Source organism: Quercus robur, chromosome 3, assembly GCF_932294415.1.
Source record: "Quercus robur chromosome 3, dhQueRobu3.1, whole genome shotgun sequence".
In the NCBI taxonomy this organism is placed as follows: domain Eukaryota; kingdom Viridiplantae; phylum Streptophyta; class Magnoliopsida; order Fagales; family Fagaceae; genus Quercus; species Quercus robur.
The window spans coordinates 68,490,261-68,562,349 of NC_065536.1; the positions used below are offsets into that span (position 1 = coordinate 68,490,261).

The following is a 72,089-nucleotide window of genomic DNA, read 5'->3' on the forward strand; positions in this document are numbered from 1 at the left end:
GACAAAGAGTAACACATGGAACAACAAGAAGCATATACCAAGAGTCTGAATTAATCACAAATCAGCTTTAAAATTCATTCAGGAAATCTATTGAGTGTGCAAACATACATTGAAATACCAACTAGTTTGTGGAAAGATCAATTGTCTGATTATGTACTCACGTTTTTTTTTTTTTTTAATAGATGATTATGTACTCACGTGAACCCTCAAAGTATGTATTACAATTTCCATACTTAGAACCGTTACCAAGAAAAAAATAAATAAATAAAAGAGATTTTATGGAATTCATGCTGAAATTACTTTGTAGATGTCAATGAATACGGTTGGTAAAGTCTATTATCACTGCATAATGGGAGGCTCCCATTGTGTAGTCTATTGAGTGTGCAAACATACATTGAAATACCAACTAGTTTGTGGAAAGATCAATTGTCTGATTATGTACTCACGTTTTTTTTTTTTTTTAATAGATGATTATGTACTCACGTGAACCCTCAAAGTATGTATTACAATTTCCATACTTAGAACCGTTACCAAGAAAAAAATAAATAAATAAAAGAGATTTTATGGAATTCATGCTGAAATTACTTTGTAGATGTCAATGAATACGGTTGGTAAAGTCTATTATCACTGCATAATGGGAGGCTCCCATTGTGTAGTCTATTGTCCCAATAAGCCTTCAATGAACTGAAAAAATAAAATAACTTTTGTTTAGCTCAAAAACTCCGCACACATTATTGTTCTGTTGATAGTTTCCAAACATGGCGATAGAAGCTATATATGCTAAGGCTGTAAATGAACATGGCTTGCAGGGGTTACATTTTATCTCAATCTGCACATCTTTGTGGTTTTCTTTCAAAGCCAGAATTGTCAACACTCCATCTTTAAGTTTCTGTTAGGTAAAGGTTGCCAGCAGATTGATTATTATGCTTATAATCAAAGCAGCAGTTTTTAAAAAAATTTTTCATCATGTAAAAGAAGACTGCTTGTTGATTTTAATCCCCAACTTGGCAAGGAGCACAAAGGTTAAGGCGCATGTGAAAATTGCAGGAATGAGTCTTATTGCTTGCTTTGTACATTTGTTAATGCTTGTGGTCTGTTACTGGTTCTAGCTAGTATCATACAATGTCTGTTTTATCTTTATCAATACCCTAAAAATTGCACTTAGGTCTATCACCAATAGATAATTACAGATTCTGTTACTTGTTAACTTGTTAACAAGGCTTCTAATGGTAACACTACATACTCATGGGCTGTTTGTAACAACTAGCTATTATGTAGTCAAGTTCGGAGAGAGTAGCAGCAATGACTTGTTTGAGAACTTGAATTTGCTTCCTGTATGCCGGTCCTAAAAACAAGCTCTATCCGACTTTGGCTAACCTCGCAGAATTTACTGAAGTTGACAAGCACTAGCAGAAAGATTAGGCTATGTACATCTGATATTTGCAACAATATGCTAATCTGGACCCATTTCCAAAGAAGCAGGCTCAGTCGCATAAGCTTGGATTAATCAGAGTTGCTTGTGACTTTTATCCCCAAACACCTTGGTGGAAAGTCTCATGTGCAATGCCAGTAACTAAGCAATACGCAGCTTTAAAAGGAAATCTAGCTTCATTCTACTTTAACCACGACATCTACATGAATAGTATAAGTGTATAACTGTTGAAGAGCCTCCCCAGTTATGATAAGCAACTTAATAGATGCTCGTGAAAGTAACTTGCTAAAGAGCTAATTGCAGGCCTTATAGGATAGTGGTAATGAATCAGTTCAAAGTTATTATCTCTCTAAAGCAAGTAAAAAGACAACACAAAGTAAGAGTAACCTTTTTGGAAGAACATCAACCTTGTATCCGTAAACTTATCATAAGACATTGCAGAAAATCTACTAAATATACATAACCATTGGATACATTTTACAGGAGACAAGATTTAACACATATCTCAGATTATACATCCATTGACCTTGTGATATTCAATGGGATTTCGTTGTATTTCCTTCTTGAATATATGCAGATTCAAGAAAAGAAGGCAACACAAGAGGAGAAAGTAGAGGTATGGGTTCTTTACTGTGATAGAATGAATTCAATGAAGAAGATGACGATGAAGAGGGATTAGAACCACTCACAAATGGATTTGGTGCACCATTGCATGCTGTAGGGACTCTTGGCTTTAGCTGGAGAGGGCAGGGAGCTTGCCTTTGTAAACGGCGGCTTAAAGATCTTCCAAATACAAAGTCATCCTTATGAACACAAGTTTGGAAGCCAGGAAACTCAGCACTGGAGTCCTCCATTGTGTTTTGTGTTGCCTTTTTTTAATGTTCTTGAACCTCCTTATGTATTCTCTTAATAGTAGGCTACAGGGAGTGTGACTGTGAGAGTTAGATCTCAAGGATGTAAATTAATGAAGCGTAGTTTAAATGGATTTTACTAGCTGCATTCATTTAGTATTCTACCCTGAAATTTACTCTGTGGACTTTAACTGATAATTGCACTCTTATGGGCCCGTAATTGGCCAGCACGAGAATGGCATTTCATATATATGTGGATATAGCGAATCATCTTATATTAACAAAAGAGCCTGAATAAAATATATAGGCCTAACTATTGTGAAACCATTCATGTGAGGGAGGGTAGCTCAGTTTGCTGTGTCCTCAAGAAATTTGCAATTGCCTATCCATTTCCATGTGAAAGAAGAATCAAGGCACACATTAAAATCCCCAATTTGAATGACAGCAAGAAGCACATGATGACACTTTAATTAGTGATTCACTGCCTTCCCATCCCCAAAATAACTTTTAGGAAGTGGGTAACATGACTTGATTTCTTTATTTCAAGATTTGACAGAATCATGGCCATTGTTTTATGATATAGTACCATGTGCTATTAAAGTTTATTACATTATATCTTAAAATCATGGTCATGATTTGGCTATGATTATCATGCCAACCAAGATGATCCCAGTAAACTGCTGACTTGCTGACTAGTCCATGCAAAACACAAAACACTAGTGATGTATCAGTTCTGTGCACGTCTGTCTATTTTTTCTCTTTCTTTTGCCTTGCAAGACGCTTGTATGCAAATTTAATATAAATATGTTTAAGCCCATTGGCTGATTTTCTCAGGGATACTTACTGGTTAATGTAAGTAATACTGCCATGACCACAACATTTTTTACAACAACTAAGTCGATATATTATTATTAATTCTTACATGGGAATACCATTCACATCGCTTTATTTGTACTCAATAACTTGTCAACTCAACCATTCTGGAAAAAAAAAATTTGTGAGAGCAGTTAGTCTCTTTGGACTTGTTGGCAGTGTAATTGGGGTAGTTCTGAAATTTATTAGAAGACAACTGTGATTTTGCAGTGAAACCAAGTGCCATCAGTAAGGAGCCACTTACAGCTGCTAAAAGCTACTGATAGATTCTTACAGGACCGACCCACACAGCACAAAACATTAATATCTGCATGTAACACTATCCGAGAGAACAGTGCATGTGCTGTGTGTTTAAATTAGATGTTTCAAGTGCAACTTGAAATCGTGGCAGAAAAAAGAAATTGCAAATGAGGTCAATTCTTTGTACTATACAATTTTGACAACAAATATCATACACTGTTTTAACTCTTTTTAAAAGAAACCTAGTGCTAATTTTGATTAGATTTACCCAATGATCCTTCTTAAAAATCATAATTTTATAAACTATGATTTACTTCTAAACAAATAGAATCATTAGGGATGCAGATTATTTTCCCTCATTAATGTTTTATATTTTCCTTCTTTTACTCTTTGGCCAGAAGATAGGATTGTTTTTCCTTTATTAACAATTTTTCTTGGTGGCTCATGTAATCAACAAGAGTCGACAAAAAAAAGAGAGTAAGATTTATAATGTTCATCTTTATCTATACAAAAGCAAGTGATTTTTTCTTTTTGCTGAATAATCATTTGTGGTTACTTCAGAAAAGTATTTTCTCTACTGAAATCAAATCATTTGTATCTTAAACATCTTTGGATTGATAAGGACAGCCACATATTGATTACCTACAAAGTTCCAATTTCTTAGCTACTTGGTTATCCATCTATCTTTATTTCCTATTGAGGTGGCAGCTCCTGGATCTGGTTAAAAGAAGCCATGTGGAGGCACCCCCACATAACACACCAATCGACGAATCATGTAGGTGGTGATGAGAATAAAGAATGGTAAGGTGTGGGCACAAATTCAAAAAAGAGGACAAATTTTCCCCTGCCTTTTTCTATCCATATTTTTTGTTGGGCCTTTTTTTTTATGCCTTTTTGAGCTTTCAAACTACATCACCTTCCTCTCATCAGTCGGTCAAAAAGAATGTTCACACTGGCTTTGGATTGGACTTGAAGGATTTGGGACTATTTCAATTTGGAAAAGAATTATTGGTGAACCATTACTATCAAGATGGGTTTTGGAAAGCAGGAGACACTTTTATCGTTGATAGAAGAAACATACATATTACCAAATCATTTCAGTGCTAATGAGGATTAGAGCCAAAAGAATTCCAACCTGATTCTATAAGAAAAAAAAGTGGACTTTCAAAGTGTTGAACATTTCAGTGCTAATAATTCAATATTGGCCCCGCCCTTCAACAACAAACCAAATGATTTGTTCCCAAACCAGACCCAACTCTAAAGTGCCTGTCTTTGTCAGAGAGTGATATTAGAGATCCCAAATCCAAATTTTAGGTAGAAAATTGAATATTAAACCCCAAGACTATAGAAAGCTAAGCCGCCACTCAAATAGCCCATCCAACGGGAGACATAGGGCCATAGGATGGTCAAGGTTTAGAAGCTTTAGTCCACAAAAATTAAATTTCTTAGTGGCATCTTTTTCATTGAGAAGATCTTTCAACGAGCTTTTCAATAGTATCATAACACTTTCACAAAAGGAAGCTTCAATTTTGTGGACAATAATCCAAAATTAGAGTCAAAAGTTCTTTTAACCTATCTATAAAATAAAATATCAAAAGACGAGGGTATAGAATAGCAACTAAAATAATAGCACAAGATTAGATGAGGGCAGCAAACAATTATGTACATTAGGTTAACTGCTCGTTCCATGGTCATTACACGAATTAGATTTTAAACTCTCCTTTGATTTCAAGAATCCAACAAGAGGTTAGAGTTTCAGTAACAAATAAAGGTCAAGGCAGGACAAGTGGTATTTACAAGGATTTGGCTTTCCTTTCCTCCTTTGAGATATATATGTTCCTAAATTTTGAGTCACAGGTCCTCTAAAATGGTTGGCATTTGTATTGGAGTATTGAAGTTGAGGGGTTTCAATTTACAAGTGAGGTGAGGTATGATCAGTTGTTTCTCAAGAATAGGACCTAACCAAGCCGAAGTTAACAAAGGATCGAGACTTGAATAGACCACCAAAGAGGAACCTGGTTGGAGACTCTTGAGGACCATTTTTTAACTCTTCAGGGCTGCCCTTTACTTTTAGTATAGTCTGTCCAATTGCTTGCCGGATAGAATCTATGGTCTTAGAATCGACAGGGTACCCTGATGCATCACGAACATAGAATGTATTAAGAGCTTTGCCTGCTTTGGTTGTAACTTCTGCTCTGATAACAGTGAGGCTATTTTCTCGGAAGATACGAGTGACATCAGATAGCAGCCCAACTCTGTCAGTAGTGCAGAGTTCTAGCTTTAGACCCTGAATGAGGAAGAAAAAAAAATTAAGAGCCTACAAAATGAAAGAAGTCTCTCAAAGGAACATTACAACAACCAAAGATATCCAGATTGAATTTGTTTTCAGCTGTTTTTCGCAGGAACTGAACTAGAAAACTATGCTTTGTACAATAAAGGCAATGATAGACTAAGCACTATATACAATAAAGCATAATCATACAAACAAACAGGCAGCAACAGTTCTTAAGAAAGGTCTACATATCATGCTTTTAATAAATAACAAAATTTGAATCATAATTATAAGATTACCAGTTCCTTTCAGTTACTCCCCTTAAAAATTTAAACAATCACTCATTTACAAGTCGCAGATGGTAATTTAAGTAGAAATGGGGACCTTGTTCTATATGATTGTAATACAGACCAACATTTTTGAAAAATTAATACTGACTGACATCATAACCATTACCATGACCTCTAAATTTAAACAGACTGAATTGCATGTATAAGCTACAAAATTAAGTAAAAATCCTGGCCCCAGCCCAAGGTTAAAAACTAGTAATATGTTCACAGCATAATTATTCTGGAACATTTCACAACATAACTCAAGATGAGAGTTACAAATTCCCACCATATTATAGAGCACTCACCTCAGATACTCTTCTCTCGATAGCTGCTTCAAGACATTGTATCACTCTTTCTCTCTCTGCATCTGACTTTACAGGGGACCCATCTATGTGTCTGATATAATATTCCTGCAAATTCATGCATAGAAAGTTAGCAAAAATGCTAGTACAAACAAAACAAAGCCAGCCAATTAAAAGCTAACCCCAATCTGCACCAGCAGCAATGGATGGCATACCTGATAAGCTTCTGGACCCTCAGCATTAATACTAGCATGAAAAACCACATATTGCATGTCTGTCAATGTGCAAACAGTATCAAAGAGAAGCTTTGGCCTATCTTTACTCTGGATGGTAACCACAGAGTAGTATTTGTCATGCCAATTGACAACATTCACATTAGGTCTTTTGTTCTCATCCAAGGCATCATCGTCAGCTCGTTCATAATCCCTATCATCAAACATCATCTGGTGAAGCCGTCTTGCAGTGTGTGTGATCCCATGAGACACCACAGTCTTAGCTTCACTGGATTTGCTGCTGCCCTTAAGTACATTACAAAGAAGTTTCTTAATCCTAGATAGCCTCTCGGGGTCAGTAATTGCACCCCCCGTCTCCTCATCAGTCACATGCATCACAGATGCAGCTCGGGTGTTGTGAGTCCAGACCTCTGCATTCACTACATTGCATTTAAGATGTGTGAGCACAGCAGACACTTCAGAAAGTAGTCCTGGTCGGTCACATCCAGTTAGCTCAATTGCAGTGTGATCCATGGAGGGCTTAACCCCAACAGATCTCATAGAAGATGTAAAGCATGATTCTGGCCCTAAAGACTGAAGATGAGCACAAGTAATCAGCTGGCTGTGTACAATATTTAAAACCATAGAAAAACTCAACTCAATATTAGTACAACAACTCACCTTTAGAATATAATCTAAAATCCCTTCGTCTGTGACCTTATTTCCCTCTTGATCAGTGACATTGAAAACTAATAAAATAGAAAGTCACAAAATCAATTTTGATTTCCAGGTACATAAAAAGCCAAAAAAAAGGGAAAAAAAAGGACATGTATTCACTATTCCTAGTCATAGAAGCAATTTTAAAGATTCTAAAAAGAAAGAATCTTACCATCCATGAACCATCCACCATCAGAGGATATGTAAGCTTTAGTTATGATGAGGTTAAGGTCAGTAAGGACTTGTACAACTTCGAGAAGTATTCCATGTTTGTTTGCACTGTCAACCTGCATCATAAAATGGAATAAGTACCAAAAGATTCTAAAAATTAAAAATTAAAAAGCCAATAAAGTACAACAAAGAGAAACAATTTGAAAGCCATACCCTTATCACTGTTGCATTCTTGCAGGACTCATTATCAATTACAACCCTGAAAAAAATTGGACAAAAGCACAAACGTGTAAATTTACATGGAATGGGTCAGATTTAACGGCTGGTTTCAGTGACATACAAGAAGAGTAGAAAAGTTACATACCTAGGTGGGTTCATTCTCCTGAAGAGTTTCTCATACTCATCATCCATGTCATTTGAAAAGCTCATGTTGACCTCCGAAATATAAGCTGTGAGAATAAGAATTTTAACCAATCAGATAAGAAAAGACATTTTTTAGAGAACCACCACAACCAATCAAAAATAGATACTTGGATTCATAAAAATTTATCCTTTTTCTTTTTAAAACAAAAACCCCATAAGCCAAATCCTTTCAAGGAGTTCATTAGAGAGAGAAAGAGAGAGAGAGAAAACTAAGCAATAATGAAGAGCTAGAAAAATTCTAGAATTGCCCAGATACCGAGAAAGGAAATTAAGCCAGTCCAGTTCCACCTAAAAAGTTGGTGGGGGCGTGTGTGTGTGTGCGCGTATGTGCTGGTGCCTGGTAGGCTTTAATGGTTGAGATTTTTGTAAAAAAACAAAGATGAAAAAATAAAAAATAAAAAACCATTAACCCACCACGCCATTGAAACACAAAAGCTAGAAGAGAGAGAGAATCAAACACAGATTCCACCAGCCAGAATCTTAATTAAGATTGCAGAGAACACATAACTAACAAAATTCAAAGTTTACAACCCCCCAAAAAAACAAAATCCGAGGAGCCAAAACTAAAGCAGAGAAGCAAAACAAAGCAAAGAAATTAGCTTTAATGAAACACCCAAAAACCATAAACCTATGCATATTTCCCAGTAGGTACAAAACCCCAAAAGCAAACAAAGACTAATTACTACTTACCAGTACTACATAGAATGAAAGGAATACCCAGAAGGAGAGACAGAAATCCAAGAACAGAGCACGAGAAACCAAAAAGATAGCAAAAAAAAACAGAACGTACCCATTATAGTTGTTGAGGACTTGTGATCTGCCACAGCAAAGTTTTCTTGGTTCTAATAAACACCAAACTCTCTTTGTGAGGTATTGTATTTGTGCATAAACAAAAGCCACAGTATATGTGTATTTATAAGCCAACCCAGAGATCCTGTAACACCTCTCTCACTAAGGAAACAAAGTATTTTTTTTTATATATATAATTCTCTGCTTTTATATATAAATATTTTTTTTCTAAAAATATAAATATCTATTCTCAAAGAATCAGACCCCTCTCCCCGACACGATGCTCCAAAACCCTGAAACACCAAAAAAGTACCACGTCACTCTCTATCTATATTTCTCTCTCTAAACCCTCTCTCTCTCTCTATCTGTTTTCCAAAAAAACAGAGCAAGGAAACACACACAAGGCGTATTTTAGGAAAAGTGTATGGGGTGTGTGATAGAGTGCGCTGGTTGGCTTGAATTTTCTTTATTATTATTCTGTGGGTGTAAAAACTAGTAATAAAAAACTAAAAACGAAAAACTAACCCACGTGTTTGTCAATAATCAAGAGGGAAAGGGTAAAACTAAAAAGGGGAAGGTAAAAAAAGAGTAATAATAATGGCTCCAAGGTTTGTGGAATGAAACTATTGGACCCGTTGTCCAATTAGTGCTCTCTTTCTTTAACGGTTGTTTTGTCACCCATAGGACTCCCCCGTATTTACCATCACTCAGAATTAATTACCGAATGTTAATTACTTTTCTCCTCTAAAAGACAAAACGCCAAAATGTCAATAACGGTTAAAAATAAATTGCGGGTTAAGCGACTGTTTGGGATTGTTGTTGGAAGAAAAGTTGTAGACTTATGATAATAGTCTAGTTTTTGCAATATAAGGTGGGCTGTGTGTTTAGGAAAGGACAAATATTAGCTCTAAAGGAGTGATACTTAATTACTTTTAGAGCACGGAAAATGAGAGTTTTTTTTTTCATATTCATAACGAGGTTTACTTATTGAATTTATAGTAAGATTTATCATGAATGTAAAAAGGAAGTTCCATTTATCCATATTATTGAAGTACTTAAGAATTTTCCTCTCTATACTAGTTTGAAGTTATCTCTTTTAACTTATTACATGGTAATTTACAAAATTATTTATATGTCTTAATTAAAAAAGTCATGTAATTAAAATTATAAGTGGATGGTCTACTCATGGCCAAATAATGGGTTTAAGGATAAACTTTTTCCTTTAGCAATATCATAAAATGGTTTTTGTGTGGAAATGAAAAGCACTTGAAGCCAAAATTTGGGGTATAAAAAATAGGGTGTCTTGTAACCCACTTAAAAAGTTTTTTAAGAAATTCTTAAAATGAAAATTAGGATGTGCCAATTAAGAGCCAAGTAGCTCAATTGATTTGACACCTCTTGGTTCAAGTTTCATTTCCCCCCATTATCAAATTATCAACAAAAAATGAAAATTAGAATGTCAGTTAAAGCTTTATATTGCAAAACTTTTATAACTAAAACTTTACTTCTAACCAAAAAAAAAAAAAAGTATATAAAGTTTTAATTGAAAAGTTATTTAGCGCTTTGAGTTTTTGACAAATTAAAGAAACTAGTGTTTTAAAGTTTTTTTTTTTTAATTTATAAAGTAATAATGAAGAACTATGGGCAAGAGACTTGTAGCTCAATTAGTTGAAACCTTCTAGTGTTTCCAACGAAAAAATTCAAAGTTTAAATGACCACACTTCTAATTATCAAATTATCTATAAAATAATGAACTATGGAGCATTATCCTGAAAACTCCATATTAGCTTGTCAAATGTTTATCAATTTTAGCTAAAAGAGTTTTAACCATCTTGGAACTCTTTTCAACCCAAATGTGATGTCCTAGATTTATATTCAATTAGATGAGTGTGTGTTGAGTGTCCTATTGGACATACATTGGGTATATGGGTTTTGTAAATAACTATAAGAACATCAATTTTGACTAGACTAGGTACATTTTGAGATATAACTCATATATAACTAGCTATTTATACTTGGATTTTGCATAAAAAGCAAAAGCAAACATGCCCTAAAAATATTTCAGGTTCTCAATCTCATTCTACCACACTTACAGTAGTATATCACAAGCACCAAGAGATTTATTATAGCTCAATTATTAACACTTCCTTATGTTTCTAACAAAGACAACTTCTATAGTTCAAATCCTCCACCTTAACTATCGAATAATCAATAAAAAAAAGTATATCACAAATGGAGGTGTTTTTTTTCCCCTTCCTTTAAGCATGTATACCAAAAAGAAAAAGAAAAAAATCATACAAAAAAGAAGTGAACATGTTATACCGAGTGTGGTAATCACGAATAAACTGTTGTATTAAAGAGCTCATTAAATTTAATCTACCTTAAAAGGATAGTTTATAAAACGCAAAAATAAATGGTAAATAGGGTGGTGTAGTTATCTTGCAGAGATTTTTTTATTTATTTATTTTAGAATATGAATCTTATCTTGATGATGTCCCACTAAATAGTATGTTCATGTTCAGCTCCAAAAAAAAAAATATAGCATGTTCATGCCATAATGTCTTCTATGCAAGAAAAAAAAAAAAAAAAAAAAAAAAAAAAAAAAAAAAAAAAAAAAAAAAAAAAAAAAACCTTGGGTTTACCCATTGGGTATACTCTATGGCTAGAGTCCATTGGCTCTTTTAAAAAATAAATTTGATAATACTAAGAGTCGCTTGCCTCTTAGTACTCTTTTCGAGATGTCACGGTATTTGGAATTGGCTAGAACCATTCCATCTCAAATTTAATACATGCATGCTTGGAAAAATGTGTAATATAAAATTATTACGGCTATACTTTTTCTTCTCTTCCTGGTCAGCAGGAACAATGATATATACACAAAATAAATCTTACTTAAAACAAATATCTGAGGGAGTGAATGATATAAGTCAAGTGTATGTATAGATGAGAGTCTATCGCTAATTGTTTTATAATATGAAAATTCTGTAAGATTCGATGCAATTTGAATTCGTGATCTCACTGATCACTAATAGGATCGAAGAAAAATATTTGACCCAAAGGCCATGAACACAATAGTCAAGATACAAACAATTTAGTGCAAAATGCTATATTTCAAATTTTATGTGCGCGCAACATCATTGATGTAATCCACCAATCACCACTATTATTCTTATTATTTTCCTTCTTCATGTATTTTAACTTTGAAGAATATATATATATATATATATATATTTAAACGGTATTTTAAGAAAATTTGTAAACCAAATCTATATCCTCGATTCATTAAGCTAATTTCACTGTGCTTGGGAATATGGTTGACTCAATATAATATATTGTTTCAATAATTTTCGGATTTTCCATGTATTTGTGGAATATTCATTTTGAAATTTTATTCTAAATGGGGTTAGACATTATTACTATCAAATTATGGAAAATAGTTAATTTTTTTTAAATTATACAATTATGTAGCAGACTTTCTCCAAAGAGAATAATAAAGATATTGTTGACCTAATCGAGATTCTCTCGCCAACTTTGGCTCTAGGGCTACTTCCAATCCTCCATCAAATCCTCATGGCATAAATATAAAAAGAAAAATAATTGCTCTCTAAAATCATGGGTCGAAAATTCTAACTTGTTTGAAACAAAGAAATTTATCAACAAACAAAATCAGCAGACATTTAATTGTCAAAAAATTTCAGTAAGACATTTGGATTGAATGATGAATCTCCAAGCTCATGAGCTCAATGACACATAAATTATAAAATAAACATAATTTCTAATCAACAAATCTAAAGTTATAACATGTTTTTTTACAATAATTTGAGATAATTTATTATGATTGATGCATAATAAAAATGACGTTAATTGTAAACATTTTTTTTTTTTTTTGGAGAATCCCGTTAATTGTAAACATGAAAGGAGATAATGCTATACAAATCACAACAAATTAAATCAATAATTGTGTGGATGGTCCTAGCTAATTCCTAACCATCATTACTTGTTTTTAATTGAATAGAAGTATAATAATAATAATATGTCCATGCTCATGAGCTCAAGCCCCAACAACTAATGAGTAATCAGTTAATCAGTAGTAATGAAAAAAGAAATAAAAAAAGAGCCGCCAAAATTAGATATAATATGTGTAAAGTAAGTAAGTAAGTGCATAGGTTAATAATAATAATAATAATAATATAAATAAATGGTGGATATTAGTGCCCACATCACATGACACATGGTATGGGAAGCATAGTTGCGTGCTTTTTCTCTCTTTGTAGTTGTAGGTCAATATTTGGTGCGCGCACACACGCATGTCTTGCGGTCCAATGCTGGGATAGTGTCCCTCCCTCTCACGTGCTCCCATTTGCTTCTTCCACTTTTTTTTCTTTATATAAAAATATATATATATATATATATATAGCATTTATTTGCATAATTGAATTTTCATTATATCTGTTTACACCTCTTCCGTTACCCTACTATTAGTGGGGAACAATACCCTTTGCCGGGTCATGTAACAATCTATATACATATTTATGTACCATTTTGTCCTTTTGCAATTTGGATCAAACTATGAAAATGCCAAGTCACTTACTCAATCACCCTTTTTGTTTTGTTTGTGAGGCATCAAAACATAGGCCTCCAGCTATCCATTATCTAATACAAAATAAAAATAAAAATAAAAATGTGCTAGGGCTTATAAGTCAGTACAAATTATATATTCTTTCGCACCTAATTTTCTTTATTTGAAATAGATTTATTTTCATGGTTTAGATTAATCTTTGCAAATTTAAAGGTATAGTATGCGTCATTTAAAACTCTAAAAAACGTGACACTCTCTACAAGTTTAAGAAATAAAACAAAAACTGGAAAATCAATAAACTTATTAAATCTTCTAAGCATAAATATTTATGCTTTTTGATATATTTCCACTGACAAATGAGAATATATATAGCAATATTGGGTGTGAAGTTTGTGTCTTCCACCTAAAGGAGTGGGCAGTAAGTGGTTAAATTGGGGGTCATGGTGCTACATCTATGCAATGGCCACTCCAAGTTTGCTCTTGTAAGCAAAGTCACAGAGCAGAGTAGAGCATGCAGAGGCTGATCCAAATAGATCGAGGGAGCTACTGTGTGGTGTTTTGGCAGCACATCCATAAGTAGTAACCAAATTAAATGAGGGCCAAGCAAAGCTGTAGCCTACGAATTTGTCTCTGCAGTGTCATCGACATTAAATCTCATTTCCCAATTCCCATATTTATGGGAGACCACCCCCATGAAATGAAACCCATCCAAGTGGTGTCCAAATCATAATCAGCCTCTCTTTTTTTATTTCAGGACTCTATGAATGTATGCCTTGCTTTACCTAGGTTAAAGAAGGCCACCAATCTTGGAAATGACTTGACCTTCCAATAATGCAAACCAAAAAGGTGCCCTAAAATTCTACTAGTCCTATTCAAACTTTTCTTATTATTTCCGAACTATATATATTTATTTATACTCTATAAACTTTTGTCCTATATAGAAATCCATTCATATAGTGTTTTAACACACTGCAAGATTTTCTGCCCCAACTTGGCACTTTGCCACTGAAATGGTGCCTTTTTTTTTGTTTGTTTGTCGTCTTTGGCCAGTAAATGGAGCATTTAGCCAAAGAGAGAAACTATGATAGGGCAGCACCTTATCAAAGTTGACGGGATTAATCTTTATTTTTATGCATAATAATGGTTTATACACGTATTTATGTTTGATTACTTTTGTACATTTGAAGATAGAGTATTGCATAAATATGAAGTAAAAATAAAAATAAAAAACTTCTTGTTCTGATAAAAATAGTTATTGAATTTGTAATTTTTATTCAGTTAACTATAAAATATGCTTAACCCATGCAATGTTCTAAATTGCAACAAATGGTCACCATTTTACATTAAGAAAAGAAAAAAGATGTGACCTATATCAATTTTGATGAAACCTCCTCGCTCTTATCATAGTTTTTTTCACTAATAACTGGATGTACGAATTCTATCAATATATATATATATAAGAGGTAAAATGATTTAATTTGGTGAGCCATGTAATAAATCATTCACTGTAAAATCAGTTTTAACAATTAATAAAAATTCAAACGAGATTAGCTAAAGACTTTGATCAAAGCTGATCAGCTTGAAGTAAAACATTCTAAAGAGTATTCGTGGGAAATCCCACTTGGATGGTTGACGTTAATTACCTAACTCATGGTTCTTTTGTAATATTGATCATCTTCCACCCAAATACAATAAATATTGAGCTTATTATTATTATCACTAAAAAGGTGCCCTATTCAGCAAAAAAATAATCATATTTCTGGATAAGAGACATGATTTGCTCTTCATCATACATGTTTTAACTTTTAAGGTTTTTTTTTTTTTTTTTTTACAGATTTTTTTTACTGTTGACATCTACCTCGATCATAGTTATAATTTACTATCAATTTGAGACGCCTATGTTACAACTCTATTGGCTTTGTAGAATTGTAGCTAGCTTTATACAATATCCACGCAAAAAACATGGAAAGTTTATATCAACCAAAAAGAATAGTTCCCATTAAAAAAGAAAAAGAAAAAAGGAATCCCATTTTTTTGTCCTATATATAGTTAATCAAGGAAGATTTGCAAAAAGGAGCAAGGCGATTCTAGTGGCATTGCCTAACTTTATAGGGATCCATTAGCCATTAGGAATATCTAGTACCATCAACAGCTAAAACTTGGCCTATCAAATTGGCATCTAATGGAGCCAACAGTTTTGGGGGCTAAAAGCAGAATATACCTCATTAATTCATTAAAACTATAATATGTGATCAAAAGTGAACATGTCGCAATCGAAACGGGTTTAGCACACTAAACTTAAGCTAAACTTAAGTTTAGTCCAAAAAATAAAAGAAAATTATTGCTAAATATTTGAAATTGGGTTAGTCTACATTCTACAATAACAAAAATAAAATTAAAAATAAAAATAAAAAGCGAAAATAAGATTCCAAAAAACATTAATAAAATCACAAATATTATATAACTAACATGAACTTCGAAGATATTATTTTTCCTCTCTTTTATGGTTGCAAAGCTTATCCCATTGTGCCTACCCTATTTAATTTAATTGGTTACCCCTATCATATATCATAGACTATGGATTACTCTATTCTATATTCTGATCCTTCCACTATAATATCTTATATTATTAGTTTATCAAAAAAAAAATCTTATATTATTAGATGTGAACCATTTGGATGATCACAATCATTAGCTACTAATCCTAATGCAATTATACAACCATACTCATATTTGAATCAAATCAAAGTCCTTGTGAATAATTGTACATTAAATCAATTAGCTCTACACCCTATCATTAGGGCATAGTTATCTCCATGTGCTATAATTCATACTTTTAATGAATGAAACTTTGACCAAAGAAAAACAAAGAATAAAATCACTGTTTAAGTGTGTCAAGTTCTAACTATTAACTACCATTCTAACTGTCACCTAGGCGTCATCTAAACAAACATTAACAATAATTGATTATTAAGAGCTAAAGTAACTACTAATCATAGTTAATTAACTCAGTCAATGGTCAAACGACCTACATAAGGGCACCGTCCACTTTATATTAAAAACAGTACTCTTTATTTATTTATTAAACTTTTTGAGACTTGCACAGTAGCACGTGACGTGCTGCAGACCCGTGAGCACGTTTACTTATGTGTATGGCTCATAATTTTCTTTTGGGAAAATTCCAAAAAAAAAAAAAACTCATAATTTTTTTTAACCACATTAAATGATAGGCTTTATAAAAAATTAAAAATATGACAATAGAACAGCCTTTTTTTTCATATATTTTAAAATCCACAAATGAAACAATTTATTTGGTGAGAGTAAAATTTTGATTGGCACACAAAAAATAACATCACTTTGCTATGAGAGGTGGCATTTTTCTTCACTTTGAAGAGAGAAACTCCGAGAAAGGGAGAGAGAGAATAATACAATAGAGAGACATGACAACACTAGCAAAATGAAAACAAACTTTAAATATATATATATATATATATATTGATAATAAAAGGAATAAAGATTAACAAATAACTAAAAATGATTTTTTTTAATTAATTTGATAGTTACAACAATAGTAATAGGAGGATATGAACCATTGTAACTAAGTTACAAATCACTTGATTAGTGAAAACAATATTTAAGTGGGGGAAATTAAGGTAATTGATTCCAAAAAAGCGTGTTTTACATTAGTGATTTAAAAAAAAAATATATATATATATATATATATATAAAATATTTAGAAATAGGCACAATGTTTAAATAGTCATGCTTATAGTTGTTAAAGCATGAATCGTATTGTGAATTAATTTTTTTTTTAAATTTATTTTTATCGTGTATCATATTGTATTGTGTATCGTAAGATATACAATCACTTAATAATAATAAAATATAGATATACATATATAAAGAGTATATTCATTATAAATTCAAAATATATTCAAATTGTAATTAATTTTGTAAGGACTCGATTTGTAGCGATCTCAAACTAATATTGGGTTCGTACGTTGAAGGCCCAAACAATAAAATTTGTAGAGCGTGGGTGTCCAAGAACTAGGTTAACTCTAAAAGAAAAACGATTAAACCTCACATTTATAGATAGATTAGCATAGATATAACAATCAATTTTTTCTTGAAACAAGTTCAGTTCTTTGGTTCATAAGATTTTCTTCTAAGTATTCTCTGTTTTTTGATGTTCCGATCCCTTTCCCTCAATGCCTTCTTTCATGTTATATACTGCCCTCTTGATATCATTTTCACTACACACGTGTAGGTTGAGTTCGGTGGATTTCTTTCTGTCCCATCTAACACCTTCTAGAACCTCAAACCAGCAGCTGTAAGGCTGCTTTATCACTGTTTAGGCATCACCTCCACATTAATGCGGCCAGAGAGTTGGTTGAGAGGCAATTAATGCGAAAGCAGCTGCTGTCATAGATATTTGTTTCCCTTTTCTTTCTTACCCTTGGCCCCATATCCCACTTTTAGTGGTAACGTAGCTTTGAAGTATGTTTATAAGAAGGTGGCGTTCAGGTCGTCCTCAGACTCATATTGCCGAGAAGGATTTTGTCATCGGACGAATACTGAACTCACCTTACGTGATATCTATTCTTCCTTTCGTTTGGTTACCCTTACAACCTGATTTGGGCCTCCTCAGACAGTTTTACGTCCTCTGATGGGCCACAGGTCCAATTTACACGACTTTAATAATTTATTGATTAGCCGACCCTCACAAATTTAATCATCACTTATGTAATAATATTTAACAAATCTAACTAAATAACTCAAACTAACACATGTTTATAATATACACATTTAAATTGATTAAACTCAAAAGTAATAATATATAACATATGAGCTAAAATAATTAAATAATACTTTCTTTTCATTATCTTACCTAATTAACTCCATCTAAATCAATATTGTCACCATGTTTATCATTTTGTAAAACTATTTCTTCATTGAAATTTTTTCTTCATCATCAACATTTATTATCTCTTTTTGTTCTTTTATTTTAATAATTTTTTCTTTATATATATAATTATTTTTGCATTCTAGCTTCTTATAAATAATTATATTTTCATTTAATACCTCATTCATTGTATAGAAAAAAAAAATTACAAATACAAAAGTGAAATGTCAAGTATATAGTCCACATTTTGTAGGAGAAATAAAGAATGGGGGAAAAACAAAAACTCATAAACATGTTATTTTATTGGGTTCAATCAAGTAGCCCTATAATTTTGTGATAAAAATAAGTCTAATAGCTTATTGGATTCAAATAAAAGCTAGCACAAATTTTAACCAAATTTTTTTTTTTTTTAAACCCACATGCCTACCTACATTTAAACAATCAGTATTTAGTTTATCGCAATAACAAACTTTGAGAGTTTTAAAAATTTCTGCTTTTAAAAAAAAAAAAAAACTAATTTATATTGAATTAATGACTTTGGGAGGCACGAATAGGGTGAAACGTTGCCAACTTACACGTCGGCAAACCCAAATGAAGAGGTTGGAGTGCTTTTTTATTATCTATTTTTCCTCTTTTTATATATGGGGTTTACTTCAATAATGAAAAGTGGGTTAGGTTAATTAATGGACCCCCATTTTAAGGAACGGGGTCCTTGCCAGGAGAGGTAGGTAGACAAAATTCTTGTTTCTTTTCTGTTGTTAGACAAATATATTATTATTATTATTATTTTTTGAACGGAGACAAATTAAGAGCTAAGCTTTTTGTCAAATCTGTCACTTAGCTGATAGATGAAAAGTTTTGCAAAAATAATGAGTTTCTATCCTATGCTAGTTGATCAGGTATGGGACAAGACAAATCGTGTTTGGTGAGGATTGAGGTCTCAAGAATATTTAGAATATTCTATGGATCCATTATAATCCTATCTATCTATTGTTTAATTAATACAAATGTTTCAGATTATACCCTATATATTTTTTTTGCTAAAGATTATACCCTATATATTAATTTTTCAAAATATTTGAGTTTTATAATCTCTCATTAACAATTAATCTATCTAATGATATTTGAAAGGATTTTGAAGGGTTCTTTAATGAAATTATAAATAAAAAGAGGGCTTTAATTTGCTGTAGGACTAGTCAAACTTTTTTTTTTTTAATTTGTTGAAAATTTTAAGAATAGGATCTTCGTTTTTTTTTCAAAGGACTTTCTAATAAATTTAAGTCCTTATATGGTAGGATAATTTTTAATTATAATCTGTAATAAATATTTTTGTTTGAAAAATAAGTTTTATGGAGTCTTTAATTAACGTAGTCCAGAAGTTGTACTACAAAAGAAATTTACTATGAATAAAATTTTAGTCTAATATTCTCTTCTCTCTCTCTCTCTCTCTCTCTCTCTCTCTCTTCTTTTTTCTTTTTCATATAATCATATTTCTTTTTCCTTTTCCTTTTGAGTAGGTATTCTTTAAACAGGAGTAATATATAGCATTTTGAGTTTTCGTTATGCATTAGAAGGTTTTGGATCTTAAATTCAATTTTGAATTGGTGTAAAATTATATAATTACAACTCAATATTAGTGTGTCAGTCATTGATTTTGAGGAGATTTCAAACTAAAAGAGAGACAATACTATTTGATTCATACAGGTGTGCATTATGCATTCAACCCACAACCTTGATGAACTCACCCCATCCAACATAACTGGACATCTTTTTTATTAAAAAAATAAAAAATAAAAAATCGCTTATTGGTGAATTGTAATTTTTTTTAAAGCTTGAAATAAATGGGGTTGAATTCAAGTTGACAAAACTTTAAACTCAAATAACTCGATCCAACATAACTCAATATTTTAAATTTCTTTTTGATTTTTTTTAAATGTGTGCTTAACGTGACGAATTATTGAGGACCTCAAGTTAATTTTTTTCATTTAAAAGAAATATTTTTTTTAACAAAATAAATTTTAATATATTAAAAACTCTATATTATCATAGAACACTAAAAAAATCTTTATCCTAAAGTAGACACTTTAACTTTCTTTGTATGATTAATATATATATATATATATATATATCCTCCCCCACTTTTTTTTCGTGTGTGAGAATGTTAACATGTTTGTACAGTAAGAAAGACTGAATTTTTTATTGGTTGTTACAACAACTTCTTTGAGAAAAAGAAGAAAATAAAAGAAGATTAATGCATGTTCATTTTATAGAAGCTAGCATGACTTTCTAAAGCCTTTTTTCATAATTTCCTTCGAGGATAGAGGACTCGTATTCCTTCCATTTTTGCTTTTAAATCTCTCTCTCTCTCTCTCTCTCTTAAGGTTAAACTCAAAACTTCCGTTTTGTTCATTACTAAAAACTACGTATACTCATATAACTTGAGTTTGTCTAAAAGTCCAAATCTAAAAAATAGTAAAATGAAATGAAGACAGTAGTGAGTTTATTAAGCTTTAACATTATCGTCTCCTCTCTCAATAGCCACCTCGGCTAGGTCTGGGTCTGGTGGATTAATGTCACCTCACTTGCTTGGTTTTCTGTCGGCAAAGAAAGTAATAATTTTAAATAAGAGTTCCGTGCATGTGCAATCCTTATTAACAAGACCAACACAAAATGAGCATCAATATTCATTTCCAATAAACCTTGAGATCTATAAATTTGCATCACTCTAGCTGGAACTTCTTCACATATATCTACTTTGACTGTACTTTTTAATAAAGGATAAAGAACAACCAGAAACTGCACGATTAGTTCTATCAAACATCAAATTCGGTGTGCTCTTTAGATTAAAGTTTGATGCCCTATGTTAAAAATCAATTGATTTGATTTGGCCTGATTCTGAAAATATTCTCATTTTAATTGAGACAACAAGTACCCTATCAAATCATATTTTTTATGTAATTATTTTTTTTAATTAAGTCTAATTTGATATGGTGGAGGACATGTTATTATTTCTCTCACAGTAATGGAAATATATCACATTTGAGTTGAAGATTGGAGGGGGTTATTAACATGTAATAAGCTGTGCATCTTAAACCCATCTTGTTTACTTGTATAGCACATAAACTTGTACTACACACTCTACCGCCTATATAAAAGAACTCATGTATATTTTATTACTTGAAAAATACGATATATTCATTCAGCATTTTTAACAATGCTAACTTAACCCTTGGAGTATGCTCAATCAACCTAACTAGTTGGCATTGGTTGTGCGAAAGGTTTAGGTGTTTTCTTCCTTAACAGATAGTTGGACTTTGGCCAAAGTTGTCTATGTTTGGTCTAACCAAACGTCCTTATTGCAGTTTCATCTCTCTCAAATCACCCACCTACATGGACCATTATCATCATTTCTAAATTTCAAGTACTGACAGAGGAAGACATTAAATCATGGGAAAGATTTAATTTTACCGACAAGCAGGGTACCACCTAATTAAAATCGTTTCCCCCTCCTAGTGGTGGAGGTTATACAAAGCTGAGTTCAATATTACGGATCAATCAAAACTCTTTGGAGATCCATTTCAAATATTTTAATGTTAAATTTCTTGTACTCTATATGATTCATGTGCCCTTGAAAAAAAAATTCAACTATGCGAATTTTTATTTATTCTCTAAATAGCATTAATTCTTAAGGACTATAATTTATGTTTTGTAAGCTCATGGTCCTCACTTTGCTCTCTCATCTTAAAGTTAAAAATCTACGCTTGAGAACCAAATGATTCTAAAAGGGGGAAAAGGGTCAATTAAACATGAATAGTGAAAGTTTTGTATCAATCTTGCAATACAAATATTTTTTTTAAAAAAATTCCAAATAATTAAAAGGCATGATGAAGAATCCGTATATTTGATAGAAAAATTACTAATAATTTAAATCTTCTTGTTCAAGTAAGATTTACATTATAAACTAAAGAAATGTATATAATATTTGCATAAACAATATTCAATATTGTATATTGTTTATGTAAATATATATATACTTGTATGCAATTTATATGAACAATAAATGTAAACCAATAATAAGTATCGTATTTGATAATGTTTTTTTTTTTTTTTAAATACTTGGTAGAATTTATATCGAGCATCACCTACTTTCCCTCTCATGCTTTGGGCAAAAAAAATTAAAAATGAGAGGCAAGTAGATGTAGATATAAGGTATGAGGTAGTGAAGAAGCAGAGTAGTAGTAGTAGTAGTAGTTTCATTTTATCTTTATTGAAGAAGGGTTTAGAGAAAAATGACAAAATTAATGGGAGACGGAATAGATGCACAGCCACAGAGAGTGCTGGTTCAGTGCTTGATCAGTGCATATATATGCACGCTAGTGCTGCTCCTTTGTACACAATCAGTTGTATATACTGATATATACTTTCCATTGGCATTTGGGAAAAGGAAATACACAGTAGCAGCTAGTTCTAGAGTAGTAAAGCCATATTTATATATTTAAAGCATTGTTATCAGGTTGATCGAGGCCTTATTAATTAGCCAAACGAATACATAAATAAAGACTTAATAATTTCATAGTTTGGTTTGGAACTTTGGGGGCGAGAATGAGAATGAGAATGAGAAGATGACGATGAAAGTGAAGGATGAAGAGAAAGTGGTCCCCATGCAGCAGCGTCCCGTCATTTGTCAATATTTGTGGCGTATCATCAGTAGAGTCAGTCTCAGTACTCGGTAGAGTGGAGGCGATCGAGTGAGCGTGACTGAGGTCTGAGTTGTGTGTGTCTCTCCACGTTTCGAACCATGCTCGCCGGCCCCCACGTTCGTGTTCGTGTACGTATTTTAAATCAAAAGTACTGGGTCACGTTCCTCCTTTCACTACTTTTTTTTTTTTTTTTTAACTTAATTATAGTCCCCACACGCTCTCACCCTCAACTCTCATATATTGGTCCCCCTCAAAGAAGTAGTACCCAGAGTGTTTGGCGGAGATAAGAGGACTTTGAGGAAGGGGAGAATTAAAGAAGAAAACTATAACTTTTAGATTATAATTTCGTTGGAAATTAAAGAGATGTTGTTTAAAGAATGGGAGGAGGAGTTAGCCCAAGTTCTTATGTATTGGTCTATGGATTTAAGTGAACAAGAAAAGGTTCTTATCTTACATTTGGTAGGATTAAAGGAAAGAAATTTAGTTTTTGTGATAGACCTATAATCAAACATAAAGAGTACTCTAAGACTCAAGTTAGTAATCTTACAACATAAAAATTCTCTTTTTAGCCTATATGTTGCCCATAACTCACTCTAGTTAAGATGTCATGAATTTATAGACTTCTTGGTTATGTATATTGCTCTTCAATTATAGGCATTACCTTTTCTATCTCTTATCTCAACCAAAAAAAAAATAAATAAATAAATAAAATTATAGGCATTACCTTCATTCAAATGGGTGTTGATATCATGGGTGAGATAGATGGAATTACCTTAATTTTGGACAAGATTCTCAGCTTTTAGCTGTTGTAGAATGTTTAAGTCTTTCTATTTCCACATTTTCCATTCAAGGAGTACGTAGCTCAACTATAATAGTTGTGCTCGTTTATGAAATTTTGCAATTGTTCTTGAGTTCCATGCACAAATTCACTTGGTTTTCAAATCATTGCTTTGTTTGAAGGACCATGAATGGCTAGAATAGTGAGGATAATTGGGCTATGTGTTTTGAATTCAGAACGTAAAAATTAATAGATATCCTAAGAAAATTGGTTTATTAAATATTTTTAGAAAATTTGTCCCATAATGAATTTCACCTTTTTGAAACTTTTGCTTTTTTTTTTTTTTTTTTGGGTAAAAAAAATTATAGCTTCAAAAAATACCCTCCATATTCTTATAATATATTTATTATGAAAAAATAAGTTTTTAAAAAATATTTTCTTTAAATTTGATGAGGGTCTATATATATTCATAAATTAATAAAAATTATTTTTCAATCTTCTCACTTTACCAACAATCCTATTAATTCCTACCAAATATATAAAAATAAAAATTGGTATATATATCATCGATCTCATTAAAAAAAAAAAAAAAGGGTGTATAATTTTGATACCCTTGTTATATATCCATATATACTATAACTTGAAATAAACGAAATAACATAATCCGAAAAATAATTCCTCTCCTCTCCTATCCTTCCACGCAAGTATATTGCATAATATCCAAAGGTAAAACCAAAAAGTTCAAATCAAAAGAATCAGAATGATGAAGAAGACAGAAAAAGGTAGACAGACTCAGTGGAAGATGGATGGATCCAGCTGTACATAATATTGTACACTTTGGTACGGTACTGCCCAGGTACTGGTGGTGTAAAGGAACTTGACAGCTATCTCCATTTGTTTGTGGCTTGGGTGGGGCGCCAATCTCACATTTTTTAAATCCAATATGGGTTTGGTAAATTTAGAGCGGACCTCCATTTACTATTTCACATCTAAAATTTTAAAAATATTGTTTGAGAAAAAAGAAATAAAAGAGAAGAGAGAAATATGATTTTTTATATTATTTGATATTGTAGTTTATATTATTTTAATAAATTGTATATAAAAATAAAAAATAGAATATTGGATAAGTTGTAAAATAAGTTGATAAAATAAATTGATAAAATAAAATAAAAAGTAAGTTTTGAAGTTGTAAAATAAAACTTTTTGAAATCTTACATAAAATTTATCAAGAATTAAAAAAAGGGTTAAAAAGTTTGATAATTTTTTCATTTTTTTATAAAAATTTTTGAAAAATAATTTCCTAATATATATGCATGCTATAAAGGCATTCATCAGTAAAAACCTTAAAATAATTAACCTTTTTAAATCGACGGCGATTTTAAGAGTGAGAGTGAGAGAGTCCGTGTCGGTTTTGCTGTCTGAATCTGAAAGTTGATAGATTCCTCTCATTACTACGTACATTATTATTATTATTTTTATTTTTATTTTCTCCGACACAACGTATGAGAGATTCATTGGAACAAAGATTTTCATTTATACTTTGATTGATTTGATCTCTCAAATCCCCATTTCAGTTGAAACAAAGATTTCATTGGGACTTGATTCTCAAAAAAAAAAAGATTTCATTGGAACTTTAATTCCTTCCACCAATTACATTACCATGCATGCTGCATTTGCTGTTTAACACAAATCTCAAAATGATTAGGCGTAATTCGTTGGGCATTGTTTTTATTTTCAGGTTGAATAGCTTCATTCTATACCTATTCATACTAATGTTCCTACACTTTTGGAACTTGCGCTAAATTTGGATTCACTTATTTCTATTTTAACAATATTATTTTCATATTAATTCACTATTTTTTTTTTCCTGTCATAGCCGATCATTTTAAGATTATAACAAAATTTGTGACACAAAACTAATGTTCTTAAACCTCTTATCTAAACTTTATTTGTTTTGTTTTTGTGTAAACTTTCATACAAAGTATTACAAGTAAAGTAGTCAGGTGGTTTTAGTTTGGCTACAAAAAATTAAATATTTTGATACTAATTAATAATAGCATACTGATTCGATCATATATTAGCCTAAGTAAATTAAGATAATGTATTAACTTAAATAACATGTTTTAGATTTTTTTTTAAAATAATTATTTTTCTTGTACCAATCCAACATCTAAAAAATCCTCAATTCATGTTGGTACTGATTGATAATTTATCTAGTACATTTTATGGGGTAACGCTAACCCTTACTGATTTAAGAGTTGATACGGTACATATCAACTGGTATCAATGCATAATCGACGACTTTGATTACAAAAATGTTTGTTTCCTTATAACATGAACTTCTATAATTATGCAATTCAAAGATTTGAATTGTTCAATGGTTAGATCACACTACATTTTCAAATGAAACACGTGTATTTACATATATGAATGGTTTGGATTCATTCGTATATTATAGAAAAGAATATTATTGAGAACTTATATATGCTGTGTAGCCCAATCTTTGAACACAAATAATTGCTATAAATTTGGGGCATGTTAGAATGCTCCCTTAGGGTGTGTTTGTTTGGAAGTGAAATAAGGTGGATGGAAAATTTTAAAGAGAAAATGGAAAGGAAAACTTTTTTGAGTGTGTTTGGTTGGGTGGGGAGGAATGAAAATAAATGGTGGGATCTAGATATTTTCTCTCCAGGCCCACAAAAAGTTTTCTCTCCCAAATAGAGAGAAAACTGAAGGGAGAAAATAGAGTTACTTAATAAACAAAAAAGCTCATGTCCAGTCCATATCTTCTTCTTCTTCTTCTTCTTTTATTTTTTATTTTTTATGTTTTCTATATGGAATAAGGACCAAAGATACCTGCTTTTTTTAAATTTGTGGCAGTTTGAATGAACTAGATTCTGTTCATATAAGGAATTTTCTTCTTTTACAAGAGCCCATATATAAATACTTGCAGAAAGAATTGAAGTCCCACAATGTTCATTGTCAATCATAGTCATTGTTTAAAATTTTTAGACAAAATGAAAGGAAAAATATTTTTGCACACATACACCTTAATGCACATACTCTTACGCACAATTGAAATCATGATTTTAAATTTTAATCAAATAAAAGCACGATTTTAGTTGCTTTTTTTAGTTGTGTGTAACATATGTGCATTAAGGTGTGTAATAAACATTACTTTTTATCAAATTCCTAATTTCAATTCAAGCATTCTTTGTTTAGAAGAAAAAGAAAGCGCCTGTTTCATCTATAAGCCCAACACATGGTACCTATATATAGCTTAGTTGTGATCTCTTAGACATGACGTATAGGGCACGTCAGGCCTAAGAAGTAAGAACCCATATAGTACTGTTCCGAAAATTTGGTGTTACCTGACTAATAATAGACTTACCAACTAAGAAAACAAACACATGTTGTAAAATTAACTCTGTTTTTCTCTTAAAAGTTCGCTTGGTACTTACGGGAAACCAAAGAAATTAAATGGTGCTACGTAATGAAATCCTGTATTTAACACACAAAGAAAAAACCTCTCGAAGTTTATTAATTTGAGAGACAAATCCAGTTGAAGTTTGGTAGTAAAGATTTGTTAGTTGAGAGTTGGGTATGATATGATTTAATCTTTTTAGTAGTGTTGTCGTTCTCTGAGGGCAAATTTAATTAGTATTTGTATATGTGTGGCCTCAACAATAACAACAACATGTACTTTTGTAAGTTTCTTTCATGCTTAATTTTCATCATGTGTTGTGTGCCAATCAATTGTTGTTGATTAATCTTAAAGATTTCTATATATATATATACAGTATACACACACATTTATCTCAAGCAAAACTAGATTGGGCCCAGACTGGATCATGGCTCTGCCTTTAAATAAAATCTAATATTCGGTCCATAAAAAGTTGAGTGGGGTGGGGGGATTGACGTGGACCTGAGAGCACCAAACCATATTGAAAGTTGGGCATGATTTACACGTTGCGTTGCATGAGTTTTCTATTGAGTGAGTGAATGCTAAATTCTATTATTTTTGTGTTCCTACCCTACGCAATAGTGCATGCTGCTACATGAAACAACTATCATATATAGTCGCATAATTCTCCCAGATTAACTAACTTTTTTGCTTTTTTTTTTTTTTTTTTTCTTCTTCTTCTTCTTCGTTTTTATATACTAAACTTAATTACAGTTCCTTAGGTTTCTCAAATATAAATTAACGCATGTTAGTAGCGTGAAAAAGCATAATCAATTCCTAAAAAATACTTATTAATACTTTTAATTGGAACTGTAATTAGTGCACACTCTTTGAAATTTGATTTCATTAATGTATTGATTGTTATATAAAAAAAATTTAAAAAAAAAAAGATTAAAAGTTTATTTATATATGTTAAAATTCGGGATGAGATTTAAATTTGTATGTTAATGAAATTAATAATAAAATAATAGATTAAAATTTTATAAATATATTAGAGATACTTTGGGCAAACGTTTAAATAAATCAAATTTTTTATTTCTTTTATATTATGAATTATATGGAAATGATATTTTAATATATTAAATACACCTTATTCATCAATATCCTAAGTTAGTTCTTGTGGGTTATTCATCAAGTACATCTTCTAGATTTCATAAATAATTCAAAGGAGCTGGCTAAAATTTGTCAAAATTAATGGTAATTTATAATGATCATCTTCTATTATAGGGCAAATATACCAAAATTTTTTTAGGTTTTAGTTAACTCAACTGGTAAAGTCTTTAATTATTGAATAAGAGATCTGGAGTTCAATTCTCACTTGCACCAAAAACCTATTGGTGTCTTGGTCTGATAATAAAGAGTTATCATTAAGAGCGGATGCCATAAGTTAAAACTTTCTCAGTATACATTTTTTTTTTTAATATGCAGACTTCAAACCTTAAATCTCTCATTCATATGCCCTTCACCAAATTGGAGCAGATCTCTAAAAACTACTGTGGCCGACATATATAGCATTTAATGCGTTTATATCTGCATGACAAGCTGGTAACATATGTACAATTTGAATCTGAATATCCTAAGATCATGGGAAAGTTTGGAGAAGCTTAATTAATTGCACAATACAAAAGGTGGAGATGAATGGAAATAGTGGAGTTCGGATGATGGTTGCTGTGAATAATTATAGTTGTTTAGCTTAATTTACTTAACCTAAACTAAAGGGTAAAGGGAAAAAGAATGATTAAGTAGCTAGTCATCACGTTCCCCACAAGTGAAGGAAATTAATGCCCCCTAATCCTATGTACGTGCACCTAGAATTTTAGATTCTTGGATGAAGTAAAGGGTTTGTCTTTTATTTTTTTTATTTTAAAGGAAAGAGACGAAGTAAAGTCGTTTTACCTGTTTGGCTCAGTCAGGCAGACGTGTGTGTTAAGCTCAAGGACCTTTTAAAAAATTGGTGAACAAAAAAGCTTATGGTACTAATTAAAAGCCTCTTGTAGCTCTTTTCCAATTTTGCCAAATGGGCTCAAAAATGGCTTAAGCTCCCAAAACCCTTTTATGAGATTCCTAACACAATTTGCAATGCACAATAAGACACAAGTAAAATTATTTTAATTATAAGACTGATTTATGAAATGCCTCTCTCACAATTTTTTTTAAAAAAAAAAAAAAAAAAAAAAGCTTCATTTCACTATTATATGGAAAAACCGTTCTATTTTATAGTCTTATGATATACTTTTTTTTTTCAAATATATCAAGTTTTATTTCCTTTGCCAGGAAATTTTTTTCTTAATTTCTTCTCTAGACAATGCACCAAACAGTTACCCATAACCTTTCACCACTCCATGAACTCTGATAAAAGTTCGAAACCCCAAAATTTCTTTAAGAGTGGACAAAGATTAATTACTAGCAAATTTTAGAATCACATCCTCAGTAGAACTCAAGAATCCAGTCATTAGAATAAAATTCACTATTTTTTTTGTTTGTTTTCCCTAATGATATTAAATCCTTTGATCGTCATCTTTCTCTCTTTTTCAATATGTTTCTTTCCGACACTCTTGATTCTCAAATTTCCCATTGATTAAAGATGTGAATTATGGAATTTGAAGGTATATTTTGAAAAAGAAGTGTAAGAAAAGTGAGCCTGATCTACTCATGTACCATGGTTAGCTTAATTTGCAGCTGCCTAATAATTTGTTCGATCGGAACCTATAAGTTATACTGGTGCTGCATGGTTCAACAAGGATTAGAATATTCTCTAAGGTTTTTAACGTAAATCTACCATGTAATATCTAAAATCATATCAATCTATTTATTTTACCATGCCATTAATAATTTAAAATAAACACACACAAAAAAAGGAAGATAATTAACGTATTTTTTAATATAATAATGATATGGTAAAATCAATTTACCGTTTTCAAAATGGATGTATAGGATTTAAGAACTCCAATAGAGTAATTATAAAAAATCTGGAAATTTTTGATCCATGATAAAGCTACTCTCATTTTGTTTCATATATGGGATATAGGTTTTATTCGTAGAGGAGCCGATATGTTGGCCCATTACCATTTAGCATGGGCTGCTAGCTTCTCCTTAGGCTTGGAGGCTCACTCCATCTCCTCCATCCCTATGTGGGTGTTTCCTGTTGAGAGAGATGGGCTGGTCTTCCCAAGTCATTTTGGTTTTAGTGCTTTTATAAGGCGATTTTGGCCCATTAGCATTGATTTTTAAAATATTTAGGCCCGAAACACTGTTTGGGAAATATATAGCAATATACCACTTTTTTAGGTACTCGAGCTTGCCAAGCTCGAGTATCATGTTTTTTTAATCCACTATCGCCCCATATTCAAGGAGCCCTATAGTGGCGTTTTTAAGCCCTATAGTGACGTTTTCGGGCCCTATAGCGGCGTTTTCTTGCAAAATTTTTTTTATAAGTCCCCATAACAGGTTCAAGGGGCCCTATAGTGGCGTTTTTAAGCCCTATAGTGACGTTTTCGAGCCCTATAGCGGCGTTTTCCTGCAAAATTTTTTTTAGAAGTCCCATAACAGGTTCAAGGGGCCCTATAGTGGCGTTTTTAAGCCCTATAGTGACGTTTTTGAGCCCTATAGCGGCGTTTTACTGCAAAATTTTTTTATAAGTCCCCATAACAGGTTCAAGGGGCCCTATAGTGGCGTTTTTTGGCCCGAAAACGTCACTATAGGGCTTAAAAACGCCACTATAGGGCTCCTTGAATATGGGGCGATAGTGGATTAAAAAAACATGGTACTCGAGCTTGCCAAGCTCGAGTACCTAAAAAAGTGGTATATTGCTATATATTTCCCAAACAGTGTTTCGGGCCTAAATATTTTAAAAATCAATGCTATTGGGCCAAAATCGCCGCTTTTATAATCTCATTCATTCAGCCCAACCAATAATAATAATAATAAATAAATAAAAAGGAGAAGGAAATTTGAATAACGAAAAGAAAAATGCTAAATTTACTAATTATTTTACATCAAACTATTGATTCGATGAGTGATTATTTGTAAATAAAAAAGTAACGTTAGTAATAGGTCTAAATACGAACCAGTAAGAATTTTTCATATCAACCATTTGTAAGAATGTTATAAAATAGTTTATATTTATAGCATTACTCTATAAAAAAAGTTTACTTCAAAACCAATTTAGAAAAAAGAAAATCTTCAATCTGCATGGCAATTGATAAAACTATACACATATACTTTTAGTTACATTACCCATTTAATAAGTTATGTGACTTATTTAAATAATACATGTAAATAGTTTTATGAGCTAGTACATAATGGTTAAGCAAAGATTCCTTTAGATCGATTTGTCAAAAATTTGTGTCCAATAAATAATATAGTACCATGTCTCCTAATTCCCAAAGCCATGTGGTGGGTTTGACATCATAATCAACTTCTCAAATAAAAATAATTTGGGGGTATGGTTGCCTACAAATCACTTTATTTATTTATTTAGAAAAACAAGAGTATTCAAAACTTTTTGAGCACCTGACTATTCTCTTTAGTATATTTACTATTTAGTCTCTTGTCCAACGCATACTTTGTTATTATTAAGAAGAATCCCTTAAGGGTGGCCTTAAGATGCTAATTAGAGGTTTCGGATTTGTTTGGAATCCGTTTATTTTGCTGAAATTGGAAATTTTTTACTGAAAGTACTGTAAATAAAGGTAAAAGTTAGTTGAAATAATACAGTGGGACCTATAAATAATACCAAAAAGTGCAGTGGAGCCCACGAATAGTAGCAAAAATAAACTGAATAGTAAGATAAACTGACTTTTTTAATTTGGAGCCAAACTCACACTTCATCACCATTAAGCTAATCCTTTTGAGGCTTACCAAACATTTTGTAATATCTTTAAGAAGTGAGAAATTTATGCAATTGGAATCCCTTAAAGGTACTCAAACACTATTTAATTTATTACTATCAACAAATGAAAAATCGACAAATTAGAGAATAGAACAAACATTTTAGTTTTAATTCGTTTAGCCACCAAAAGAAATATGGAAGTGCAAGAAGCAACTTAGGGAACAAAAGCAAAAAGAAAAAAAATGCAACCAACTGTCAACATACAAGTTGACAATAATAAATTAATAAAGTAGAAATGATAATGATGATATACAACTTGAAGATCTAGAATTTCAACCCGGTACCTTGAAACTTCTCTTGGGTGATATGGTCTAATTTTTCAATCATCTCGTCTGTCAAATGGTTCACCCAGTCTCCAACCTCACCTCGCCGAAAAAAATTGCTATTCTCCTCCCCAGATGACAATTTTCCACTTTTATTCACCTCCAAGTTGCTCAAATTGTCAAAACTACACAACCTTAGGATATCATCCCCTACACCTTTTGCCTCTTCTTCTGAGGATAAAGGACAGCCCAAGAACTCAGCTAGTTTCCTCAAATGGACAGTGGGCTGCTCTTTCATTTCCTCAAACTTCAAAAAAAGTACCCTTTCAGGGTTTTCTAAGCTTTCCTTCCAATAGCCCAAAACATGGTCCCAATAAGGCCCATACAAACTCACTCCCCTACAAAACTTATCAAAAGCCTCTTGAAGTGAATTGGGGCCTTTACTGGCTGGTGATCTCAAGCCGTTTGTGAAGTGCCAAAGTGACACAAAAGTGTCCTTAGGGTTCCTACTCAAATACACAATCTTGCAAGACGAGTCCTTTGTTGACATTGGTAATGACACATAAGGTAAATGAGTTGAAAAGAGCCTTGGAGAGGCAAAGGAAGTGAGGTCTGGGACTTGGTTTTCAGTGTAGAGATTGATATCCAAGAAGGGTACAAGAACATGAGGATTATTCGTGAGGAGAGGGTGGTGTTTTTGAGGGTTGGGATAGTGCACACGGTTCACCAAGGAAAACAAGAGGGCTTTCAACCAAGTGGTGCCGGCTTTGGGAGTGGTAACAAGGATGATATCAGTGTCATGAGCTTGGAAGTGTTTTTGGAATGATAGAACACCTTGCATGTACCTAGTTATGATCCAACAACCTTGGTACTGATGCAGGTTATTTGTAACCCAGCCTTTCTCTGTAGGTAAGGAGGATATGAAGTTTCTGCATTCTTGGGTCACTTCATCTTCTTTCAAGTATTTGGGAAGAGGAGGAATAGATGGTTGTTGTGTAGGCATGGTAGTGATCAGAGAACTAATATGAGAATTAAGGGTGGGAGTCTCACCTTGATATAAAGCAAACCACCAACACCAATCCCCTCTCTCCCCCCAAGGCAAATCTAGCTGGAAAGGTTGTTCCCCAAATTTTTGATATATTAATCATTTATAAATTTATAATATGAATAACAACATTTTACCATTTTTTTAATTAAAAAATATAAAACATTTTTTAAGTCATACAAATCTAACTCTTGACATGTCTCTAGATTCCGGAGATAATATTTTATACAAGTATAAAAATCATAAAATGTCAAAACTCTAAACCTTGGACATAAGTTTTTTTAAGAAAATAAAGTGCAAAAACTGGAAAACTTGTCATTTTTTAAGTTACCACATTTTAACTACTTATTTTAGTTATAATTTATTCTTGATGGCTATCTAGTTATTGAGGTCAAAAAAAAAAAAAAAAAAAAGCAAAAAAAGACAAAAGATTTGTATTGTATTTTAAGTTTTAAAATAAATGTAACTCAATTAAACTTAGATATTTGAAATATTTAACCCTAAAATTTAAAGTTTTTTTTTTAAAAGTTATTATGTTTTAAGCGTGTGTATTTTGAGTATTTAAACAATGGATATAAAATAGTTCTTTTTTCGTAAGAGTAGTATAGAAGATGATGATGATGATGATAATAATAATAATTTATGATGATATATTTTAATAATTTAGAAAGTACAAATGTTTTTTATTAAAATTTATATAATCTTACATGAAATGATGATATGCAATAGAAACTTATCATGTTAAGAAAATTCAAAAGAAAATGAATCAAGAATTCAGTCATTAAATCTCACACATTTGAAGGAAAGAAATGCACACACATGCACGTATAAGTACTATATGTAAATGCGTGTGTATTTATATAAAATGTAAATTATATATATATATATATATATATATGTGTGTGTGTGTGTGTATCAGTGTATGTTTTGTGTCAATATTATTATAGCCCAAATCTCACTCCATCCCACCCGCAATACCTAAAGAAAAATAAAGAAAGAAAGAAGAATGTGCCAAACTCTAGAGATGAAAGAGTAAAATAAATAAAGGAGAAACAACAAGATTTGGATTTTGTAATGTCTCTAGTGTTTGTTTGTAGTACTGCTCAAGTGCTCATCCGTACCTTTCATGGAATCAGAGTGGATGAGTGACTTGACAGTGTGCATCTCTAGGAAATTTTAATTTATGGGTAGAAGATTGACGAGAACCAATTCCCACCACTTTTAATGTGGGAGAGGAAGGTTAACAAAGTAAAAGTTAAAAAAAATAAAAAAATAAAAAAATAAAAAAGTAATCCAATGATTAAGATTAAAGGTTCTTTAAATCCAAACTCTTCAAAGTAGTATTGCATGGTGCACCACATCTCAATTCACGAATAAAGCAAGATAGTGACTTGACAAGTCATTTATTTACCAAGCTAATCAAATTCTAGGACAAGATTGAGCTAGCTAGCTAAACTTGGAAATATAAGTTTAACCCGAGCTTGACGTATTCTGATGAGCTCATTTTATTTTGTTTATTGTATAAAAAGAAGAAGATATTTTAAAATGTTTTATGTTCTTTTTTGAAATAAAAATAAGTTCATTATAATGGAGATACTCGAGTTAAGCAGATGCTCTATAAGTTAAAACAATTAAAGGACCGAAATCTTGGCCTAGCATATTCATGAGTTGTACCATATATAGTATAAAATCAATACAATTTTTCTTTTTTCTTTTTTTGAGAAAAAGGTAAGCAGAAATCAATCAATAGCATTTAAGCAAATTCTAGAGACATTTATTCCTTTATTTGGCCAATCAAATTGGATATCCTATTTTATAAGGTATGGCCTATTAAGATTAAAATTGAACAAAAAATGCACACATAATTAATTTGGAGGGGACAGTTGGGGTATGGACAACTTCAACTTGCATGTAATACAAACAAATGGCCATCCATTTTGCACTGTATTAATATTCATCATGAGGGATTATAAAATTACCATCGTGTTTCATGACTATCAGACCTTTGATTATTTTATGTCATGCGTATAGACTAATAGCTATCTAGTATACAAGTATAACTATAATATCGTGCATGTTTGAAAGGTTAAATTTTGCCTTTTCCTATTATAATTTATTAATAAAGGATTTGTACTATTAGTACAACAAAGAGTTAAAGAAAAAGAAAAAGAAAAAGAAAAGGTAAACAGTTTGTGGGGGTTAGGTTTGAATTTCAATTTCCTTAGTTTTGTCTAGATCTCTGCAACCTTTGCTCTCTCTCTAGGGTTTGAGTTGATAAGATAGGTTGAAGAAGGAAGTTTGGTGGATAAAAAAGAAAAAATTTGGAGAGAGGATAAATTTTTTTTTTTTTTTTTTTTCAAGAAAAAGATTATTTAAATGATATAAAGAGAGAAAATAAAGAGGTTGTTGGAGCTTATTACTTAGAAAGAAGACTGTTACATAAACTTTCGATGAAAATTTAAGCTATTTTTGGAGATTATCTTATGCTGTACACAAAGATGCAAAATTAGGTGCTATAAAGCCTATAACAAAATGAAAAACTGATCAAATTAATACTGCCATAGTCAATTATCTATAATAAAAAATAAATAAATAAAACACTCCCATATAGTCCCTCCCTAGATAGCATCTTTTGCATGTGTTAAGGATGATTCTCTCAAGATGCATGGTATCTTGTGCATCGATTGGGATTGACACATCAAATAATTTATTTAGATAGAAGACCAACCAAAAAGAAGCCAAGAATGCCTTTTGAGTTAAGCATATATTATTAGGTGCAGATATTGATTAAGAATCTCTAAAATTCTTAAAAATAATTAAGTCAAATCCTATCCATCTATATTTTAAAATGGGTGTATTAAAATTTTGCATATTATCAACATTTTTTTTATAAGTAAATAATGAGAGAAAGAGAGATTAAATTAGTTTGAATTACAAACATGAAATATTACAACAACAAAAAAAAGGCAATTATCATTGGGTTAACACAAAATATACCATTACCACGTTGTCAATATTTAAATAAAAGTTTGTGATACTTTTCAGAATACGAATTTACAAAACAAATGATTATTTGTTCATTTGAATATCAGATATTAAAGTACTTACTTAATGAGTTTCATCACTAACATATTCTTGATTGCTTTAACAAATTAAAACAAAAAGAAAAGGCTTTAGGTATTTACTTTTTGGGGTTTCAACTTTCAAATATTTGAATAGCAATTTTATCATCTTAGCTTAATTTTTAGCTAGCTTCAGCAGTGTTATAGTTACAAGTTCTGTGCATTTAATATATACTTAATTTCACTCATAACTTGTGAACTATATAATTGGGTGAGACCCACGAGTCATGAAAAAAAAAAAAACATGATACATATAAAAAATAAAAAAAACTAAGGAAAGGCAAATCTAGAGGCATAGCTAAACAACCCAAAATCATATCTCAATAATATATTTGGAATTTCATTCAACTTAGCATGCGTATATTCTATAAGAGGTTGACAATTGTTCTTTGACTAAATGAATTTTTATGGAGGTTGAAAATTTGTGACGAATGAATGAATTTTATTGACCTTGGATAACATTTAAGTATTATTATTTTTGATATTATACTTCTGTTTTTCAATTAAATTTAATTATGTAGTCTCAGAATTGTGACTATACACAAGAAAATGCATTGCAATACGTGACATGGTTGTGCTGCATCTAACAATCTGCCATGATGGAGTTGAGGACGTGATACACGCATTGTGGGGCTGCCAGGTCCTTAAAGAAGTTTGGTGGGAAGAACCTTGCCTCAGGAATCAACTGGCTTGCCTCAGGAATCAACTGGCTGTACAGTTCGTGGATTTCAGGGACTTATGGCTTGGAATTTCTAGCAACAACGATCATTCCTTGGCTGATCGGTTTGCATATGTTGCATGGAGTATATGGCACAATCGTAATGCTCTTAGATTGAAGAATACCTGTATCCCGTACAATAAAATCTATGCGGACATGTAGGACCATGTCAAGGAGTTTCGCACAGCCAAAAACTCAACAAAGCTAGCGAACCATGATTCGATGGCTCAGCCCATAATCTCTGAACCCACTCTTTGGAAGCCTCCTCAGAGCCCTTTTTGCAAAATTAACTTCGACGACGCTGTGTTCCAGGACCAGAAAATGGCGGGTATTGGAGTAGTGATAAGGAATCCTAATGGCCATGTCATTGGTGCACTCTCAGATAGGATTTTCCTCCCTGCTACAGTGGACGAAGTTGAGGCTCTTGCTTGTAGAAAAGCAATTTCCTTTGCTTTGGATCTTGGCGTTGAGAATGTAGTTCTTGAAGGTGATTCTAAGACTATTATCCAAGCTCTCAATTCAGACTCTTCCTGTGCCAGTTCCTACGGCCATATCATTGATGATATCAGAGTTTGTGCTCTTGGTTTTACTTCTATTAGCTTTTCTCATGTAAAAAGACAGGGGAACACTATTGCTGATAGTTTGGCAAAACTAGCAAAGTTGTCCCTTTGTCCTAGTTTTTGGACTGATGGCCTCCCTAGGGACATCCATTCTCTTGTAACTGCTGACAGGTGCTTCTGTTGATCTATTGGAATCTTGGTATTGTTTCTCAAAAAAAAAAAAAAAAATTTAATTAAGGAAACTAAGGTATAACACTTATACAACTGTATTTAAAATTTTCTTATGGAGTATCTATAAAATTATAAACCTCTTTTTGTTCTAATTTCTTTTTAATTTTTTATAATCCAATAGTCAATGATTGAATCATGGATATATCCATTAAAAATCTAAGAAACATCAATTGAGGTATAAGACTCTTAACTAAAATATAAACCTTACTACATTCTCATCAATGAGAATGCTTAACTCTATTTTTAATACTTTTTTAAGACGCGAAACACATAATTTTAATTACAACTTTTCCTGTCTCAATATATAAATTAGCCAAAAAATAGGTCCTCCCATGAAAAAAAAATAAAAAGACCAGTACTGTCACTAAATTATAAAAAGCTTTTTGCAATTTACTTCTCTGGATCACCATATGTACACTGCAACCATAAATTCAAGAGAACAAAAAACATAGAAGGTTGAACTCAATTAAAAGCAGAGCTGGAAGCAAATATTTAAAAACATTCAAATACTACTGGGGCCGGCGTTAATACAAAAATCAGGTCAAGTCATATAACATGGATTTTTATACTTTGGTCGAGAGACCCCTAGCTCTTTGATTCACAAAAACAGCAAGGATAGACCCAGATTGTTGTATCTGAGCACCATCATCAAACCAAAAAAAAGAGAGAAGAAGATAGAAGTGACATTAATGCAAGGCTTTTTATTTAAGAGACCACAATATTCCTGTTAATTAAAAAGATGAAAATCAAAATTTGTGAAATGTTAGTGGACAAACTTTTGTGAAATGACATGCATGGATTACAGCAATTGGACTTTCCTTTGAGCATTGGACATTAGTGTATGGAAATACTAAGGATTCCACAGGTACATGGGACTCACTTCTTAACTGTGAGAGATCCACTCCCTGATATATGGGCACAAGAGATATAAATGATGGTATTGGACATATCCAACACACTTCTATAGTTGTATGGGACCTGCGCTCGTACATTATTGAAGCTGTCGAGCAAGAAGGATACATTATTGAAGCCAAGATAATGTACTTTTTGGACTATCATTGATCTATATGACCCATAATCCACTCAATACTTGAGCTTCAGAGATGCTTTAATTTAGTGGCGATTATTATATTTATATGATTCAATAATCACATTCACAGGTGTATATGACATACCCAAAATCATATTGACATGCATAAACCAAAAACACGTTTTATTATTATATAATCTAGGGTAGAGAAATTAGAGTAAAAGAACGACTATTTTATTTGGAAGCCTACCCAGATCTCAACGTAAATTCATTGACATAATAATTAAAGAGGCTTTAGAAAATAATAATAATTAATGAATTAATAATAATTATTATGATGCAACTTGAAAAGAGCATCGAATAACCAAGTTTTAATCTCCAAGAAGGGCACATGAACATGAGAGCAAGCTGTTCGTGAGCAAAGCAGGCATGAATTTTACGTTGTCATGGGGTCCGAATATTGAACCCTATCTGATCACCAAGGCTAACAACATAGTTATCAACCAAATAATGTCCCATCCCAAAATATCAAGTCGTATTAATTTAATTAGGTCATAGTATTATAGGGTCAAATAATTGTAGATACATTTGTCCCTATAAATTATTTATTATTTCCAATTCCATATATATATATATATATATAAGCGAATATTCTATTTCGAAATAGTTTTCCCTAGCTATTTCATAGAAGGGGCTTGTGGGATTATAGTCATAGACAAGTTGCTTGGTTTAAAAATTTGATAAACAAAGTGACAATTGTATTTGGACTGTGATTCACAAGATAGATTCTATTAAGCATTTAGGTTATGATTAAAACTTTTGTGCAAACAATTATGTAGCAACCCATCCACTATAGTCACTTCAAAAGACAAATTAAAGCTCGTTAATCAGACTATAGTGCTGCTAATAATAGACTGATAATATAGGTTAAAAACGTCAATTCCAAAAGATTAAGAAGGGGTCTGATATATGATATTTTTCTAGTACCATATCACTCATAATTCCTCAAAGCAGCGTGAAATGTACCACTCATATCACATGCATGCATGAACGTACCTTCAGTTACCGGACCCATTTCGAACTTTTTTTTTGTTTGTTTTGTCTTTCGCACTTTTTTCTTTTTATATAATTCATTGCGATTCCACCAATTAATTGAGGCCTAAGTGTTTCACAATTAAATTGCATTTCCAATATGTTACTGTCACCAAAAAGAAAGAGAGCAAGCATCTAATTATACCGGTGCTGCATGGTTCAACAAGGATTAGAATATTCTCTAAGGTTTTTAAGGTAAATCTACCATGTAATATCTAAAATCATATCAATCTATTTATTTTACCATGTCATTAATAATTTAAAATAAACACACACAAAAAAAGGAAGATAATAATATAATAATGATATGGTAAAATTAATTTACTGTTTTCCAAATGGATGTATAGGATTTAAGAACCCCAATAGAGTAATTATAAAAAAATCTGGAAATTTTTGATCCATGATAAAGCTACTCTCATTTTGTTTCATATATGGGATATAGGTTTTATTCGTAGAGGAGCCCATATGTTGGCCCATTACCATTTAGCATGGGCTGCTAGCTTCGCCTTAGGCTTGGAGGCTCACTCCATCTCCTCCATCCCCATGTGGGTGTTTCCTGTTGAGAGAGATGGGCTGGTCCTCCAAGTCATTTTGGTTTTAGTGCTTTTATAATCTCATTCATTCAGCCCAACCAATAATAATAATAAATAAATAAATAAAAGAAGGAAATTTGAATAACGAAAAGAAAAATGCTAAATTTACTAATTATTTTACATTTTTTTTTTACAAACTATTGATTCGATGAGTGATTATTGATAAATAAAAAAGTGATGTTAGTAATAGGTTGAGTGATTATTGATAAATAAAAAAGTGACTTTAGTAATAGGTCTAGATACGAACCAGTAAGAATTTTTCATATCAACCGTTTGTAAGAATGTTGTAAAATAGTTTATGTCTGTAACATTACTCTATAAAAAAAGTTTACTTCAAAACCAATTTAGAAAAAAAAAAAAAAATCTTCAATCTATGTGGCAATCAATAAAACTATACACATATTTTTAGTTACATTACCCATTTAATAAGTTATGTGACTTATTTAAATAATACACGTAAATAGTTTTATGAGCTAGTACATAATGGTTAAGCAAAGATTCCTTTAGATCGGTTTGTCAAAAATTTGTGTCCAATAAATTATATAGTACCATGTCTCCTAATTCCCAAAGCCATGTGGCGGGTTTGACATCAGAATCAACTTCTCAAATAAAAATAATTTTGGGGTATGGTTGCCTACAAATCACTTTGTTTATTTATTTAGAAAAACAAGAGTATTTAAAACTTTTTGAGCACTGACTATTCTTTTTAGTATACGTATTATTTAGGCTTTTTAGTATACGTATTATTTAGGCTTTTGTCCGACGCATACTAGGTTATTATTAAGAAGAATCCCTTAAGGGTGGCCTTAAGATGCTCATTGGAGGTTTCGGATTTGTTTGGTATTCGCTTATTTTGTTGAAATTAAAAACTTTTTACTGAAAGTATTGTAAATAAAGGTAAAAGTTAGCTGAAATAATATAGTGGGACTCATAAATAATACCAAAAAGTGCAGTGGAGCCCATGAATAATAGCAAAAATAAGCTGAATAATAAAATAAACTGACTTTTTAATTTGGAGCCAAACTCACACTTCATCGTTACACTTTAGAAACAATTAAGCTAATCCTTTTGAGGCTTTCCAAACATTTTGTAATTTCTTTAAGAAGTGAGAAATTTATGCAATTGGAATCCCTTAAAGTACTCAAACACTATTTAGTTTATTACTATCAACAAATGAAAGATCGACAAATTAGAGAATAGAACAAACATTTTAATTTTAATTCGCTTAGCCACCAAAAGAAATATGGAAGTGCAAGAAGCTACTTAGGGAACAAAAAAAAAAAAAAAAAAAAAAATGCAACCAACTGTCAACATACAAGTTGACAATAATAAATTAATAAAGTAGAAATGATAATGATGATATACAACTTGAAGATCTAGAATTTCAACCCGGTACCTTGAAACTTCTCTTGGGTGATACGGTCTAATTTTTCAATCATCTCATCTGTCAAATGGTTCACCCAGTCTCCAGCCTCACCTCGCCGAAAAAATATGCTATTCTCCTCCCCAGATGACAATTTTCCACTTTTATTCACCTCCAAGTTGCTCAAATTGTCAAAACTACACAACCTTAGGATATCATCCCCTACACCTTTTGCCTCTTCTTCTGAGGATAAAGGACAGCCCAAGAACTCGGCTAGTTTCCTCAAATAGGCAGTGGGCTGCTCTTTCATTTCCTCAAACTTCAAAAAAAGTACCCTTTCAGGGTTTTCTAAGCTTTCCTTCCAATAGCCCAAAACATGGTCCCAATAAGGCCCATACAAACTCACTCCCCTACAAAACTTATCAAAAGCCTCTTGAAGTGAATTGGGGCCTTTACTTGCTGGTGATCTCAAGCTGTTTGCGAAGTGCCAAAGTGACACAAAAGTGTCCTTAGGGTTCCTACTCAAATACACAATCTTGCAAGCCGAGTCCTTTGTAGACATTGGTAGTGACACATAAGGTAAATGAGTTGAAAAGAGCCTTGGAGAGGCAAAGGAAGTGAGGTCTGGGACTTGGTTTTCAGTGTAGAGATTGATATCCAAGAAGGGTACAAGAACATGAGGATTATTCGTGAGGAGAGGGTGGTGTTTTTGAGGGTTGGGATAGTGCACACGGTTCACCAAGGAAAACAAGAGGGCTTTCAACCAAGTGGTGCCGGCTTTGGGAGTGGTAACAAGGATGATATCAGTGTCATGAGCTTGGAAGTGTTTTTGGAATGATAGAACACCTTGCATGTACCTAGTTGAGATCCAACAACCTTGGTACTGATGGAGGTTATTTGCAACCCAGCCTTTCTCTGTGGGTAAGGAGGATATTAAGTTTCTGCATTCTTGGGTCACTTCATCTTCTCTTAAGTATTTGGGAAGGGGAGGAGGAATAGATGGTTGTTGTGTAAGCATGGTAGTGATCAGAGAACTAATATGAGAATTAAGGGTGGGAATCTCACCTTGATATAAAGCAAACCACCAACACCAACCCCCTCTATCCCCCCAAGGCAAATCTAGCTGGAAAGGTTGTTCCCCAAAATTTTGATAAATTAATCATTTATAAATTTATAATATGAATAACAACGACATTTTACCATTTTTTTAATTAAAAAATATATAACATTTTTTAAGTCATACAAATCTAACCCTTGACATGTCTAAACCTTGGACATAAGTTATTTTAAGAAAATGAAGTGCAAAAACTGGAAAACTTGTCATTTTTTAAGTTTCCACATTTTAACTATTTATTTTAGTTATAATTTATTCTTGATGGCTATCTAGTTAATGAGGACATTCTTCGAAAACACAACACCCCCCTTCCCCCCCCCCCCCCCCCCCCCCCCAAAAAAAAAAAAGAAAAGCAAAAAAAGACAAAAGATTTGTATTGTATTTTAAGTTTTAAATTAAATGTAACTCAATTAAACTTAGATATTTCAAATATTTAACCCTAAAATTTAAAGTTTTTCTTTTAAGTTTTTATGTTTTAAGTGTGTATTTTGAGTATTTAAAAAATGGATAAAAAATAGTTCTATTTTCTTAAGAGTATAATAATAATTTATGATGATATATTTTAATAATTTAGAAAGTACAAATATTTTTAATTCAAATTTATATAATCTTACATGAAATGATGATATGTAATAGAAACTTACCATGTTAAGAAAAAACAAAAGAAAATGAATCAAGAGTTCAGTCATTAAATCTCACACATTTGAAGGAAAGACACACACGCATGCATGTATAAGTATATATAAATGCATGTGTATTATATAATGTGTGCGTGTGTGTTTTGTGTCAATATTATTATAGCCCAAATCTTATTCCATCCCACCCGCAATACCTAAAGAAAAAGAAAGAAAGAAAGAAGAATGTGCCAAACTCTAGAGATAAAAGAGTAAAATAAATTAAGGAAAAACAACAAGATTTGGATTTTGTAATGTGTCTAGTGTTTGTTTTTAAGAGGCACTCTCAAGGACATGAATGCGCCAATAGTAGTGGCAGTACGGCTCATCGCACCTTTCATGGAAACAGAGTGGATGAGTGACTTGACAGTGTGCATCTCTAGGAAATTTTAATTTATGGGCAGAAGATAGAGGAGAGCCGATACCCACCACTTGTAATGTGGGAGAGGAAGGTTAACAAAGTAAAAGTTAAAAAAAAAAAAAAAAAAAAACAAAACAAAAAACAAAACTAATCCAATGATTAAGATTAAAGGTTCTTTAAATCCAAACTCTTCAAAGTAGTATTGCATGGTGCACCAGATCTCAATCCACAAATAAAGCAAGATAGTGACTTGACAAGTCATTTATTTACCAAGCTAATCAAATTCTAGGAAAAGATTGAGCTAGCTAAACTTGGAAATTTAAGTTTAATCCGAACTTGACAAGCTCATTTTATTTTGTTTATTGTATAAAAAGAAGAAAATATTTTAAAATGGCTTATATTCTTTTTTTAAAAATAAAAATAAGTTCATCATAATGAAGATACTCGAGTTAAGCAGATGATCTATAAGTTATAACTTAAAGGACCGAAATCTTGGCCTAGCATATTCATGAGTTGTACCATATATAGTATGAAATCAATACAATTTTTTTTTTTTTTTTTTTTTTGAGAAAAGGGTCAGCGGAAATCAATCGATAGCATTTAAGCAAATTCTGGAAACATTTATTCCTTTATTTGGCCATTCAAATTGGATATCCTATTTTATAAGGTATGGCCTATTAAGATAAAAAGTGAACGAAAAATGCACACATAATTAATTTGGAGGGGACAGTTGGGGTATAGACAACTTCGACTTGCATGTAATACAAACAAATGGCCATCCATTTTGCACTGTATTAATATTCATCATGAGGGATTATAAAATTACCAGTGGCAGAACCAGAAATTTATTTTTGGAGGGCCATATATAATTTGTTTTTTATGTGTATTAAATCTAAAATGTTTCTCAAAAAAAAAATTAAATCTAAAATAGTAACATGCAATTAAAGGAGTCAGTTTCATATTGAAAACTATTTCGATTTAGTTAAAGGAACGATATATTTTAGTACCAGTCAATACCGGTGTACCATTTTAGAATTAGCGCTATATATATATATATTCAATTAGAAAATCATAATAAATAATTAAGAGTTTTTAAAAATATAAACCCTTCATTACTTTTTTTAATGTGAATAAACCCTTAATTACTTCTTCATACTACCTTAATCATATTTATTTATAAAAAAACTGTATATATTGACCCATTAATCTAACAAATAAAAATAATAATGAATTTTTTTTTTTGGTTAAGAAAATAATAATGAATATAGTTTAAAAACATTGCCAAAATAAACATGAATTAAAGAATAAAATATTACATGTACTGGTGTCTGGTGTACACTCTAGAACCATAAAATAAAAAGATGAGTTAAAAAGTAAAAATTGTACTAAAAAAAACTCTTCACACCTAGTAATTACTTACACCTATAGCCTACCCATCTTATCTGGCTGACACAAGCAAACAAAAGAAGCAAAGTGACATCAAAAAAAGAAAGAAATGGCTGGAACCAAGACAAGGTTTGGGAACAAAAGTTTAAAAGTTAAAGCTTGATAAAAGAAAAAGAAGAAAGAAGTAGCAGCACTAGCAGATAACGAGGAAGACGATTTGTAGTTAACGAAGAAACAGCAGTAGTGGTTGACCAAGAAGGCACAGTAAACGCCGACCAAGAAGAAACAACCATGGTCGATGAACAAGAAACAACAGTTACAGATGAAACATGCTATTTTTTCAAAAATTTTGGGGGGGCCAAGGCCCCCTTCGGTCCTCATGTGGCTCCGCCACTGAAAATTACCATCGTGTTTCATGACTATCAAACCTTTGATTATTTTATATCATGCGTATAGACTAATAGCTATCTAGTATACAAGTATATCTATAATATCGTGCATGTTTGAAAGGTTAAATTTTGCCTTTTCCTATTATAATTTATTAATAAAGGATTTGTACTATTAGTACAACAAAGAGTTAAAGAAAAAGAAAAGAAAAAAAAAAAAGGCAAACAGATCTCTGCAATCTGTTTGAATTTCAATTTCCTTAGTTTTGTCTAGATCTCTGCAATCTTTGCTCTCTCTCTAGGGTTTGAGTTGATAAGATAGGTTGTAGAAGGAAGTTTGGTGGATAAAAAAAATATATTTTGGAGGATAAATGGTTTTTTTTTTAAGAAAAAGATTATTTAAATGAAATAAATAGAGAAAATAAAGAGGTTGTTGGAGCTTACTTAGAAAGAAGACTGTTACATAAATTTTGGATGAAAATTTAAGTTATTTTTGGAGATTCTCTTATGCTGTACACAAAGATGCAAAATTAGGTGCTATAAAGCCTATAACAAAATGAAAAACTGATCAAATCAATACTGCCATAGTCAATTATCTATAATAATAAATAAATAAATGGATTTTACTAATGTATGTTCTAAGGGTACACATTAATTTCCATTTTTTGAAAAAAATTTCTCAAGAATTTAAAAAGTAATGACAACTTCTTCAATTTCCGAGAAAATGTTTCAAAAAATAAAAAACTGGACCCATAAATAAAACACTCCCATGTAGTCCCTCCCTAGATAGCATCTTTTGCATGTGTTAAGGATGATTCTCTCAAGATGCATGGTATCTTGTGCATCGATTGGGATTGACACATCAAGTAATTTATTTAGATAGAAGATCAACCAAAAAGAAGCCAAGAATGCCTTTTGAGTTAAGCATATATTATTAGGTGCTTTTAAAGATATTGATTAAGGTTTTCAAAAAAAAAAAAAAAAAAAAAGATACTGATTAAGAACCTCTAAAATTCTTAAAAATAATTTAGTCAAATCCTATCCATCTATATTTTAAAATGGGTGAATTAAAATTTTTCATATCATCAACATTTTTTTTTTATAAGTAAATAATGAGAGAAAGAGAGATTAAATTAATTTGAATCACAAACATGAAATATTACAACAAAAAAAGGCAGTTATCATTAGGTTAACACAAAATATACCGGTAATGACCAAATTTGAGTCCCTGGCCCAAGATAAATGGACTTAGGCCCAAAATAATGAATTTGTAGAGAGTGAGTTGGAAAACTAGACTAAAATGAGTTGGATAGTAAACTAAAATCACAAGAATAGGAAGATAGATTGACTTTTCAGGAGAAAATCGTCCTCGGTACAATCCGAAGAGATCAATTCTTATATATTTCACACAAGTTTGATTACAGATTTGGTTCTTGATTGCTACAGTGTTTCTCTCTTGATTTTTCCAATCTCTTTCTCTCATTGCTTCCTTCTTCTTTTATACTCTATTCTCTTTTCATCTCCACCTTCCATGTGTAAGCCAGATGGTTCATCTTGATACTTGTCCCATCTGCATCTTCCTGAAATCTTTAGGTAGTAGCTGTAAGGCTGAAAACTACTATTCAGATATTACTTCCACATTAATGTGGCTAGAGAGTTAACTGCAAAATAATTAATGCGGTGGTAGCAGCTTTCTCCTTAGATATTTTAGGACTCACCTCTGTACTTTGTTTTTGCAATACTTATTTATGTCAGCAGAACTTCCTGGAACATCCCCCTGGATGGCAGACCATCTAATCAGACCTCAGTTTTGGTTATCTGAGGTGACATTTGTCCTTAGCCTACCTTCTTATGCCATTATGACCAAAACTGACCTCGTCATCTACTGATACAAACTCCTTTGATAACGTTTACCCCTTCTCGAATGATTTTTAGTCCTTGGCTCGGGTTTCAGTCCCAATACGTACATGGATAATGAGCGATTGGGCCCAATACCCCTACAATACCATTACTACGTTATCAATATTTAAACAAAAATTTGTGATACTTTCCAGAATATGAATTTACAAAACAAATGATTATCTATTCATTTGAATATCAGATATTAAAGTATTTACTTAATGAGTTTCATCTACTAACATATTCTTGATTGCTTTAGCAAATTAAAACAAAAAGAAAAGGCTTTAGGTATTTACTTTTTGGGGTTTCAACTTTCAAATATTTGAACAGCAATTTTATCATCTTAGCTTAATTTTTGGCTTCGGCAGTGTTATAGTTACAAGTTCTGTGCATCCGATATATACATAATTTAGGGATAATTACACATAACCCACATGTGGTTAGGGCGAAAATCACTTTGCCTACCCGTGGTTTGAAAAGTATCACTTAACTCACCTGTGGTATGTTTCCGTCAATCTCCGTAACCCACCTCAAGCCCAGTCATTACAAAAACACCTCTTAACACCAAAACACAATATAATGCGAATCAAAACACCCAAAACTCAGAAACTTTTCAAGAGAGAGACTTGTGGTGAGATCAACGTGTTCTTCATGATTTTTAGATCTCTTTTTCAGCCTTTCTCGGCCCGGTGGTTTCATGTCGTCACGGTGGCTCAAACTTTATGTCTCTCTCCTCCCAAAACAAAAAATAAAGCAAAAATGCAAGAGAAACAAAAACAAAAAGTGGTAACTAGGTTTTGGGCAACTGGGTTTTGATCATTTTCTAGTTTCTACAGTTTCAAATGGTGGGTCGGGTGGCTATGGAGGTTCTGGTGGGAGAGGTGAAGGTAGTGGTGGTGGTGATGGTGGTGCTAGTAGCAGTTTATGTTGTTAATGGTTCCCAAATGTAGTTTATGTTATGCTTTTTGGTTTCCAATCCTTTTTTTTTTTTTTTTTTTCGAGGAGTTAGCCAAAGGGTTGAGGGAGACAATGGGGAAAACTTCTATCTTTCTTTTCTCTCTATTGTGAACCCATAACCACTAGCCATCGTGATTTCTGCCAAAAAAAATAAAACGCACCCAAATGCAAAAACCAACAAAGCCCACAAATGGTGACACAAAACCACCAAATGGAGAGCCACAACTCATTAATGGCGAGAAAATTTGTAACCACTTATGGAGAGCCAGAACCACCGTGATGAGATGAAACCACCGGGCCAAGACAGGCTGAAAAAGAGATATAAAAACCACGAAGAACACGTTGATCTCACCACAAGTCTCTCTCTTGAAAAGTTTCTGAGTTTTGGGTGTTTTGATTCGTGTTATGTTGTGTTTTGGTGTTAAGAGGTGTTTTTGTAACGGCTGGGCTTGAGGTGGGTTACGGAGATTGACGGAAACATATCACAGGTGGGTTAAGTGATACTTTTTAAACCACGGGTAGGCAAAGTGATTTTCGTCCTAACCACAGGTGGGTTATGTGTAATTATCCCCATAATTTAACTCATAACATGTGAACTATATAATTGGGTGAGACTCACGTGTTATGAAAAAAAAAATTGATACATATAAAAAAAATAAAATAAATAAAACAAAGGAAAGGCAAATCTAGAGGCATAGCTAAACAACCCAAAATCATAAATCATATCTCAATAATATATTTGGAATTCCATTCAACTGAGCATGCGTATCTTCGTCTATAAGAGGTTGACAATTATTCATTGGCTAAATGAATTTTTATGGAGGTTGAAAATTTGTGACGAATGAATGAATTTTATTGACCTTGGATAACATTTAAGTATTATTATTTTTGATATTATACTTCTGTTTTTCAATTAAATTTAACTATAAAGTCTCAGAATTGTAACTATACACAAGAAAATACATTGCAATACGTGACATGGTTGTGCTGCATCTAATAATCTTCATGATTAAATTTAATTAAGGACACTAAGGTATAACACTTATACAACTGTATTTAAAATTTTCTTATGGAGTATCTATAAAATTATAAACTTCTTTTTGTTTTAATTTTTTATAACTCAGTAGTCAATAATTGAATCATGGATATCTCCATTAAAAATCTAAGTAATATTAATTGAGGTATAAGTCTCTTAACTAAAATATAAACTATACTACATTCTCATCAATGAGAATGCATAATTCTATTTTTAATATTTTTTTAAGACACGAAACACAAAACTTTAATTACAAATTTTCCTGTCTCAATATTTAAATTAGCCAAAAAATAGGTCCTCCCATGAAAAAAATTAAAATAAAATAAAAAGCGCAGTACTGTCACTGAATTATAAAAAGCTTTTTGTAATTTACTTCTCTCGATCTCCATATGTACGTACACTGCAACCATAAATTCAAGAGAACAAAAAACATAGAAGGATGAACTTAATTAAAAGCAGAGCTGGAAGCAAATATTTAAAAAACAGTCAAACACTACTGGGGCCGGCGTTAGTACAAAAATCAGGTCAAGTCATATCATATGGATTTTTATACTCTGGTCGAGAGACCCCTAGCTCTTTGATTCACAAAAACAGCAAGGATAGACCCAGATTGTTGTAGTTGAGCAGCATCATCAAACCAAAAAAAAAAAAAAAAAAAGAGAGAGAAGAAGATAGAAGTGACATTAATGCAAGGCTTTTTAATTAAGAGACCACAATATTCCTGTTAATTAAAAAGATGAAAATCAAAATTTGTGAAACGTTAGAGGACAAACTTTTGTGAAATGACATGCATGGATTACAGGAATTGGATTTCCCTTTGAGCATTGGACATTAATTAGTGTATGGAAATACTAAGGATTCCACAGGTACATATGGGACTCACTTCTTAACTGTGAGAGGTCCACTCCCTGATACATGGGCACGAGAGATATAAATGATGGTATTGGACATATCCAACACACTTCTACAGTTGTTCATAAAAAAAAATTAACACACACTTCTATAGTTGTATGGGACCTGCCCTCGTACATTATTGAAGCTGTCGAGCAAGAAGGATACATTAGATCCATTTGGATTGAACTTATTGTTGTTGAAATTGAAAATTGAAAATACTGTAGCAAAATAATTTTTAAATGTGTAAATAGTACTGTGTGACTCATTTTTAATATTTTTTTTCTGAATAAAATACTAAGGATTCCACAGGTACATATGGGACTCACTTCTTAACTGTGAGAGGTCCACTCCCTGATACATGGGCACGAGAGATATAAATGATGGTATTGGACATATCCAACACACTTCTACAGTTGTTCATAAAAAAAAATTAACACACACTTCTATAGTTGTATGGGACCTGCCCTCGTACATTATTGAAGCTGTCGAGCAAGAAGGATACATTGGATCCGTTTGGATTTAACTTATTGTTGTTGAAATTAAAAATTGAAAATACTGTAGCAAAATAATTTTTAAATGTGTAAATAGTACCGTGGGACTCATTTTTAATATTTTTTTTCTGAATAAAGTGGCTATGGGTCTCATGAACAGTATTGCTACCGTGTATGAACAGTACTGCTACTACAGTGTTAATTGTCCCCTGCTTTCTGCAAAATGCGTGAAAAAAAAGAATGCAAACGCAAACAGACGCAGACGCAACTTTCAGCCCAATCCAAACGACACCATTATTGAAGCCAAGATAATGTACTTTTGGGACTATCATTGATCTATATGGCCCATAATCCACTCAATACTTGAGCTTCGGAGATGCTTTAATTTAGTGGTGATTATTATATTTATATGATTCAATAATCACATTCACAGGTGTATATGACATACCCAAAATCATATTGACATGCATAAACCAAAAACACCTTTTTTTTATTATATAATTAATCTAGGGTGGAGAAATTAGAGTAAAAGAACAACTATTTTATTTGGAGGCCTACCCAGATCTCAACGTAAATTCATTGACATAATAATTAAAGAGGCTTTAGAAAATAATAATAATAATTATGATGCAACTTGAAAAGAGCATCGAATAAACAAGTTTTAATCTCCAAGAAGGGCACATGAACATGAGAGCAAGCTGTTCGTGAGCAAAGCAGGCATGAATTTTACGTTGTCATGGGGTCCGAATATTGAACCCTATCTGATCACCAAGGCTAACAACATAGTTATCAACCAAATAATATCCCATCCCGAAATATCAAGTCGTATTAATTTAATTAGGTCATAGTATTATAGGGTCATATAGTTGTAGATACATTTGTCCCTATAAATTATTTATTATTTCCAATTCCATATATATATATAAGCGAATATTCTATTTCGAAATAGTTTTCCCTAGCTATTTCATAGAAGGGGCTTGTGGGGGCATAGTCATAGACAAGTTGCTTGGTTTAAAAATTTGATAAACAAAGTGACAATTGTATTTGGACTGTGATTCACAAGAGAGATTCTATTAAGCATTTAGGTTATGATTAAAAATTTTGTGCAAACAGTTAAAGTAGCAACCCATCCAATATAGTCACTTCAGAAGACAAATTAAAGCTCGTTAATTAGACTATAGTGCTGCTAATAATAGACTGATAATATAGGTTAAAAACATCAATTCCAAAAGATTAAGAAGGGGTCCGATATATGATATTTTTCTAGTATCATATCACTCATAATTCCTCAAAGCAGCGTGAAATGTACCACTCATATCACATGCATGCATGCACGTACCTTCAGTTACCGGACCCCTTTCGAACTTTTTTTTTTTGTTTGTTTTGCCTTTCGCACTTTTTTCTTTATATATAATTCATTGCGATTCCACCAATTAATTGAGGCCTAAGTGTTTCACAATTAAATTGCATTTCCAATATGTTACTGTCACCAAAAAGAAAGAGAGCAAGCATCTAGCTAATTAAAGCAGAATCAATTACCCTCTCATCACGTTCATGATATTACAATTCACAAGCTCAAAATAAACTATAGAGAGAAAGACTGATAGCTAATGTTAATTCAACTTTCTATTCTAAAAGTTATATACGAATTATTAAGTTGGATGGCAAAGTCATGACAATCAAAACAACAACCTCTTTAATATCGTTGTCATGACATCAGTTGTCACTAATTGAAACCTTTTTTTTAGTAGTTGTCACTAATTGAAACTTCTTTTTTTGATAAGTAGTTGCCACTAATTGAAACTTGAAATACTCATGAAAGTACTATTACAATAATGATAGTTTACGAATTACGACTATAGGCGTGCACTAATAAGTTCAAATTGTAATCATATATTGTTGCAAGCAAACATTGCTTGTGTGAGTGTGTCCAAAACTAGAAGATATGAATGAAAAAATATATATGACATAAATATTCTCCTCAAACGCTTTATATCATTTATTCTTAAACAATACCTAAAAAGTCTTCAAGTAGGTATTCATCTTTTCAACAAAATGGTCCCACATTCTTTAAATTTCTCTTTCATTTTCTTAAGCATGGAAAATATGTCTAATGAATACGGCACCTAACCTCTTTTTTCTTTTTCTTTTTTTCTTTTTTAATTTATTGCTAAAAAAAATGATAATACCTTGAATTGAACGTAGACACATTACAACCTTGGAAATACAAACACTCCCAAATCCTCTGCCTGTGTCTGTGTTGAACACAAATATGTGAGATGCTTCTGCACGTGTGCTCTCAACATATTAGGAGGAAAAAAAATAGAACTTATTTTTATTTAAAATGTTTTCTTCTTTAAGTTTTAGATATGGTTTTAAAGATATTGATAATTGTTATTTATTTTAAAAACTTAAAATAAACGTAAAATATATCTGGGTATATATTAATTTATTCAATTGTTCTATCTTTATCATGATGTGTCCTTATCTTCAAAAAATTGTCCTTTTGTAGAGTCCCATTTCGTGTCATGTCCATATGGACCATATCCATTCTTCTTAGGTTACAACTTACAACAAACAATCTTTGAGCAGCAGCACACTCCAAAACTTACCAGCTACACCGACACTAAGAATCTGAAAAGAGTACTGCTGCATTGCCCATTTTCCCTGTTCATGAAAATTGAGAAACCTTATATATATATATATATATATGTACGTAGGATATGGCACCTAACCTATGCTAATCAGGATTAGCATGCAAAGAAAAGCAGATGAATTATTGTGTGTTGAGGATTTACTCTAATGGCCTTTGTGTACTGTATATCGTCGCAGATTTCTGGCACATGGTTAATGAGGTGAGAGTGAGACAGCTCCACCTTCTACCAAATAAGATGCAAATGCCAGCACCACGAAAACGATCAACGGCTATTTGTAATTTTGAATAGCATTATTCAGTTTTATTTCCTATTTCTTAATTTCCCGGTTGTTCTATTTTATATCACAAGGTCCATCTTCCTTATAAATACAGTCGGTGGTTTAATTGCCTCGGCTGAAGATATTCTGAGCCAATCATATAAGCCAACAATGGATTAAAGGGGAGGGGGATGGAACCAAAAAAAGGAAAAGAAAAAAAAAAACATTGATAAAATTATTTGTTGTTTCATATAGACACCAATGTTACTATAATAACAACTGAAAATTATGTTTGGTAGGAGGGATGGAGAGTGAAAGGATGAAAGGTAAGTACCTTACGAAGGACGGAAGGAGTGAAGGAAAAAGCCCACCTTTCTTTCATGTTGATTAAGTATACGTTTGAATTGGGTTGATGCGTCTTGTGTTTATGTGTTTTTTTTTTTTTTTTTTTAATACCAGAGCCTCTTGCACTATTTATGATACATGAACAGTAAATCAAGGTAAATGAATAGTAACCCACGTGTGAACAGTAATTTTTTTTTTTTTAATTTTTAATTTTCAGTAAAATAAGCACTATCTAAATACACCTTAAAATAAAATAAAAGATAATGATTGAGAAAATGAATTTGTTACGTGTTTGGATAGCAATATTAGGGTATGTGGATTGGATTTGGGTGATTAAAATCCTTACTTTATTTGGATATTTTTAAAAGATTAAATATTTTAATTTACCAAAATCCACGAAGAATTTTAAACGTTTAAAATATGTGGTTTAAAAATAATATCTAAAATTAATGGATTTGAAACTAAAACATTTCAAATTTATTGACGAAATTAGCAGGGGCATATGGACATATAGTCAGGTTCCACGATCAATTTCTGGTTGGAAGAAAATCTTTTCCACAGTAGACAGGGAAAACTACAATAGAAAGGAAAAATAAGTGAGAATATCACGTACCCAAAAAATAATTAATGCAGAGAAAGAGACAAGGAGTAGCTGAAATTACTTCATAGTTCAATATCAGGCACCCCCAACAAGAAGGAACTTGAAAGTGGGTGTACGCAGTCAGCTGAGACGGGACTAAAGATATATTAGCAAAAAGTAGACGGGCCAAGAGATGTGAAGATGGAATTGAAAAGTATATTTTGAAAAAGAACAGTGAGAAATAAGCCTGATATTCACATGTATCATGGTTATCTTATTTTGCAGCTACCTAGCTAACAATTTGTTCGGAACCTATAAGCTATACCAGTACTGCATGGTTCATCAAGGTATTAGAATATTTGCTAAGATTTTTTTTAGGTAAATCTACTATATTATATCGAAAATCCTATCTATTTATTTTACCATGCCATATATCAAAATAGTCACACTCAAAAAATGATAATTAACATCTTTTTTATTTATTTATATTAATGATATGGTAAAATCTATCGACTCTTTCCAACATGGATGTATAGGATTTAAGATCTCCCTGTAATTATAAAAAATCTAGATTTGTTTTTTTTTTTTTTTTTTTTGTTTTTGTTTTGTTTTTTAAATTAGAAAATTTTGATCCCTGGTAAAGATACTCTTGTAATTTTTTGTTTTATATATGGGATGTAGGTTTTATTCCTGGAGGAACTGATATGTTGGCCCATAACCATATGGGCTGCTAGCTTCTCCTTAGGCTTGGAGGCTCACTCCATCTCCTCCATCCCTATGTGGGTGTTTCCTGTTGAAACAGATGGGCTAGTCCTTCTAGTCGTTTTGGGTTTTTTTTACGCTTTTATAATCTCATTCATTCAGCTCATACAACCAAAATAAATAAATAAATAATAATAATAATAATAAGGAAGAAGGAAATTTGAAAAAGGAAATAGTTTATTTCCAAACTAATTTAGAAACAAATTTTTCGAATCCACTATATGGCGATTGATAGAACTATACACATATACTTGTTGTCACATGACATAATTAATGAGTCATGTGACTTATCTACATATATACTATAAAATCAAAGATGTTTGACCAATAGTTGACTTTCTTAGATTGTGACACATAAGCTTTGCAGCCTCCACAAATTTTTACATCACTAATGTATTTATTTATTTAAGTTTAATTTTAAAAAAGAAGAAGAGCTTGATAGTTTTATAATGTCACAACTTTTGGAACCCGATTGTTTTATAATATCACAGCCTTCCGCCTTTCTCTCCCTCACGCACAGATCTCTCTCTCTTTGTTGGGTTTTTCTGTCTCTCATGGCTACAAAACCATTTGCAATTTGTATTTTCATTGTAAACCCCACCCCCATATCTCTAACTCTCACCATAATCAACCAAAACCTCAATTTTGAACACATCCATTTGCAATTTTCTCCGATGATCATCACTGTCCCTCTACCCAATTGCAAATCAGTGTCTACACTGCAATTTGTTGTAATTTTTGTTGGGTAACCCAAAATTGTGATTTTGACAGATTTCATAGAGTTTGTAAAGCAAAAATCAAACCCAAAATAATGAAAACTATGTTTATGCAAGAGAGTGAGAGATAGATAAGATCAAAGAATGACATTCTATGATGTCTAATTACACACAAGGATGCACGGACGCGGCTCCCAGGCCGGCGCACCCGCGTCCGACGCGGCGGGACGCGGCGACGCGGGAGGGACGCTGCAGACCGCGCGTCCGTCCCGCGTCGTGCCGCGTCGCGCCACGTGGCGGATCCGACTCGGGCCGACGCAGCCGAAATTGGCGCCGACGCGGCCCAAATCGGGCCGAATCGGTCCGTATCGGCCATATCGGCCGGCGACCGATACGGCCGGAATCGACCGAAATCGGCCGTGAAAATCGCCGGAGAGGCCGAAATTCTGGCCTCAGATGCGTTTCTTGCCTTATTCTTTCTTTGTTTTGTGAATCAAGTATATTAATGTGTTTTTTAAGAATATTTTAATAGTAAAAATATATAGAAAATATAAATAAAAATATTTTTAATAATTTTTTAATCGCCGAGTCCCGCCGCACCCGCACCCTACTTTTTCAAAAATTGCCGAGTCCCGCACCCGCACCCGCACCCGCACCCGAGTCCCGAAACGCACCCGTGCTTCATAGATTACACATCAATGGTCACATGTTTGTACAGAGAAGAGAGGGGTAAAGAATTCGACGTCTTCAGCTTTTCTTTCATCTTGAATTAGCTGCATAAAGTGAAAGATTTTAACAAAAAAGAGGAGCAAATGCAAATCTAAAAGTTTGAGAGAGAAGCGGAAGGAGAAAAAAATTTGAAAGAAGTAAGAAGAAACCCACTCATTAGCGAAAATAACAAGATGAGGAAGTTGGGGTAGAGTGGGTAATTTAATGGGTTTTGTTTGTAGACCCCTGAACAAAGTTTGTTTAATCTAATTAAATAATCAAGTTGTTACTTAGGTAAATTATGTAGATCTAGGTTAAACATTCATCAAACATATCATGTAGCTCAAAATCTAAATAACAGAAGATAAAATGACCTAGGAAAACTAATGAAACAATCCAATTTCAAGGTAAAAATTTGGGGGGAACTATCCCAAAAGAACAATCCACTAAATCAAATAAAAGTTTACAGTCAAGAATATGAATTCGTAGTAAACTTAACTAAGATTATCAAACTTAACTCTGAACCCCTCAGGCTTCTATAACGAGGATCTGCTTTAACGCGAACCTCCAGTTCATGCTTTAGATCTCCAACATAGACCTCCAGTCTATGACCCTAAAACCACCCTTAAAGGTTTAGATCCAACACATTTGATGACTGGTATGCAACAACTTCAGATCTATTGGTTCCAATTAATGGGCCATGGGTTGATGGGCCGATATTAAATTTTGTAGATTTGTCTTTCTATCGGTCGAACCTTCTTCTCAATTAGTTGAGCTTGGCATGTTTTGAATTTCCAAAACCAGCAGCTTTCTTGTTTTTGTATTCTGACTTGCAGCACATTGGGCATTGTTTAATATAACTTATAGACTTTATGATCCATATCTAGAAAAGTCTGTATTCACAGTTTGCCAATTGTTCTAAACTTTTAGAACCTAACTGGTTTGTCACTTTGCCTAATTAATAGAGAATTAATTTTATTCATTTTAGAGTCCTTGATAATAGATACTACTACCTACTAAGTTTAGCCAGAATAAAAAGAAAGAAAAAAAATCAATACTACTATAGAGCCAAAGTTTCATGACATACTAATCATAAAAATAAATGTTAGTAATACTATAAATGAATTAAATAATAATTAATTTTTATAAAAAATTGTTATTATGTATGGTATTAAAACTTTTAGCTTTATGAAACATTGTTCTTTTCCCATATATTGACAATTTGGTAGTTGTTTATAAGTGTGTTAAGATATAAAAAATTAATAAAATTAAATTAAAAAAAAAAAAAAAAAAAACTTTGTAGTTCTTAGAGATGTATATGAGGTCAAAATTTATCATCATTATTAGTGATTTTCACCTTATTAATGATTTTGCTCACTAAAAGTTTTGGAGCAAAATGTGTTGAAAATCAAGTATATATATTAATGTAAAACTTTGTTATTTTATGGATAAATTCATAATTTTAGTGATTAATCAACATACAAAATAATTAAAAAAAATTAAAGCAAAATATTACAATCTACAACCCAATCTTACAATCTAATCCAATTAGTTCCTCCAACGATATTGCGTAGGATCCCAATTTTAACAACATTATGTGGGTTTGATCAAGCATGTAGAGGAGGCATTGTAGAGATCAACGATACCCATCAATTTATACATATTTCATATTTGGAACCTTAAACAATTACTAAAAAAATAAAAAATTTAGTAATAGAGAATTTGATTACAAATAAATGGGATATATATATATATATATATATCACTCAATTTGAAGGAGAGTGGATATATCAGATACAATAAGCTTCATATATAATGCTCCATTAAAGTCCCACGTCATCCCATTCTATTTGAAATCCTCACAAGCAGAGAAATATATTACCCATAACCTTAAGGGGGAAAAAAAGATTGTGCATGTGTTTGTTTTTTACACTATAAAGAGTATCTAAATTAGAACATTAATTATGTGAGATTAGATTATTCTCATGAGAAATCAAATTTTCCTCCAACAATTAAACATTCTATTGTTGATTATATTTTTTTAAATGATCATTTTGGAGTTTTTTCTTTAATTTTGTCAATGTTTATTTGTATTGTGCTTATCATATAAATAGAATTATTAAATACTTAATGACATTTATGATTTCTTAGTATCTATTATATATTTATGCAAAGTTTTTATGTGCATCACATGTGTTAGCGACTAGTTTAAATATATAATACACATAGATAGTTTCATGAGCTAGCACATAATTGGTAGGAGAAGATTCCTCTAAATCAGTTTGTTGAAAAAAACTATGTCCAATAAATAATACACTACATGTGGTGGGTTAGAGACAAGAATCAGCTTCTCAAATAAAAATAATTTAGGGTATGTTTGCCTACCAATTAATCACTTTATTAATTTATTTTGAAAATCAAAAGTATTCAAAACTTTCTTAGCACCTAACTATTCTCTTCAGTATATGTATTAAGTAGTTTCTCATTTTACACATACTAAATTATTACAGTGAGAAATCTCTGAAAGGTGATCCCAAAATGCTAATTAGAGGTTTCAAATCCAATACCTTATACATATCATGAGATTTCAAAACCACTAAGCCAAATCCTTTGAAGTTTACCAATCACTTTATAATATCTTTAAAAAGCGGGAAATTTATGCAATTGTACCCCTTAAAGGTACTCAAACACAATTTTATTACTATCAGCAAATGAAAAATTGACAAATATCGAAGTGCAACCAGCTACTTAGCGAAAAAAGAAATGCAACTAACTGTTAAACATACAAGTTGATGATAAACGATAAATGATGATACGAAACTTGAAGATCTAGAATTTCAATTCAGTACCATGAAACTTCTCTTGGGTGATACGGTCTAATTTTTCAATCATCTCATCTGTCAAATGGTTCATCCAGTCTCCAACCTCGCCTCGCCGAAAAAATTTGCTATTCTCCTCCCCAGATGACAATTTTCCACTTTTATTCACCTCCAAGTTGCTCAAATTGTCAAAACTACACAACCTTAGGATATCATCCCCTACACGTTTTGCCTCTTCTTCTGAGGATAAAGGACAGCCCAAGAACTCAGCTAGTTTCCTCAAATGGGCAGTGGGCTGCTCTTTCATTTCTTCAAACTTCAAAAAAAGTACCCTTTCAGGGTTTTCTAAGCTTTCCTTCCAATAGCCCAAAACATGGTCCCAATAAGGCCCATACAAACTCACTCCCCTACAAAACTTATCAAAAGCCTCTTGAAGTGAATTGGGGCCTTTACTTGCTGGTGATCTTAAGCTGTTTGTGAAGTGCCAAAGTGACACAAAAGTGTCCTTAGGGTTCCTACTCAAATACACAATCTTGCAAGCCGAGTCCTTTGTAGACATTGGTAGTGACACATAAGGTAAATGAGTTGAAAAGAGCCTTGGAGAGGCAAAGGAAGTGAGGTCTGGGACTTGGTTTTCAGTGTAGAGATTGATATCCAAGAAGGGTACAAGAACATGAGGATTATTCGTGAGGAGAGGGTGGTGTTTTTGAGGGTTGGGATAGTGCACACGGTTCACCAAGGAAAACAAGAGAGCTTTCAACCAAGTGGTGCCGGCTTTGGGAGTGGTAACGAGGATGATATCAGTGTCATGAGCTTGGAAGTGTTTTTGGAATGATAGAACACCTTGCATGTACCTAGTATTGATCCAACAACCTTGGTACTGATGGAGGTCATTTGCAACCCAGCCTTTCTCTGTGGGTAAGGAGGATATGAAGTTTCTGCATTCTTGGGTCACTTCATCTTCTTTCAAGTATTTGGGAAGAGGAGGAATAGATGGTTGTTGTATACGCATGGTAGTGATCAGAGAACTAATATGAGAATTAAGGGTGGGAGTTTTGTGGTGGATATATATTGTATACTCTACTATGTGTTTATATATATATAAGCAGTAAAGCACACCACCAACACCAACCCCCTCACTCCCCCAAAGGAAAATCTAGTTGGAAAGGTTGCTCCCCAAAATTTTGATAAATTAATCATTTATAAATTTACAATAAGAATAACAACAACAACATTTTAACATTTTTTAAGTCATAAAAATCTAAACCTTGCCATGTCTAGATTTCAGAGATAATCTTTTTATATAAAAGTATAAAAATCATAAAATGTTAAAACTCTAAACCTAAGACATAACCTTATTTTAAGAAAATAAAGTGCAAAAACCGGAAAACTTGTCATTTTTTAAGTTACCACATTTTAACTACTTATTTTAGTTATAATTTAGTCTTGATGGCTATCTAGCTAATGAGGATATTCTTGGAAAATACAAGCCCCCCCCCCCCCCCCCCCCCCAACAAAAATAAATAAATAAAACAAAAGACAAAAGACAAAAGATTTGTATTATATTTTAAGTTATAAATTAAATTAATGTGACCTAAAATTAAACTTATATATTTGAAATATTGAACCTTAAAATTTAATGTTTTTTTTTTAAAGTTGTCTATATATAATAATAATCTATATATATTTATATATATATATATATATAAAATAGGTGAAACTGAGAGAATTTCAAATTAGAATTTCAATTTTGCGCCATGTATCCTAAATTATATATTCTTAAAGAATTTTATTTCTTAATTTTAGAATAAAAAATGGGATCACATCATAAATATTCATCTAAGTGAGTTATTAAGTACAAAAACCAATGAGTCTAGAATAAATGAATCATAAAAAATAAAAATAAAAAGTGCTTCACAATAATTAAAAAAAAAAAAAAATGCAAAAACCACATTTTCGTCCCTACATTTTCACGCGATTCTCACTTTGGTCCCTAACATTTTTTTCCATCGTTTTTAGTCTCTACCTTGGAAAACACGTCTTGTTTTAGTCCTTTCCGTTAGTGCCCTAACAGCAAAGTCCTACATGACATACGGAACTATTAAAATAATAATAATAAAATTTATTTTGGCATTAAAAAATGCCATGTCAGCATCCAAATTAAAAAAATTAATTTATTAATTTTAACTAAATAAAAAAAATTAAAAACATAATTAAAAATAAAAAATTACATGAATTGAGATCTAAGTATGTCTTGAACAAGAACAACAAGAATACAAATCCAGATCTAAGAACACAAACTCAAATCTAAGAATACAAACTCAAAAATTAAAAATCTCAACATCACCATTTTCTCAAACCCAGCAAAATCATTAAATCCTAAAGCCCCAATGTACCAAATCAATCCAAAAATACAACACAACCAATCCAAACAAAAAAATCTCAAACTCAAAAAAACCCATCTCAAGCAAGTTGAACCCAACAAACCCACCTCAAGCAACCCAAATCCGGTGGCCATGCTCCCCGCTAACGAGCTCTTCTCTTGTGGAAAGCTCATTCCACTACAACTCTTATCGGTCAAACCTCAAGTCAACGATGCCACCATTTCCGAGATCAGGTTGCCGGAGTCTCCAAAAACCTGTCGAAGACCCGAGATCTCCAACACTGACCCATACCTCTTCTCTCCCAAAGCTCTGAGATGTTCTAGCTGTTGGAAAGACCTTCTTGGCCTCAAAAAACTCTACCACAACTTAAACCCCATACCCGACCCAGATTGGTGGGGTGGATTGTTGGTTTGGTGACTGATCGGTGGCAAGGATGGTAAGCATGCACACTGTATCAACCAACAAGAAGCTAAGACTACAGATTTTCTTGGAGGAGAAGGCGCCATGACAAATGTCGAACGCCGCTTGCATCAACTCATGCTTTCAGTTAGGACCGTGAGCTTGCCAACGACACCATCAGATTCAAAAAGTGATGAGGAGGTCGGGACGAAGACAACAGTGAAGATTGAGAGTTGTGATGAAAAGGGTTACTCCATTGTGAACATAGATTGCAATGATCGACCAAGACTCATGTTTGAGGTGGGTTTGCTGGGTTTGCTTGCTTGAGATGGGTTTTTCTAAGTTTGAGATTTTTTTTTGTTTGGATTGGTTGTGTTGTATTTTCGGATTGATTTGGTAGGATTTGATGATTTTGCTAGGTTTGAGAAAATGGTTATTTTGAGATTTTTTTATTTTTTTTTTATTTTTGGGTTTGTGTTCTTAGATCTAAATTTTTGTTTTTATTGTTCTTGTTCAAGACACATTTAGATCTCAATTCATGTAATTTTTGGTTTTTAATTCTGTTTTTAATTTTTTTATTTAGTTAAAATTAATTTTTTTTAATTTAGATGTTGACGTGACATTATTTAATGCCAAAATAAAAATTTTATTATTATTTTAATAGTTCTGTCTGCCACGTAGGATTTTTCCGTTAGGGTACTGACGGAAAGGACTAAAACAAGACATGTTTTCTAAGATAGGGACTAAAAGTGGTGAAAAAAAAAGTTAGGGATTGTAAGGACTCAATTTGTAACGATCCCAAACTAGTATTGGGTTCGTATGTTAAAGGCCCAAACAATAAAATTTATAGAGAGTGGGTTGAAAGGCTAGGCTTTAGTCACCGGACAGTGATTAGTCATGGAGTTCATGGTAATCGCACGAGGGTGAACCTAGCTTATCTAATAAGACCTTTTCCTCAGTAGGGCCTGAGCAGCTCCGGTCCTTAAACCTCATCCGAAGAGCTTCATGCTCTTATTATTCTCCATTTTTTAGGATTTCATGGCCTGGGAGACGATATGTCCCCCCCTTTTCCTTGACTGCTTCCTCCTCCTTTTATACTAACATTTCCTCTCTCTTATACGTCCACGTGTAGGTTTCGCTTTTTAGGGCTGATACTTGTCTTTTCAGCTCATACCCAAAGTGGATGGGGGTGGTTGTAAAAACTGAAGAACATGGCCCTGTCAGGCGCAAAGTACTTAATTACAGTATTGGTAGCCTTTCATTTGAACCACTCATACATTGTACTCGTCCTTCCTTCTGGGGGCGCTCTAGGGACCACCTTTGATGGCATGCCATTCTTTCCTTCTAAGTTTTGGGATGCCGAGGACAGGATCGTCCTCGGCTACACCTCTAGGCCATATGGACTTTCATTGCACGTCCTCGGCAACGTCTCTCCTCGGCTTGGGCCTTGAGCCCTAATATAAAGTGGGCCGGGGTCACACATTCTATGGCCCCACAGGGACCAAAGTGGAACCACGTGAAAATGTAGGGATGAAAATTTGGTTTTCGCCTAAAAAAATGGACAATTTACATTTTATACCTAGTAATATCCAAACAAATTTTTTTAACGAGTTAACAAAATATAAAAATGACTATCAATATTATTTAAATTATATATATAAGAATTATAATATATATCTTATTGTATACTTTTAAGTGTATTCATTCATATGCATGGGGTTACAAGCTAGTAATAATAATATATGAACCTGAGAGAAACTCAAATTAGAATTCTAAATTAGAGTTTCAATTTTATGTCATGTGTCCTAAATTATTTATTTTTAAAGATTTTTATTTCTTTATTTTAGAATCAAATGTGAAACCACATCATAAATATTCATCCAAGTGAAGTATTAAGTACAAAAATTAATGAGTCTAGAATAAATGAATCGTAAAAATAAATAAATAAATACTTCACAATATTTTTAAAAAAAAGGACAATTCACATTTTACACTTAATAATATCCTCACAAAATTTTTTAAAGAGTTAAAAAAATATAAAAATGAATATTAATTGTATTTAAATTATATATAGGAATTATATTATGCATTTTATTATATATCTTTAAGTGTATCCATGTATATGCATGAGGTTACAAGCTAGTTATGATTTAAGTGTGAGTGTCTTTTGGAGTATTTAAAAAATGGTATAAAATAGTTCTATTTTCTCAACAACAACAACAACATCAACAACAATAATCATTTATGATGATATTTTTTAATTATTTAGAAAGTATATGTGGGTGCCTAAGGACCGAGGATGGGACTGATGAGTCGCAGTACTGACATGGGGCTATCACGTGCCCAAAGAGGAAATTCGCCCGAGGAGAGGAGGGGATGAGACGAAGGACTCTAATGTGATCCAGGTGAGAAGAATGGTCTGAAGAAAGAGAATCAGTGAGAATAGGGGAAGTTTCCAATTGGGAGTAGTCTGTTGCCTCTGCATTAAATGGTAGGCAACAGATTTATCAACTGCATTAATGAGGAAATGACCTGAACAGTATTGTGGGAGGAAAGAATCTTTCCCCAATCAAGTATTGTCTGCTTTGGGAATGGGCCAAGGGTCGGTACCACCTTTACGGATTTGTTAAATCCCACATCAGGGAGAGACGCCTCCCACTCTTGACTTATAAGCATTGAGCCTAAGGAAGGGTGTACCAAACATGTTGTGATTTGGGCATTAAGAATAGGTACTCCACCCTTGCTTATCCACAGGGGAATGGATAGGTCGAGGCTGTCAATAAGATCATAGTGAGTGGACTCAAGAGGAGGCTGGATAATGGAAAAGGAAGATGGATGAAAGAGTTGCCGCACGTTCTTTGGCCATATCGGACTACCCCTCATAGGTCAACAGGGGAGACTCTTTTTTCAATGACTTATGAAGCTAAGGCTGTGATTCCTCCAGAGACTGGATTCCCAAAGTTGAAGACAAGCTTATTCACCCCAAGCAGCAATGACAACCTGTTGGAGAAGAGTTTGGATTTGATTGAAGAGCGAAGAGAAAATGCCATGGTTCAGTTGGCATACTATCAATAGAAGCTCAAGCAAGGGTATGACTTAAATGTGAGATTAAGGCCGTTAGCACCTGGGGACTTGGTGCTAAGAAAGGTTGAGGGTATTGCAGAAAACCCAGCATGGGGAAAATTAGGGCCCAATTGGAAAGGGTCGTACCGTATTACCTCGGTAGCAGGCATAGGGGCATATATCTTGGAAGATTTAGGTGGAAAATGTTGTACCACATCCTTGGAATGTAAGTAACATGCGAAGGTACTATTATTAATGAAAGGCAGCTTTGCCATGTTCTTCTTTCTAGCAATATGTGTTATCTTTATTACTTGTTTGAATATTAAACAAAACATTGATCATGCCTATCTCCTTGGACCACATACCTTGGCTAAATTAATATTCTTAGTTATTTGTTTAAGTGTTAAATAGAACCTTGATTATGTCTGGTTTCTCAGACCACATACTTTAGGTAAATTAACACTTTCCATTACTTATTTGAATATTAAACAGAACTTTAGTGATGCCTGGCTCCTCAAACCACATACCTTGAGTAAATTAATATTCTTGGTTATTTGTTTAAGTGTTAAATAGAACTTTAGTTATGTCTGGTTCCTTAGACCACATGTCTTGAGTAAATTAACACACTCCATTATTTATTTAAGTGTTAAACAAAACTTTGGTTATGTCTAGTTCCTCAGATCACATACCTTGGGTAAATTAACACTCTCCATTACTTGTTTAAGTATTCAACAAAGCCTTGATTATGTTTAGTTCCTCGGACTCATGTCTTGGGAAAATTAACACCTACCAATTTCATCGAGGATGGGACCTCAGCGTATTCATCATACGAAAACAAGGGCTCACCCTAGGTCTCGGTTAAAGGGCTCTGAGGGTACATTCATAAGGTACTCTTAAAGTGAGAGACCTCAAATCCCCCCCCCCCCCTTTTCCTACTAAGTGTTTTGTTTGTCTCTAAGGACTTAGACCTCCCTATTGATTACACCGTTTTCAGTACGAACACATAGTCATCTTTCTCACTGTTTACTTGGGTTTAATTTATTTGACTTAACAACAATTCATCACTGTTAGTTTTTGTTGAAGTATGGGTGTTCACCCCTATAAGCATTATCAATCTAAAGTCTTATCAAAGGGCAAAACAATGACTATAGCCAACCAGAGATAAATATTGCAAGAAAAATAAAGGTTCATAAAGCAAAAGTTAATGTTTTTTTATTGAACAAAAGAAAGATACATTATGAACAATGGCAAATTGACACAACAAAAGGAAAAGTACCAAAAGAAGAAGAAGAAGAAAAGTAAAATCCTAAGCTAAGCCTTGGCAGGAGGGGGGTTAGTGGCCTTAGGATCAACTCCTTTGGATGTGGGATTAGCCTTCTTTGCCTTGGGAGCAATATCTTTGACCTTAAGAGCAGCATCCTTGGGCTTAAGAGTAGCCTCTGGGCCCTTGGCCTTCGGCAAAGGCTTGACCCCCTTACCCTTAGCCATCTCCATTCCCTGGCCTTGGTCATCAGCCTTGCTAGGTTCTTTGGAGACCTCAGGAGGAGGAAAGGTGACCTAGGAGACAAGGGGCTACTCAAATGAGATTGGGGCAGGGGCAGTAGGAGGAGGAAGTGCAATTGGAGCTTCGCGAATGTCTGGAGGGTAGAAGATGTTCTAAGCCTTCCTCCACTTCGAAGTAGCAAGGACTCCTGCCAGGTTAAGTGCCTCTGTCCACACTTTTTTGCAGTAATCCCTGCAGATCTCCGCTAAGCGGACCTCGGTCTCCTGCACCCCAAGGTCATAGGATACTTGCTCCGAAGTCTCCACAGCTTCCTTGGCCGTCCGAGTAGTCTCCTTAGCCTTCCCTAGCTCCGCCTTCAAATCCACGACTTTCTACTTGGCCGTGGCCAACTTTATCTCAGCATAATGGAGCTTCTTGCGTTACTCCTCAGTCTGGTCTTGAGCATTCTTGAGGACGACCTCAACACTCTTCTGCCCCCTCTCCTCAGTGGTCAGCTTCACAGAAAGCTTTTGGTTCTTCTACTAAACTACGCCTAAGGCCTTATTGGTCTCGGTGCGAAGGTTGGCCTCGACCCTAGCCTTATTTTGGGCATCTTTCACCCATTCCTTGGCCATAAAAACCTTTTGGATGGGCTGCACAGAAATAAAGGAATACATTACCAAGATAAGAAAAAAGTAACCTAGTGAAATGTCAATAAGACGTATCGAGAAACTTACCAAGGCCAAGTCTCTCTTCAATGACAGAAAAAGATCTTGCTGCCTCATGGTTTGCACATCCATATCCTTGGGCGGCAACAAGGACTGCTCCAGGGCCTCGGCAAGGTAGTGGGTGTGCCCTTTCTGAAACTCCCTAATAGAGGAGCTCCGCGAGATGGTTGCCCCTTCTAGCTCCAACTGAGGATGCCATGCTAGGTTCTAAGGGTGCACCTTGGCCGCGTTATGGTCCTCCTTGCTCTCGACTGAGGAGGCCTTCCCCTAGCCCTTAGCTATCTTTTGCTGCTTGGGCTCCTTTTGAGAGAGCAACTCCCCCTACTCGGCCGCCTCTTTCTCCTTCCTCTTCTTCTTCAAGTTGGCAATAGCAAATGGGTTAACTGTAAGAGGAGGAGGAGGGGAAAAAGCAAGAAGAGGCTAGGACCTCGAGGTGTCTTTGGGCGCCGACCCCTTGGTCCCGTCCATGAGGAGCTTGCGCAGACCTTTCTTCCTATTCAAAGTCATTTCCTTTTCCTTTTCCTCTGAACTATTGTCTATGCGAGCAATGATGAGGCCGGAGGTGTGAACACCCAAAAATCTATCAGGCTCATCTTCTGAGTCCAAGACTTGAATCACGAGTTCTCCCTGCTCCTCTCCCTCTTCCTTGAGAGAGAACTAGTCTATCTCTGCCTCGAGTGATAGGCGCGAAGAGGTTGTCTCTTCTCTTAGAACTGTTGCCTCATGGCAGTTTGACTTGCATGATGTCTTCTTGAGCTAGGAACTCAAGAACTGAGATGTCTATCTGAGCCAATCGAGGATCACCAGCTCTAATCGCATGGTCCACGTCTTGGAACTTGTTAGATAGGGGCTGGAAGTGAAGGATGATATGGACGGCTATTAGCTGTCTGTCCTCACTCACAAACACCTCGGACCTCAACACCTTGTTGAGATCGTGGACTTTGACGAAATTAAGATTGGGAGCTACATGTCTTTTATCTGTAAAAACAATCAAAAAGCAAAATCATAGTTAGAAAGATGAACCCTCAATCAGAAGAGAACAAAGTGTTATAAAAAAAAAAAAAAGAAGAGGCAAACCACTAAACTAAATCCTGTGGCAAAGGACCTAAACCTAGGGTACCCCACCTGGTTCTCTCTCTCGAGTTAGGCATTGAAGATCGTCATACCATTCACCAGAGGCGATAGGTAGTCATCTTTCATGCCCTTGTTGGACTTGGGAAGACACAAGACAAGCCTAACAACAGAAGACCTAGACTTAAGGTAGTAGCCTGAGTTTGCCAATAGATGGCACTCGTACATCCAAACGACGCCATGCTAGGTGAGGTTCAACCCCATTTGCTCGTTAAGAGCATCTACACTACCCAAAATCCTAAATAGGTTGGGCATGCATTGGTAGGGGCACAACCTATGGGTGATCAAATAGTCCCTAGTCACATTACCCATGGAAAGCCTCATTCCCTCTTCTATGAAGACGATCATGGGAATGATGACCTCCCCTTTATTCCTGTGGGTGAACTATTCCCCTAGAGAGCAGTATCGTAAGGAAACACCTCGGGGAATGTGATACAAGGCCTTAAACCCCTCCATAGCCGCGGGGGAATCAACTAAATGAGTGAACCTACCCATCAGAGCAGATTAAAGAGAAGTGAAGGAGATATTTGTGAAGAAGAAATAAAAAAAAGAAGGTTGAGAAGACTGGCCGAGGAGAAAATAGCCTAAGAACGAAAAAACTTATGAAAATAAAGACAAGGGTCACTTCAAGACTTCTCGAAAAGTCTAAAGATTTGGAAAGTCTTGGTTTGGAGATTTAGGAAGTCTTGAGAGTCCAAAGATTGGGAAAGTGAGAGAAATGAATCCCTTTGGCGCTTTATATAGGAGGTGGAATTGGGTCGGAGTTATCCCGCCCAAAATTCGAGGAGAAATGCCAGCCACAGGATCTCCATCTCACCATAGGATGTAGGGAACAAAGCTCTACCTAGAGCATTTAGTGAGATGTTGCGAACTTCGAAGCGCCAGAACGCTTGTGGGGCACGCGAAGTGACACACTCATGTGTGGAAGTCAAAGAAACATGTGGAATTAATTATCCAAGGTCAAAACCCCATTTTTCTCCTCAGATAAGAGAAAAAAAGAAAAGAAAAAAACCCTGAAGTTTTGAGGGGCTATTATGGGATATAGGAATTTAAATAAGATAATTGCACCACGTGTCATACCCATGGTCGAATGGGCCATTATCGTGCCAAGGAGGCCACACCCTCAGACAATAAGGCCACGTTAGTGGCATGTTACCAAAGGAGGTCATACTAAAGAGAGAGTTTTGGAAAAGGAGTTAGCCCTGACATGATTGAAGGGATGGTGGCTACCACCACATTTAATGCATCCCACCAAACCTCCTAGTTGCATTTATATGGAAAAGACTTCTAAACAATACTGTTTTGGCTGCTGCAATTCACAAGGGATTTGAGAAGGTGTCTGATGGGACAAGCACTCAAATAGTGGCTTGGACGATCAACAAATGGAGGGTCAAGATCATCTAAAGGGAGCTATATAATGTAAGAGATCCTCTAAGGAGAAGGGATCGGAAAATTTGTAGAGAAAACACTGTAGCAATAAAAACTGAAATTGCATCCCAGTTTAAAAGAAATATACATAAGGACCACTCTGCTTGAATTTTGCTGAGGAAGGGTTTCTTTGCACAGAGCTTGTTTTTCTTTACTTTCTTACTGTCTTTGATTCTCTGTGCAAGTTGTTGGATTCATTGAAGCCTAGCTTTCAAGCCCACTCTTTACAAATTCATTGTATTGAGTTTTTTGGGCCTTAATCCATTCATTTTTTAGGCTTAGGAATCAAACCTTACCCCTACAAGTGTAATTCACAACTAAGCAAACTCCATCTACCACCTTCTTCAGATGTTTAAAGGGACAAGTGTCACGAAGAGAAATTTGGGAGGTAAAGATGGAAGGTCAAGATGCGAAGGAAGGGGGAGTATATAAGAAAAAGATGGTTTTCAGAGAAGGGGCATCCAGACACAAGTATCAAAAAGAAAAAAGAAACAATAAGAACACTGAGAAAAGAGAGTGAACAGTACAACTTTCTGTATAACATTGCTTTCCTCGGGCAGGCTTGTATGGAGACATTTGCTCATCTATTCTATAACATTAGCCATTTCTTCCTTATTTTCATCCTTGGGCAGAGCCATCTCTCGTTGTTTGTTTCCCTCTCTTACAAATTTTAGTGATTTAGGCCAAAGTTGAACTGTACAACTCATTGTTCTAAGTGGGCTTAGGTTGCAAGATCTTTTGGTCCTTACAGTATAAATAGTGTATAATAAATTATAATTTTTCATTAAAATTTATATAATCTTACATGAAATGATGATATGTAGTAGAAACTTGTCATGTTAAGATAGGTTGGAGAAGGAAGTTTGGTGGATAAAAAATTAAGATTTTGGAGAGAGGATAAATAGTTTTTTTTTTCCCCTTATAAAAAGAAAAGACTGTTTAAATGAAATAAAGAGAGAAAATAAAGAGGTGAAATTTTGGATGAAGACTTTTAGAGAGAAAGTTTATGCTGTACACAAAGAAAGAAGACTTTTAGATAAAGAGAGAAAATTTATCTAAAAGTCTTCTTAAAATTTCACCCAAAACATAAAATAATTTCTTTAGATAAAAGACCAACCAAAAAGAAGCCAAGAATTCCTTTTGTGTTAGGCATATATTATTAGGTGCTTTTTAAGCTTTGATCTAAGATTCTCTAAAATTCTTAAAAAATAATTCAGTTAAACCATATTCATCTATATTTTAAAATGAGTGAATGAAATATTTTCATATTATCATCAATTTTTTATGAGTAGATATGAGAGAAAGAAAGACGAAATTTGAATCACAAACATAAAATATAACTAAAAAAAAAGGCAAATACCATTGGGTTAACGCAAAATATTCCATTACCACGTTATTGATATTTAAACAAAAGTTTCTGATACTTTACAGAATACGAATTTTTCAAAACAAATAATCATCTGTTCATTTGAATATCAGATATTAAG

At 33.0% G+C, this 72,089-nt stretch overlaps 6 protein-coding genes across 7 annotated transcripts; 1 reads left to right on the forward strand and 5 right to left on the reverse strand.

Annotated features, from left to right (window-relative positions):
• Positions 1-1,755: 1,755 nt before the first annotated feature.
• LOC126716464 (uncharacterized) lies at positions 1,756-2,535 on the reverse strand. Its single transcript, XM_050417291.1, has one exon. It carries the CDS (start codon positions 2,284-2,286, stop codon positions 1,969-1,971), a length of 318 nt encoding a protein of 105 aa, XP_050273248.1. The 5' UTR covers positions 2,287-2,535; the 3' UTR covers positions 1,756-1,968.
• Positions 2,536-5,038: 2,503 nt separating this feature from the next.
• On the reverse strand, positions 5,039-8,982 carry LOC126719076 (ACT domain-containing protein ACR4-like). 2 transcript variants are annotated; one of them, XM_050421635.1, is made up of 8 exons: positions 8,616-8,979; positions 7,767-7,851; positions 7,616-7,661; positions 7,404-7,518; positions 7,196-7,263; positions 6,518-7,108; positions 6,306-6,410; positions 5,039-5,683 (listed from the first exon to the last, which is right to left on the reverse strand). In XM_050421635.1, exons 1-8 carry the CDS (start codon positions 8,617-8,619, stop codon positions 5,342-5,344), a joined length of 1,356 nt encoding a protein of 451 aa, XP_050277592.1. In that variant the 5' UTR covers positions 8,620-8,979; the 3' UTR covers positions 5,039-5,341. The 2 variants fall into 2 exon arrangements, with proteins under 2 accessions (XP_050277592.1, XP_050277591.1); XM_050421634.1 differs by having other exon boundaries at positions 6,518-7,263; positions 8,616-8,982.
• A 23,129-nt stretch (positions 8,983-32,111) lies between these two features.
• On the reverse strand, positions 32,112-43,078 carry LOC126719078 (cytosolic sulfotransferase 5-like). The gene is made up of 2 exons (XM_050421637.1): positions 43,011-43,078; positions 32,112-33,241 (listed from the first exon to the last, which is right to left on the reverse strand). The coding sequence occupies exon 2, from the start codon at positions 33,192-33,194 to the stop codon at positions 32,193-32,195; it is 1,002 nt and encodes a 333-aa protein (XP_050277594.1). The 5' UTR covers positions 33,195-33,241; positions 43,011-43,078; the 3' UTR covers positions 32,112-32,192.
• Positions 37,299-37,820, forward strand: LOC126720005 (uncharacterized). Its single transcript, XM_050422490.1, has one exon. The coding sequence runs from the start codon at positions 37,299-37,301 to the stop codon at positions 37,818-37,820; it is 522 nt and encodes a 173-aa protein (XP_050278447.1).
• On the reverse strand, positions 41,721-43,031 carry LOC126719077 (cytosolic sulfotransferase 5-like). The gene has a single exon (XM_050421636.1). It carries the CDS (start codon positions 42,961-42,963, stop codon positions 41,959-41,961), a length of 1,005 nt encoding a protein of 334 aa, XP_050277593.1. The 5' UTR covers positions 42,964-43,031; the 3' UTR covers positions 41,721-41,958.
• Positions 43,079-59,822: 16,744 nt separating the features above from the next.
• Positions 59,823-61,065, reverse strand: LOC126719079 (cytosolic sulfotransferase 5-like). Its single transcript, XM_050421639.1, has one exon. The coding sequence runs from the start codon at positions 60,996-60,998 to the stop codon at positions 59,997-59,999; it is 1,002 nt and encodes a 333-aa protein (XP_050277596.1). The 5' UTR covers positions 60,999-61,065; the 3' UTR covers positions 59,823-59,996.
• Positions 61,066-72,089: the final 11,024 nt, after the last annotated feature.

Coding starts and splice junctions, on each gene's coding strand:
- LOC126719078 (XM_050421637.1), bottom strand. CDS start 33,194: ATGCCTACACAACAACCATCTATTCCTCCTCTTCCCAAATACTTGAAA.
- LOC126719079 (XM_050421639.1), bottom strand. CDS start 60,998: ATGCGTATACAACAACCATCTATTCCTCCTCTTCCCAAATACTTGAAA.
- LOC126716464 (XM_050417291.1), bottom strand. CDS start 2,286: ATGGAGGACTCCAGTGCTGAGTTTCCTGGCTTCCAAACTTGTGTTCAT.
- LOC126719076 (XM_050421634.1), bottom strand. Junction 7,264..7,403: donor TGGTGGATGGTTCATGGATG/GTAAGATTCTTT, acceptor CTATTTTATTAG/TTTTCAATGTCACTGATCAA. Junction 6,411..6,517: donor AGGGTCCAGAAGCTTATCAG/GTATGCCATCCA, acceptor ATGAATTTGCAG/GAATATTATATCAGACACAT.
- LOC126719077 (XM_050421636.1), bottom strand. CDS start 42,963: ATGCTTACACAACAACCATCTATTCCTCCTCCCCTTCCCAAATACTTA.
- LOC126720005 (XM_050422490.1), top strand. CDS start 37,299: ATGGCTCAGCCCATAATCTCTGAACCCACTCTTTGGAAGCCTCCTCAG.